The following is a 72,089-nucleotide window of genomic DNA, read 5'->3' as shown; positions in this document are numbered from 1 at the left end:
TCACATGAGAGCCCTACAACGCTCACTACTATCACGATGGAATCCACTGTCCCAGAACTACACAGTACGGCTTCAGTTCCCGGACAGAGTTCGGACCCAACTACGATGGTGGCTGCAAAAAGCCCATCTGAGCCAGGGAACGAGACCAACCTCACCAACCTCGATCCTACTCACCACGGATGCCAGCCTACGAGGATGGGGAGCACACTGCCAGGAGCTAAGCGCCCAAGGACAATGGAACGAAGAAGAGTCGGGATGGAACATCAATCGCCTAGATGCCCGGGCAGTCAGACTAGCCTGCCTAAGGTTCGTTCACAGACTCCGAGACAAAGCGCTCAGAGTAATGTCGGACAACACCACAACAGTGACCTACATCAACCGTCAGGGAGGAACCAGAAGCCAACAAGTGTCTCTGGAAATAGACCTCCTAATGTCATGGGCAGAAGTGAATCTTCAAGAGATCTCGGCCGTCCACATTGCCAGGAAAGACAACGTCGCTGCGGACTACCTCAGCAGAGAAAGTCTAGATCCAGGAGAATGGAGGCTGTCGACCACAGCATTCCAAATGATAGTAAACCGTTGGGGAACACCAACCATGGACCTCCTGGCAAACCGGTCCAACGCCCAAGTACCCAGTTTCTTCAGCCGCAGGCGGGATCCCCAGTCCCAGGGAATCGATACCCTGGTACAGACCTGGCCACAGGAGACTCTGTTATACGACTTCCCGCCGTGGCCCCTATTGGGTGCGATCATCCACAAGATACAGCTACACAGGGGACTAGTACTTCTAGTGGCACTGGATTGGGCAAGAAGACCGTGATACGCAGACATGCAAAGACTGCTGACAGGGAGCCCCCTGCCGCTACCTCCACACAGAGACCTGCTCCAACAGGGACCGATCCTCCATGAGGATCCAGCTCAATTCTCTCTTAAGGTCTGGCCATTGAGAGGACTCGCCTAAGGAACAGCGGATACTCGGGGGCAGTAATTGACACCCTAATCCGAGCACGCAAATTCTCCACATTCCTAACATACATAAGGATTTGGAGAGTATTCAAAGCCTGGTGCGAGGACCGTGACATCATACCATGCTAGGTCAAAATTCCTGCGATTTTGGAATTCCTGCAGAACGGCCTACAGAAGGGATTGTCTCTCAACTCCATCAAGGTATAGGTGGCCGCATTGTCATGCTACGGAACCAAGAGCGAGAGCAGCAGCATAGCCTCTCACCCGGATGTCTCCCACTTTCTGAAAGGAGTCAAGCAGATCCGACCACCCCTGAAGTGGCCGGTGCCTCTTTGGAATCTCAACCTGGTCCTAGATTTCCTAGCAGGAACCTCCTTCAGACCTCTCTGCGGCCTGTTTCTCCGACTATTAACACTGAAGACAGCCTTCCTGCTAGCAGTCTGTTCAGCCCGTCGTATCTCCGCACTACAAGCACTGACCTGCTGAGAGCCATTCCTCAGACTCACCCTGTTACGCACAGTTCCGTCGTTCCTTCCCCAAGTGGTGTCTCACTTCCATCTCAACCAAACCATCTCACTACCATCGCCAGATGAGCATAAGAATAAGGAAGAGGCTCGAAGTCTACGCCATCTCAACATCTGCAGGCTCCTAGTCTGATACCTGGAAAGGTCAGAATCCGTACGAAAGACGGACCATCTATTCGTCCTTCACAGCGGAAAGAAGCAAGGGGAAGTGGCCTCGCGAGCAACCATAGCCCACTGGATCAAAGAAGTCATCAAGGCGGCCTACGTAGAAGCATGCAAGCCACCGCCTTTACAAGTCAAGGCCCATTCTACTACAGCCCAGGCAGTGTCCTGGGCGGAAACCAAGATGCTGTCACTGCCGAGATCTGCAGGGCGGCGACATGGTCCTCCATCCACACCTTCTCCAGGTTTTACCGCCTGGATGTTCAGGCTCGGGAGGACACAGCATTTGCAAGGGCGGTACTAAGTGGGTCACGGGCAGCCTCCCACCTGGTTCGTGAGTAGCTTTTATACATCCCATTGGTCCTGAGTCAATCTGCTACACACTAGGAAATGAGGAAATTACTTACCTGATAATTTCGTTTTCCTTAGTGTAGACAGATGGACTCAGCATCCCACCCACGGCTGCCGTTACTCATGGGATTCTCGGGGGACATCCCCGGGAGCGAGTGATTCACGGGTAAGCCATGCTTTCCTTCATCTAGGACACCATCCTACCGGGTGTCGACGTTTCTCGGTTGAGGGCACTGGCGGTCTCCAGCTATAGCCAATTCAACCAGTTCAAATTAATTAAGTTAACTAAGTTATAAAGTTAATCAAATTATTCAGTCATACATATATCCACAATGCTTTTCGAGAAGAATACGGAAGAGTTGCACTTCCTACAGGGGTATATGTACTAGGGCTGACGTCAGATTGAAATCTGATCCGTCTCCAACTGCTATCAGGAGTACACTATACCCATTGGTCCTGAGTCCATCTGTCTACACTAAGGATAACGAAATTATCAGGTAAGTAATTTCTCCATTTATTCTATCTGCAGCCTCGCACCAGGTTTCGAATTGTACCCTACCCTGAGATAACTCTGCCCCTATAGCTTATTTCCGAATAAAATGAATTATTTGGTAGTATGGATAAGGATGGGTGTGTTGAATCTGAAACGTGTCCCTTAACTGGTCATAAGGTAGTAAACCATCCCTGCCCCATAGTTGACCCAAAATGGTAAGGCCATTAATTTTCCAATCACGGTAAATCGCACTATCCCAATCCGCCGTGAAGTTCTTATTGTAAAAAAGATGGGTATTATGGAAGTAACGTCTCGCGCCGATAATGTTATGTTTCCACTGCGCCCAGACCTGTAATGTAGTTTGTAAGGGCAGGGTTATGAGGCCCTGGACTTTCCACGTCTCCGGTGGTTGCCACGTGAGGGTTCTAAGAGGTATTTGTCCTAACGCTTCCTATTCTATAGCAACCCATTTTGGTGAGTCCCTGCCTTTATGCCAGGTGCTAACGCATAATCTCTATTAATGTAAAGGGTCTGAATTCCCCAACCAAGAGGAAATTACTTTTTCAGGGCGCAAAAAAGAGGTGAGCAAATGTCATCTCTTGCCGGGAGACCCATTTATTATAAAGGGTGGACGCTTACTTTGGGACAGATCCTTTCCCCAACAATCCCTAACTTCCGCTTCTGTTCATCGGAAGTACTGTGGTGTGGGGGATCTTATTTTCCAGTTCCCTAGTGATACTGAGCGTGATACTGAGGGTAGATATATAGCCCTAAAAGCATTAATCGATAATACTTTGTTTATACTTCTTACGTTATATGACCCAAACACCGGCCAGCTGTCCTTTTCTTCACCGTATCTCTTCTTTACTGGAGACTTGGGCAGAGGGTCAAGTAATAGTTGGAGGTGATTTTAACATCACTAGGTAGCCTTATTTAGACAGTACTGGTCCTATGGGGGTTGGAGGTCGGACTCACAGGCAGGATTTAAAAACTAATCGCTGAGAGGGGATTAGCTGACATATGGCGATTGCAGAATCCAACCCAGCGTAACTATACGTTTTTCTGCCATACTCACCAATCCTATTCTTGTATCTATATGTCCTTAATTGATGATAGAGCTAGTCACTGAGTCCTAAAAAGGTCTCATTACCTGGTCAGACCTTGCTCCCATCTTGTTAGAGGTCCGGTTACCAACTAGAACTGCTGGTAGACAATATTGGCGTCTAAATGACAAAACCTTTGTGGAGTCCTTGACTAGTGATATTCAGGAATACTTAACCCTAAATTGCACAGATGCTTAGTTTGGAACTGTTTAAAGGCGGTTGTTCGGGGGAAGCTCATTTCCAGGGCTACCTTCCTTAAAAAAGAGAGGAGCGCTAAGTGTCTGCACCTTATGTAGTGCGTTGCTAAACCAGCTGCTAGTCATATGTGCTCCCTAGACCCTAAGAAGCTTGAGGAACTTGAATCTGCGAGCTCCTGAGCTAGCGAAAATAGCATTTCATCTTGACTTGCTGCGCCAGAAACATTTTGAATTTGGTAACAAGGCCAAGCACATGCTTGCCAGGAAGCTTAAAGAGAGAGCAGCCCAATCCCTGATCACTAGAATGAAGGACTCCACAGGGGTGATTTTATATGACGTGGGTGAGATTCGCACTCGCTTTTAGGAGGAAGTCTATGCATCAGATGACATGGGGAAGGGGGGTGGGGATTGCAGGTGGGGCCCTCTACCTATAAACTCTCCGTGTTCACAGATGACCTCCTCTTTACCGTGACTGATCCAGATTCCTCCCTCCAGATCCTGCTGCAGGAGATGCGGGCCTTTGCAATCTCTCTGGCTTCAAAGTAAATGAAGATAAGTCGGAGCTCCTAAGGACTACATTACCATTCCGTCTTAATCATTTCTTAATCTCCAAATAGACTTAGATCGCTGGGATGGAGGGGACGTCTCCTGGTTTGGGAGGATAGCGATAGTTAAAATGAACATTTTACCCCGCCTTTCCTATTTCTTTCAGACCTTACCAGTACCAGTCCCCGATGCCCTGTTATCTTTGTGGCAGCGCAGACCTGCCAGGGTAGCCCGATCAACCTTCTATCAGGACAGGATGAAGGGCGGTCTCCAGGTGCCTAATCTGGCCTGGTATTTTGGTGCCTCACACTTAGGGTGCTTATTCAGTGGCACTCCAGGGGTGTCTGAAATCCTTGGGTTAGAAGAGTCGCCTCGGGAGTGGGGGACCCACAGTCGCAAGGTTTACAGAAACAGTGCTTCTTGTAATGCCAGACTGGCCCAGGGGGCTGTGCTTTGCTGATCTAGAGGCTCTAGGTGGACCCCCTTCTCAGGATGCCGGATCACGGGGATTTGTTGTGGCAGGGGCCATGCTTCACGACGATCCAGTTCAATATTGTCTTATGATATGGTCTTTGAAAGGACTTGGTTAGTGAAGTGTTGCCAGAGGATGTGGTTAGTGCAATTAGTGTAGCTGGGTTTAAAAAAGGTTTGGATAATTCTTGGAGAAGTCCATTAACTTCTATTAATCAAGTTGACTTAGGGAATGGCCTCTGCTATTAATTGCATCAGTAGCATGGGATCTTCTTAGTGTTTGGGTACTTGCCAGGTTCTTGTGGCCTGGTTTGGCCTCCGTTGGAAACAGGATGCTGGGCTTGATGGACCCTTGGTCTGACCCAGCATGGCAATTTCTGGTTTTCTGCAAAGATGGTTCACGAAAGAATACATTAATTTTTGTTTTATTACATGATTGGATCTGATTGTTTTCTATACTTGTGCATTTATAAACTGCAATAAATCTAAAATAAATTCTGGTTAATAAGGAATTTTTAATGCTGGTAAGTGCTTGAAATAACTGAAGTAAATTATTTTAAAGTTTCATACATGATGCATAATGGCTCTTGCAGATTACTTAGAAAGCCATTCTAGGGTGCAGTATATGGCATTATTTATCAGTAAGATAACAACCAGTAGACCTGCATGCCTACAGCCCACCTATGATAACCTTGTGCCCACCCAAAAAATCAATTCTGGCTACGCCACTGTCTGAATCTCCATTATGTCCAGCAGCAGCGTTGTCAGATGAGTCCCCCACCGTCCTGGGATCCTCGGTCCACTCTACAATGGAGTTCACTGAATCAATATTAACAATTGGAGCCACGGTGTCTTCGGCATCTCTAGCCGATGCCCTCCCTCAAAGCTGAGTCAGAACACGAGCCTCCATGGGGGATTGAGGGGGCGGATCGTTCCTCTGGGGATAGAAAGATGGATCGCTCAGGGAGGGGACTGGGTTTGACCGCTTCCCGGTCCTCCTCCGGCGAGCCAACTCCCAGAGCAAGTCCTCCGTGGCACAGGTGAGCATCCATTGGGCCCAGAACAGCCGGGGAAGGAGATGAAGAAGGTAATGCCCACTCTCTGGCTCTTCGTTTCCTGCCAGAGTATGGGCATATTGATCAAAAGAACTGAGCCCAGGCGGAGCAGCTCAAGCACGCCGAGCCAGGGCAGCCATCTTGAAATCCCCTGTGCGTGTGACGTCCATTCTGCGCCCATACCTTTGTTCTTTCTAGGCTTGACCATTGCAGTGCTTTATTACATGGTCTTTCTACAACTCAACTTAAACATCTCCAACTGGCACAAAACACCGCTGCTAAAGTCATTTTTCACAAATCCAAATTAGATTATATAACTCCTGTGTTGTTTAATTGACATTGGCTTCCAGTATCTCTTCGTATACTTTTAAAAATTAGATGCCTTACTTTCTTTTTTTTTTTTTTAATTTATACTTTATTAAGTTTTTTCAACAATTTTACAATTGTAAAAAACACAGGAAAATATTTTGTTTGATAAACATAACCACCATAGGCAATTACCTTTTAAACATTAAATAATCAAACAACCAATATTTAGTCCACATCATGGGAGGTTTCAACACAAGCAATTATTTATAGGAAAAATTGTAATCTTACGTTACAAAAAAATGGGAGTTATTTATTTATTTGCAGTTAATCCTCATCCTGATTCCTTATCTACTAGAAAGGACTCTAAGTGGGAAGAATCTTGAAAAATAAATTTATTCCTCTGATGCACAACCGAGCATTTGCAGGGAAATTTTAAATAAAATGTTGCCCCTAAAGCCAACACTCTAGGTTTTAAAGCCAAGAACTGTTTTCTCCTTAATTGCGTAGCTCTGGCGACGTCAGGGAATATTTGAACCCTTTGGCCACAAAAATTTAAATTTTTATTAGGAAAATACTTTTGCAATACCAAGTTCTTATCCCTCTCTCTACTAAATGTTACCAACAATGTTGATCTCAAAGGGATATCATCGAGAGAAGCTTCTAAAAAGGATGTTAAATTAGGGGATTGTTGAACAATGTCCATATCTTCTTGTCCCACTTGTGTCCCTATTCTAGTTTTAGGAATATAATAGACTTTAGAAATAAATGTCTCATCAATTGAAGAAATCGCAAGCACCTCAATCAAATACTTTTTTAGTAATTCCATGGCAGATAGCAATCTGGTTTCTGGAAAGTTCAATATTCTTAAATTTCTTATACGATTCTGATTTTCCAGATTTTCCATTTGCCTATGGAGTACTAATCCATCCTTTATACAGGAATTATTTACCTCTTTGAGAGCATCAACTTGAGTAGACAGAGTTTTCCCCTGCTCCTCTAATTGATTCAAACGAGTATTGTGTCCTTCTATTACATTTTTAAATTCTAGTAAAGTTACTCTATTTTGTTCAATTGAGAGGTATTGTGGCGGAGAGACCTCTCGGTGGAGAGGTAACTGGCCGAGATTGTGTGAGGACACCTTACCCAGCTGGGCTGGAGTCGGAGCGAAAACTGGACTGATTCTGTGTCTCGCCCCTGTGACGTCATCAGCGGGGGCCGGATTTTTGCCTATAAAATACAGCGAGCTACACTGAATATTTGGAGGTATTGTGGCGGAGAGACCTCTCGGTGGAGAGGTAACTGGCCGAGATTGTGTGAGGACACCTTACCCAGCTGGGCTGGAGTCGGAGTGAAAACCGGACTGATTCTGTGTCCCGCCCCTGTGACGTCATCAGCGGGGGCCGGATTTTTGCCTATAAATTGTAGCTTGTTACGGCGCGTAGCCGTCGGCGCGCAGCCAAAGCCGCGCGCCCCTTCTGAAACATTTTTTTCCCTTTCTTTAACGTTTATTTATTTATGGGAAGAAAGAGAAAGGTCAAAGTTTGGACTTCTTCTCCAGGGGTACCCGTGAGGGGTCCTATGGACTCTCATGTTGAAAGAGGGGTAAGTTATCCTTCTCGAAGGACAATCTCTGAAATATCTTTCTCCTCCGGGTCACCAGAAGCACAAGGTCCACCGCAGTTGACTCAACCGATAATGGCAGAGCTTATTCCTACGACCCAATCTGTTTCTTCAGAAGTAAGAGAATTGGAAGGAACAATTAGTGGACGGACCAATATGATTACAAATATTGGAATTTCTGAGGTGCATTTGGTTTCGGGACCTAAGGAGAAGGTTGCTGATCCCATAGTACCACAGAATATAACTTTACGAGAGGTATGGATAGCTCTAGATAATTTCCAGAAAGTTTTGTCTAATTCAATTGAACAAAATAGAGTAACTTTACTAGATGCCTTACTTTCAAAGCTCTACATTGGGGCACCCCCATCTTATCTTGCCTCTGTGATTACCCCTTACTTTCCTACTCACCAGTTACAGTTCTTAAAATTTAGAAAAGCACTTAGATCTCATCTGTTTGTACAAGTTTTTCCACATTTAATTGATAATTAAATTAGCTGGTACATGCTTATTTTATATTTCTTAACTGAAATTACTTGTACTTTCGTTATATTTAATAGCATTTTGTTCTATTTTTTTTATTTTATTTGTTTTGATATGTTTTCTCTTATGTTTAATTATTGTTGTGCTTATTTTAATTGTACATCACTTTGTTTTACATTTGTAATTAATTGCAATTAATCAAGAAATCAATGTAAACATAAACAGTGGCTGTTCCCTATTGATTAGTAGCAATTATTGGCTTCTCCTCCAGGAACCTATCCAAACCTTGTTTAAACCCAGCTACACTAATTGCCGTAATCACATCCTCTGGCAATGAATTCCACAGCTTAATTGTGCATTGTGTGAGAGAATTTTCTCAGATGTGTTTTAAATGTGCTACTTGTTAACTTTATGGAGTGCCTCCTAGTCCTTGTATTATCCAAAACAGTAAATAACCAATTTACATTTACGTGTTCAAGTTCCCAGGTACGGGTATATAATTGCTTGAGTCCATTTTCATTATAGTACAAAGCCTATTGTCCTTGAAGAAAAGCCTGCCTATACAGGAACGTTTTCAGGCGTCCTCAGATCATTCTTTATACACTCGCTTAACCGTAGTTCCACTGGGAAAGAGGCCATAAAACTGGGGCTGCTACAGAGAAGGCGGGCTCTCTGGTCACAGAGAGGTGAGCGCATCTCACAGAGGAAACATTAAGCATTGCCTCTCTGTGATAGTAACATAGTAATGATGGCGGAAAAGGCCCAAATGGTCCATCCAGTCTGCCCAGCAAGCTTCTTATGGTAGCATCTGCCGTATCGTGCAGGTTACCACCATATTTCTCTTAAAGGTAGCAATTGCCATTCCGAGCTAGCAATATTTTTACTGGATGAGGAGCCTTCTTGAAAACTCAGCCAGTGCTGCTTGATGTGCTTTGCTTATGGACTTCGCCATAGAAGCAGTCCTGTGCTTATTCACTTATGTCTTCGTATCAGTAACCTAAACCGTAAAGGTCAGGGCTCCTGTCGGCTGTCATCTGAATCCAAGACCTCTTCCCCCTCCCCCCACCAAAGAGGATAGCGATATTGCAGTTCCATCAAAAGCATCAAGGCTTATGGATTAAGGGTAGTAATCCCATGCCGTCTGATAAGGGTGGTAACTGCTGCTCCATGCAGGTTACTCCCATGCTTATCAGTTACCCATAACATAAAGTTTGGGGCCCTCATTGATTGTCTAAATCCAATTCCCCTTTTCCTCTTGCTGTTGAAGCTTGAGAGCAATGTTGGAGTTGCATCAAAAGCATTAAGACAATTGGTTAAGGGTAGTAACCACTGCACCAGCAAGTTACTCCCATGTACTCTTTTCTTCATTTCCATCCTCTGGCCTTTAGGGATCCAGAGTTTTTGTCCCATGCCTCATCCCTCCTGCAGTTTCATTTTGTGATCCCTAGTTCTACTTTCCAAAGGAAAAGGTTCAAAGTTCATGCATCATTAAATCCTTTCAGGTATCTGAAGGTCTGTATCCTATCTCCCCTGCACCTCCTCTCTTCCAGAGGATACATATTTAGATCCTTCAGCCTCTCCTCATAAGTCTCCTGATACCCCATACAATTTTGCTCGCCCTTCTCTGGACCACCTCCATCCAGCCTCTAATCTTTTTGTGATACGGGCTCCAGTGCTGAATGCAATACTCCAGTGAGGCCTCACCAAGGACCTGTACATGGGCATTATCACCTCCTTTTTCTTACTGGTTATTCTTCTGGCTTTAACTATCACCTTGTCACATTGCTTCGCCATCTTCAGATCCCCAGACATTATCACACCAAGGTCCCTCTCTTGCTCTGTCCTCAACAGCCCTTTACCCCCCATCACATACAGCTCTTTTGGATTACCACACCCCAGATGCAGGACTCTGCACTTCTTGGCATTGAATCCCAGCTGCTAAAACTTTGATCACTTTTTAAGCTTCCTTAAATCACTTTTCATTCTCTACTCTGGTGCAGAGCTTAGTAATATCCACAAATAGACAAACTTTACCTTCTATCACCTTCCGAAATGATGCTCACAAGGTATTGATCAGAACCGGTCCCAAAACTGATCCCTGTGCACTCCACTTAACACCGTTCTTTCTTCAGAGTAGGTGCCATTTACCATTATAAGCTCCTGCAATCCACGTCACTACCTTGGCACCCACTCCCAAGCTTCTCATTTTATTCACCAGTCTCCTATGTGGGATCGCATCAAAAGCTTTACTAAAATCTAAGTAAACCACATTGAGCGCTCTTCCCTGATCCAATTTTCTAGTCACCCAATCAAAAAAGTCTATCAGATTTGTCTGACAGGACCTTCCCCTGGTGAATCCATGTTGCCTCTGGTCCAGCAATTCTCCCGACTGTAGATAGTTCACTATTCTCTCTTTCAGCAGTGACTTCATTACTTTTCCCACCACCGAGGTGAGGCTAACCGGCCTTTGGTATCAGCCTCCTCTCTGCTCCCACTCTTGTGAAGCGGGACCACCTCCGCTCTTCTCCAATCACTCGGCACCACTCCCGTTTCCAGGGATCTATTGAACAGGTCACACAGCGGACTCGCCAGCGCATCTCTGAGCTCCCTCAGTATCCTGGGATGAACCTCACCAGGCCCCATGACTTTGTCCACTTTCAGTTTCCTCAGCTCTTCCCATACATTTTCTTTAAACAGAGTTTTGTCTACCTCGCCCCCTTCCACGGTCTTGTCAACTAGCAACGTTCCTTCTCCAGGGTCCTCTTTAGTGAACACCGAACCGAAGTATTTGTTTAATATTTCTGCCATTTCTTTGTCTCTCTGCTCACATTGATCCCTGACACCTTTCAGTCTCACTATACCACTTCAGACCTTTCTCCTTTCTCTGATATATCTGAAAAATGTTTTGTCACCTCATTTTACCTTTTGTTTTCTTGATTCCTTTGTCTCCCTCAGTTTCACCAGGTATTTTTCCCTGTGTTCCTCTTTTTGGGAACCTTTATACTTCTTGAATGCTGTTCTTTTTGCCTTTATTTTTTCAGCCACCTCACTGGAGAATCAGATCAGTTTCTTATTCCTCTTACATTTCTTACACATAAGAACATAAGAACATAAGAAAATGCCATACTGGGTCAGACCAAGGGTCCTTCAAGCCCAGCACCCTGTTTCCAACAGTGGCCAATCCAGGCCACAAGAACCTGGCAATTACCCAAACACTAAGTCTATCCCATGTAACCATTGCTAATGGCAGTGGCTATTCTTTATAGATTTGTTTCTTTTGTAATAGCTCATTTTAACTTGGCCCACTGTTCTTCTACCTCACCCATTTTCTCCCAGTCTTCTAGTTCTACTTCTAGGTACATCCCCATTTCGACAGTCTGTATTTTTTTAAATTCAAAACTTGGGTCTTCGTGTGACCTCTCCGTATCCTATTTGTGATATCAGACCATACCGTTTCATGATCACTGGTGCTCAGGTGGGCATTAGTGACATTAGAGACAGTATCCCCATTAGTGATCACTAGATCAGGTATAATCCCCTCCTTTGTGGGTTGAATTGCCATGTGTTTGCAGGGCATTCACTTTCTCTCTACTTCTGCAGAAGGGATTCTCCAGTCTACATCCAGCAGATTAAAATCTCCAGCAAGCAAGAATTCTTCCTTCTTTCCAATCTTTTTTGTGTCTTTGACCAGATCTCTGTCTCGTTCTTCTGTTTGAGTTGGTGGCCTGCAGATCACACCAGTAAAAATGGAAGCGACATCTTTTAATGCTTCTTCTCTACCCCACATCCCTTGCAATTGAATTGTTTAGCTATTGCTTTTGACATAAAGAGCTGCTCCTCCCCCTTTTCTGTCATATCCCAATCATGAGACTCGGTGAACCAGGTCTCTGTAACAGCAACTCTGTCCAAGACCATTTCCACCATTCAGGCCTGCAGCTCTGGGATTTTATTACCCAGACTACAAACATTTGTGGTCATAGCTTTCTAACTATTCTCTCTAGAATTGCTGCTCTTTCTAGTCATCTTTTCTGCTATCTTGAGTTGATTGATTTTATTGGGGTTTTTTTTAAATTATTTATTTAAAGAGTTTCATATACAAAACAAGAATTACTTGCAGTATAGAAATTACAGAAATAGAAAGAAATAATATATATCAAGAAAACAATTTAGTTAACATGAAACCTTATAGAATCCATTTTCTGTAATCTTTTGCAAGAAAATAAGAGAAGCATTTATCAAGAACTTGGAGCAAATACAATGAAATAGTGCTAACTAGAAAGTGTAAGTTAATTCCCCTTATTTATTTATCCGCCTACATTATCTACCCCCAATAGTGTTCTAAGATGGTCTGGATCAGTATAATGATAGGTCTGTCCTTTCAATTTAATTACACACTTACAAGGGTACCGAAGTAAGAATTGACCACCCTTTTCAGTTACTAAATGTCTCAAAGCGAGACATTTCTTCCTCCTAAGCTGTGTAGTTTTTATCAGGTCAGGTCTTATAGCCATAGAAGGTTTTTAACCTATTTCGAAAGAAATACTTTAATATATTATCTTTATCTGAAATAAAAGCTAGTGTTACTAGCATATTTCCTCTTTTTTCAGTGACCAACTCGTCCTGGGACTTTTCCAAAAAATCTGATAAATCTAATGTTGGCTCCTGATTATGTTTTTCTTCAATTTTATTAGATTGTATCTCAGATTGATCTTGCTCTTGTTTTTTCATGTTAATAGGAGAAGAAGCTTTAATATAAAAAGCTTTGACTATTGTAGGCATAAACTGTTCTGGAATTTTTAAAATTTGTATAACATAAGATCTAAACAAATCAATAGGGTTCATTTTACTAGTAACAGGAAAATTTATAATCCGTAGATTTAGTATACGAGAATAGTTCTCAATATTCTCAATTTTCCTTTGTAACTCACCCTCATTTTTTATTTGGAGAACTTGAATTTTTCCTACCTTTGATAGTCGTTGTTCTATATCATTAACATGTTTCTGCTGAGCAATCATTACATCAGTATTACCTTTAATTACTAAATTAGATTCATTCACAGAATTTGTTAAATTTCTAATAGAAGAGTCCAGCTTAGTCAAATAGGTCCATAAAGTATCCAAAGTAATATTTATAGGTCTCATTATTACTTCATGGCAGATCTTTTCTTTAATTTCAATTCCTTGACCACTGTGTGGGTGACCACCTCTGGGTCACCCACACAGTCTCTTACCTCACAGATGCGTCCATTACCGCAACTCAAAGGAACTGTTACCCAACCAAATTGCACTATCTTATAATTTGCTTAATTTCATATTCTTTTATGTAAATTTGTAAATATGCTTAATTTTTGCACATATACTAGATAAAATCGTATATAATTCTTATCCTGTAAGCACCCCCTCCTCCTTTTGCCCTTCCCTCCAGTTAGAATTTGTTTAACTTAACTTTTAAAATTTGTTAGAATTTGTTTAACCTATTTTCTCTCTAACAGCCTAGTTCTACAGTCCCTGTTATAATGTAAATTTTGTTGTTGTTTGCTCTGTTAACTGGTTACCCCTTGTTTACTGTAAACCGGTACGATAAGACCTGGTCTTGAGCATCGGTATATTAAAAGAATTTAAATAAATAAATAGTTAAAGCTTTTGATACATTATAATCTTGATCTGATTTTTTTCTCCACTATTGTGGGCAGTGAAGTCCTCACTTCTGGTATCCCCTGTTCTTCCCCAACCATTTCACAGATTTCTTCCAGACTCTTAGTATCCCTTTGTGAGGTATCCGGAAAATTAAGGGCTATCAACCCTTCTTTGCCAGGTGGAGTTGGTATAGTTGGCGCCCCTGGACTTAAAGAGATGTTCTGGGCCAACCGGGACGGATTTTGCTCTGAATCTATACCTGTAGCGGCCCCCTCAACAGGGGTATTCAACGGAGAATTCAGCCAATCTGCAACCGTCCTTTGGCCCACCTCCACTATCGGAGTACTTGAGATTGGCTTAATTTTGGCCTTTCTCTTGGTGTGAGGCATATGATATATTCTATCAATAGACGCAAAAATGAAGGACCTAGATCTCGATGCAGAGGCAAACTTACAATTATCCAATACTTCTCTTGTGAAGGTCGAGGAGAAATTTTATAGAAACTTTGCCTACCTGCTGCTGTTTCAACTTTGTTCTTTATTCCACTACATAATCCGGTACATATCCGGTATGTATCCGGTCAGAGCTGCGCGCCTTCGGCAGCTGCGCACCGTAGGGCGGGGTTGTTTAAAGTTCTTTTCCGGCCCCTACTGATGACGAAAAGGCAAATGATTGGCTTTTCTGTACCGTCGGGGCAGAGTCTCGTCTACCCCCGGATATCCAGTCGCGTTCACAGAGCGCAAAAAGGCCACTTCAAGAACAGTCACTAGCAAACAGCCACAGGTAGGACTTGGGTAAAAGCTTGCGCTTAGATTCACAGTGAAGGGGTCTGAACGCTTCAACCTGACAAAGGACTTCATGTACCAGAATTCCCTGCTTCATGACGGGTTTACTTACAGTCTGCAATACAGCTGTAATTAGGACATTGAGAAACTCTCTGTCAGCACATTGCACATTTTCATTTTTTGGCTTCGCTGTTCTTATTCTCTGATAAGCTTTCACTGCAGAACATGGGAGAAGTTTCACGAAAGTTCCAGGGTGTCTAGGGAGGGGGTCAGTAGCCCCTTCAGCCGGAATATGCTTGCTCAGCAATGCTTAGAACGCATGTGTAAAAGATAAGAACTGTAAAGTGCATAAGAGTCTGCTCCTGGAGGGGAGGGGCATGCAGTTGTACTGAGCCTTTGTCTTAGCTGCATCTTGCTGGCAATAAAAGTCTATCTTTACGGATCAGTTGTCTGGACCTCCTTACTGACTAAAAAGAGACGGTTACAACAGGAATCAGATCTCCTCACCTCCTTATTGTTTTCTTCTCCCAATTCCTGTATTTCTTGGGGGTGACAAGGCAATTTCATTAGCCACCTCTTGCCACCCCTGCATTCTAGATTAAATGCCTGATAATGTTTGCTCTGAATTTTTCCTTAGGATCCGGTATTTATCCAACTATCTGTCGGGGTCACCACTCCATCACTGCTACTTGTAGAAATGGCCCAACACTGTAAGCTCTCCAGGGCAGGGGTGGAGCAAAGCAAAACAAAGGAATGACCTCGTGAAATGCTGGCACTGCAAGCTCTCTGGGGAAGGTGGAGCAAAATGGAATAAAGGCAGGGCCCCATAAAATGCCTGCAGTAACTGAGGTCAGGAGCAGCACAGCTCCAGCCGAATTCTTAAGAACCCTCCCCCACACTCTCCTTACTGCACCCGTCCCTCTGCAGAGTCCCTGGGCCACCTTTCTTTAGTGGTGCTGCCCTCTTCCTCCTCCTCGGCCTGCTACTTCCCCCCTCGCAAGCTGATACAATAAAGTGCGTTCAGATGAATGCACGGTTTTACCCACACTTGGGAGTGCCTTTTCTGCAGGCAAAACTTACTCCCGATGAAGGAAAGAGTTCTGCATGCAGAAAATGTGCATACTTCAAGGAGAGTAATACTTAGCGCCCTGGCATGGAAATCCCATGCAAATGACTGCATTAAGTATTACCTCCTAGCACATCTCCTTTAGGGCTGGAAACATAACGCCGAGGTCAAGGCTGGAGTTGTTTCCAATGCTATAGAAAAGATAATTAAAAAGGGAAAAAAATATCCAGGTTGCTAAGTGGCGACAATCGCTGCCGCCACCTAAGCGGATAAGTACCGATTTATCCGTCTATTGGGCAGCGGTAAGCGCTGCCAGATAGCCGGATCCGTCAGACGTACCTGGCTATCCGGTGCGGTTACCATTACATAGGCCACACTTATAGAAAAGGCCTTGTGAAACGCAGGTACGGCAAGCTCTCCGGGGCAGGAGGCACAAAGCGGAATAAAGGAACAGCCTCGTGCAACACCTGCAGCCCAAACCCGAGAACCCTCCGCCGCTCTCGCCTTAATGCGCCCGTCCCGCAGCGGGGGCCCCGGGCTGGCCCACCACCTCCCCTTCCCCATCTCGATTGTGCCTCCCTCTTCTTCCCCTCCTCGGCTGCTGCTCTGCGTTAAAATGTGCGCTCGGTGTTTTTAACTCCCGATGCATTATTAGCTTATTGTATCGGGAATTAAAAAAAAAAAAAGTAATCTGAGCGTTAAAAATGTGCGCTGAAAATCCACGCACAGTTTTTTAACGCTCAGATTATTGCATCGGCTCCTTTTTTCTTTGCCGCATAGTCCCACCAGCAGTCGCAGAGTGATGACGCACTTGAAGCAGCAGCCCTGCCAGCAGTCTCAGTTTGATGAGGCATCGGCGCAGCAGCCAATCAGAAGTGGCAAGAGGATGAGGTCACTAGAAGGGGACGGTGGCTGCAGCCTGCAGAAGGTGGAAGACGGAGATCTCTCCCCTGCCTCGTGCTCAGAACCCAGCAATTTACTTTTCTTAACCAGAAATAAGCGATTGCAGTGAAGCTCAGCCCCGGAGGGTAAGCGGTGCCTTTCCAGCCTGTTCTCTTCCCGGTGTCCCTGTGACATTTTCTAGCAGAAGCAGCAGCGCTGAGGGGGAGCAGCTCCAGGCAGGGGGCTCTGCACAGGGGGCAGGGGAGGGAAAGCAAAGCGGGCTCAGGTCTTTAAATCCCTGAATGCAAACATCCTTATGAGCTGCTCTGATTGCAGCCCTGAGGTTTCCCATACATTTGGATTCTAAAAACCTGAGCATTAAATTTTAGGATTTAGGGGTAAAAGCTTTGCCAAGAAAAATCCCCACAAGACCAGGTGGCTTGAATAGGAGCTGAGTGAGGGGCTAAGCACCACCCCGGGAAAGAGAGAAGAGGGGAGTTAGCCCACCAGAGGCTCCTCTCAAAGCTCACAATTTTACTTGTCCTTTGTACTCTCTGTAACCTGTAATTTTACTTTAATGTTATTAATTTGTAGTTTTTATTACTTTTTTCAATTTTGATATCCTTGTTTGGTGAGGGTCTGTCTGTATATTCCATGTGTGACTCAGGTGAGGGATTCACCTAATGTGTAATCTTTGTGTAAGAATCTGTACCAGTCCTGCTTGTTTTGTTTTACAATAGATATTTTTATACATTTAAAAAACATTTCTAATTCTGAAAAGCCACTGAAGACGTGGCTTTTCCTCCAAGCCTTCCCCTAGTCAAAATGACACTTCGGACTCAGCTTAAGGAATGAGATAATTTCTAATCTCATAACCAGTTATATATTATTTATTTGTTGCTAATTTCCGCTCTACCTTTCTTCCTGGCTACTTTAGCCCCCAAGTTCTTTGCCCTTGTTTTATGTAACTTTGCTTGATTCAGCCTTCTTGTTTTTTGGTTACTCTTGTTTTTTTCCCCTAAGTTCCATGTAAACCGGCCTGATGTGAATTGTATTCGTGAAGTCCGGTATAGAAATATATATTAAATAAATAAATAAATAAATAATTCACATTTGACAAAAAGCTCATTGTATAGCTGCTTTAGTGCATAATAAAAAAATGTTTGTTACATTCAGGGTAAAAAGCCCGTGAGTGAGTCAGTTGAACTATTAGATGATCAAGAGGTAAAAGGGGAACTTAAGGATGACAAAGCCATAGCAGAGACTAAATGAATTCTTTGCTTCGGTATTCACAGAGGAAGATGTAAGACATATACCCATGCCAGAAATGATATTCAAAGTGTGATCCAAAAGCACTTAAACAAATCTCAGTGAACCTGGAAGATGTATTAGGGCTAATTGACAAACTAAAGAGTAGGAAATCACCTGGACCAGACAGTAAACATCCTAGAATGCTGAAAGAAATGAAATTGCGGACCTACTCTAGGAAATTTATTTATTTGTAGATTTTTATATACCATTGTTTGGTGCACTCCTTCACAACGGTTTACAGTTATAACATAAACATAAGAAAATTACAATCTGTAAGATACAAACAGGTAACTCACTGATGTAAAGTTCTTAATACATCGAACTGCAGATAAACATATTAAACATGAATATATGCGGAACATAAGATTGAAATGAAGCAGGTAAAGTTATGCGGCATAAAGCACCGAATGCCTAATTTTATAAATCCTTACTGAATTATTTCAACATTTTTTTTTTAACTGTAGGCAACCTTCAGGACATATTCAGGACATATGTAGGCAACATATACATATGTATATACATATACATATGTAGGCAACATATACATATGTAGGACATATGTAGGCAACCTTCAGGACATATGATAGCTGGATCACTTGTGTTTCCAGACTTCACCACCCAAAAGACTTCGTTACACAAACTGCCTTCGCCTCTTTATTTATCCGTTATATGTTATTGTATATTTTTTACCTCATTTAAGTAGTTAAAGTAAAAATTGGAATTGAAATTATTTTTATATTGTATTTATTGTGTACACTTCAGGGAAATCTAACCAAGTTATAATTTAACCAGACTTAGTTCATCTTTATCTAAAACCATCCAGTTTGTCCCTAACCCAGAGAAGTTACCTTATGAAGTTTCCTTGAATCGTTACTATTCATTATGTTATGTAAAGCCTTGTTTAATATGTTTCTTGTAAAGCCAGGGGCACTGTTTCCCGTCCCGCGGCATTATTGTTGTTACCTGTAAACCGGACTGATTTGTTTCCCAACAAGAATTTCGGTATATAAAAATTCTAAATAAATAAATAAATAAAATATTGCTATGATACACTTAATTCCCCTAATAAACGCCTTATTGTTACTGAATACTATTGGCACCACCTATGTAATGTAAGACCCATATTTTTTACTGATGCCCTATTGTAAACTGTTGTGATGATGAATAACTTAATGACAGTATATAAAAACTCTTAAATAATAAATAATCACAAATTTAACTGTTAGTACTAAGATGCGGAACCTTCATAAGTCTATGGTACCTGACGACTGGAGGGTTGCCAATGTAACACCAATTTTTAAAAAGGGATCAAAAGGTGATTCAGGAAACTACAGACCTGTGAGTCTGATGTCTGTGCCAGGCAAAATGGTAGAAACTATCAAAGAGAATAGAATTGCTGAACAAATAGAGAAGTATAATTTAATGGGATAAAGCGAACATGGATTTAGCAAAGGGAAGTCTTTCCTCACAAATTAGTTACATTTTGCTGAGAGCGTAAACAAACACGTGGATAAATGTGAGCCAGTTGATATAATTACCTGGATTTCCAGAAAGCATTTGATGAAAGTCCCTCACAAGAGACTTCTTAGGAAATTTAAAAAGCCATGGGATGGGGGCAGTATCCTATTGTGGATTGCCAACTGATTAAAAGATAGAAAAAGGAGCGTAGGGCTAAATGGTAAATTCTACCAATGGAAAAAGGTGAATAGTGGAGGGCCCCAGGGATCTGTTCTGGGATCACTGCTTTTTAATATATTTATAAACAACCTGGAAATGGGAACAGTAAGTGAGGTGATCAAACTTGCTAATTACACACAATTAATCAAAGTTGTTAAATCACAAGAGGATCGTGAGAAATTGCAAGAGGACACTGCAAAACTGAGAGACTGGGCATACAAATGGCAAATTAATGTGAACAAGTGCAAAGTGATGCACATAGGGAAGAGTAACCCGAATTATAGCTACACAATGCAAGCTTCCACATTAGGACTCACCATTAAGGAAAAGGATCTAGGTGGTGGTTAAAATACATTGAAATCTTCTGCTCAGTGTGCAGCAGCAGCCATGAAAGCAACTAGAATGCTAGGGATTATTAGGAAAGGAATGGAGAATAAAACAGAGAATATCATAATGCCTCTCTGTCACTGCAAGGTGTGATCTCATCATGAGTATTTTGTGAGTTCTGTTCACCATGTCTCAAAAAGATATAGCAGAATTAGAAAAGGTACAGAGAAGGGTGATCAGAATGATAAAGGGGATGGAACAATTCTCGTATGAAGAAAGGCTGAAAAGGTTAGGAATCTTCAGCTTGGAAAAGAGCTGGCTGAGGGGAGATATGATAGAGGTCTATAAAATAATAAGTGGGGTGGAACGAGTAAACGTTTAATCAGTTGTTTGTTCTTTCAAAAAGTACAAAGACCAGGGGCACACAATGAAGTTACTAGGTATTACATTTAAAACTAATAAGGGAAAAAATATTTTTACTCAACAGATAATTAAGCTCTGAAAAATGTTGCCGGAGGATGTGGTGAAAGCTGCATTTAAAAAAAGGTTATCCTAGCATGTGGATTGATGGATTCAGGACCAGTGTGTTATGCACCTCTGCCAGCAGATGGAGACGGAGCAAGCTGACGTCACAGTATATATATACTCCCATAGTAACTCCAGCCTGCAGGAATTCTCCGTCTCCAGCAGATGGTGGACATGCATCTCCCTACTGGGGATTGCTTCGGATTTTAGAAGGAGAATTTTAGAAAGAAAAGAAAAATCCCCATTCCCTGTACGTACACAGATCAGTCCAGACTCCTAGGTTTTGCCTCCCCACCAGCAGATGGAGACAGAGACGTTTTGACCGACTCTGCCTTATATTCTGAGGTGCCACCTACAGTCAGTCAGCATTTCTCTGTCTCCAGGAGATGGTGGAGGTGCAAAATCCTACAGTCTGTAGCTAGTTAAAAAAAAAAAAAAAAGATACCTAAGTGTTTTTCAAGGGGTTTTGGCTTTAATCTTTTAGTGTAGTGGTGGTGTTAGTATTTCTTTAAAAACAAAAAGGGGGATGCTCTTTGTCAGTCGGTAGGAGCTTTTTCCTTTTAGCCTTCCAGGGGACGGCAGGTCCTGAGGGGACCATCTTCCCTGGAATCGAGGCTCCGCTGTTAGGGGTTGAGAACCCTGCCTTACAGCGCGGGGGTGATACCGGGGAGCCCGGCTCACTCACCCCGAGACAGACAGGATCCGTTCTTTTTGCACTTTTTGCATGCCGGCACCATTCCTGGAAGGGGGGGGAGAGATTTCCATTCCTCCTCTTTCCCCGCATCCTATGGCCCTCGAGGGGGCTGTCAATCAAACAAATCTCCTGGCCCGACGGAGGAGAGCCCCGAGAGGGCTTCAGACTCCTCCTCTGATTCCTTCTCTTCAGATTTTGTATTGTTGCTGCATAAGGCCAGAAGGGCAGCTCGGAGGCGCTTTGGAGAGGGTTCCAAGGTATGTGGGGCCCAGTGGTCCAGGAAGCCATAAGGCAAGAGGTCCTGGCCTACGGCGGCTCCAAAATCCAAGAGACCACTACGGACTTTATCCCCCTATCCGTGGGATGATTCGTCCTCCGAGGATTCGGAGCAGGGCGCTCAAGAGCCTAGTGGGGCATCTCATCAGGGGAAGCAGCCGGAGGAGGACCAGGATCTACCTACAAATCATGGAGGTTCTCAAATTGTTGAGGGAGATGACCCAGAGGTGGTCTGCCTGTTTCTCAGGGATGAGTTGGGCCCATTAATTCCGGCCATTCTGGAAGAATTGGGAATTGAAACCCTTAAGGAGGATTCTCAGATGGGTTCTGTGGATCCCATCATGGTGGGCCTGCGTGGTCCAACCAAATCATTCCCTTTTCATCTCTCTGTTACGGATTTGTTGTTCCAAGAGTGGGATACTCCTGACCTGGGTTTGAAGATCAGGCAATGGACAAGTTGTATCCCTTACCAGAGGAAGCCTTAGACCTTCTCCATGTCCCTAAAGTGGATGCAGCGGTATCGGCTGTCACAAGAAAGACCACTATCCCTGTGACGGGGGCGATGGTGCTCAAAGATTTCCAGGATCGGAAGCTGGAGGTGCAGCTTAAAAAGATATTTGAGGTGTCTGTGTTGGGTGTTCGAGCTGCCATGTGCAGTAGTTTCTCCTTGAGAGCAGGTCTTCGCTGGGTTCAGCAGCTGCAAAATAGCACCGCCCTAACTGAGGACGAAGCGGTGCAAGCGGGACATCTCGAGGCGGCAGTCGCTTATAGTGCAGATAATCTTTATGATCTTTTGCGTACTTCAGCCAAGTCTATGGCTTCAGCGGTTTCGGCCCACGGGCTTCTCTGGTTGCGAAATTGGTCAGCGGATGTTTCCTCCAAAGCTCAACTGGGTTCTTTGCCCTTCAAAGGAAAACTTATTTTTGGGAAAGACCTGGAGGAACTGATTCAATCCTTGGGAGAGAACAAGGTACACCGTCTACCAGAGGATAGGCCAAGATTGAGGGGCTCTTTTCCGTCTCGCTCGCAGCTACGGGGAAATTGGAGATTCCGTTCATCCTTGTCATCCGGATCTTCCTTTTGACAGCCATCAGGAAGACAATTGTCCTGGTCCCAGTCCTTTCGAGGCCGGCGCTTCAGCAGACCAGGAGCTCCTCAGTCCGCCAGTGGTGTCAAGTCCTCCCAATGATGTGAGGCTGGTCCATTCCTCTGCTCCAGTGGTGGGAGGCAGACTGTCTCGATTTTATGAGGAATGGGCCACTCTAACTTCCGACCAGTGGGTCCTCAATGTGATAAAGCTCTGCATTAGATTTTGCTCAACACCTCTGAGATCGTTTCCTCGTCTTCCCCCTGCTTGTACGTCGAGAAGCGCTGGGCGGTAAAGGACATATTGCACTGTCTCCTCAAACTCGGGGCAACTGTAAAGGTTCCTCTCGTGGAACAGCGAAGGGGCCATTATTCCAAAGAAAGAGAGCGCCTTCCGGCCCATTCTCGATTTAAAAAGAGTAAACAAGCAGCTGTTTCTGAGGTGTCCGGGGTGAGTGCTGGCTATCCTTTTGCGAACATTGCTGTGTCTCTACATTGTGCCGGCTAGCCCCCCCCAGTGACTGATACCACCTACCTCTTCCGGGCTCTGACGTCGGAGGGAGGAGCCTTCAGACGCCAATATCTGAGGCGTCTGGACGGCGCGTCGCCAAAGCCGGCATAGTCGGACTTGCCGGACATTGGTTTCGTTTCATTTTTGAATATAGAAACAGCTGTCAAGCGGAACTGGACTGAATAGTGAATAGTCTCTTAAAGAGATCTTTAAAGTTTACTAGGTATATAAGTTACTGTTTTGTGTGGTTTGTCCCCCCTCTTGGTAATGCCACACACTAAGAGGAAGGGGAAAATATCAACTTCTACACCTGTTTCCTTAGAAAATCAGCCCCGCATTCAGGATCTCTTTTCTAAAGCCATTGTTCATTCACCAGGTGGCGAGGTCGCTGGAGTGTTGGCCCAAGAGCAGGGGTCTAACTCCCTGACCCATGTAACATCCTTGAGCCCTGGTGCCCCTATAACACCAGAACCACCTACTGGACAAATTAGACGAGAATTATTGTTCGAGGACTCCAATTTGAACTTGAATTTAAATCTGAACTTGGTCTCTATTCCATCTATGGACCAAGTGGGGGGAAAAAATGTAGACTCCCCTCTACCAACCCCTAGGTATCAAGATTTAATAGAACAGAGGGAGGAATACAGTACGGTAGTGAAACCAAAGGTGAAGGAGATGGCAGGAAGTCAGGGAAGTGCATTGATAGATATTCCTTTAATAGTACCAACTAAGTTTACATTGGAAGAGATAGGAACGATGATTCTACCTATGCAAAAATAAATAAACAACTTAGCTAAAGTAGTGCAGGAAGGATTGGAAAATAATAAGGCATTACAGTTGAAAGCTGATACATTAGGTACGTCAGTAAATAATTTGGAAAAGAAAACCGAAGAGATGGAGAAGGTTCAATTTAACTTAGTTAAATCAGAGAAGATACAATCTGATAAGTTAGAACAATTTGAAAATCAGATTAGGAGGGTTAATTTGCGGGTCTTAAATTTTCCCAAAACCCATTTGCTTTCCCCAAGAGAATTATTTAGGAGTTATCTTATAAATATCGTAAAATATACTGATGCTACCCTTCCAGGAATAGCAAGGATATATTATATTACTCAAAATTCTGGGAGATTAGAACAACAACAAAATCTAAATCAAGATGAACAAAATGAAGATATAAATCTTTCTGATTTATTAGAGAAATCATCAGAAATGGAAATAAAGACCCGAGCAACGTTACTGGTTCAATTTTCTGATATTTCTCAAAGGGATGCAATTCTTAGGTTATATTTTAGGTACCAGAACCTAAAATTTAATGGTTATTCAATTTGAATATTTCCTGATGTTTCTGTAAATACGCAGTTGAGGAGGAAGCAATTTCTTACTATGCGAGATAAAGCAATTCAACGTGGTGCCAAATTTATCTTAAGATTTCCTTGTAAATGTATTCTAGTATACCAGAATTCAAGATATGTTTTTCAAAATCCTGATCATTTACGCACATACCTTGACTCCTAATCTCATATTTCCCTTTTGGTTATTTAAGGGATAAGAGATTATAAGAATATGGTTTAGACACTTTTTTAAATATATAAAATGTCTTCAGACTGCTCTGTCTTTCTTTTCAGCCAGCTCTGTAATTGCTAGTATTATATTTTCTTTCTTAAGTATGCAGAAGCTATTATAATGATTTTTGTTAAATGGATTACCTGTTATATTACTATAGTACTGTGATATCTTATTGAAATTTGAAAAATTTAATAAAGTATAAATTAAAAAATAAATAAATAAAAATAAAAAGAGTAAACAAATGCCTCCGGATTCCACGGTTTTGCATGGAAACTCTGAGGTCCGTCATTGCGTCGGTGAGAAAAGGAGAGTTCTTGGCATCTCTAGATCTCACAGAAGCGTACCTGCACATCGGCATCCGGTCCGACCACCAGAAATTCCTGAGGTTTGCCAACCTAGGCCACCATTTTCAGTTTTGTGCCCTGCCATTCGGCCTCTCCACGACACCCAGGACTTTTACCAAAGAAATGATTGTGGTGGCGGCACAGCTCCGGAAGGAAGGTTTTTTTCCTTCATCCGTATCTGGACAATTGGCTCATTCAGGCGAAGTCGGAATTGCCTTGCCACTCGGCGGTTCAGCAGGTGCTTCAGCTGTTGGAATCACTCGGATGGGTGACCAACTTCGCCAAGAGTCACCTGGTTTCCTCTCAGTCCTTGGAATTTCTGGGAGCATGGTTCAACATACAGCAAGGCCGAGTCTTTCTCACTGGGGACCGCATCCTCAAGCTGCAGGAACAGGTTCGGGATTTGTTATCCAAGCATCCTTCCAGAGTCAGGGATTATTTGCGAGTCCTTGGATCGATGACGTCCACCCTCGAGTTGGTTCCCTGGGCCTTTGCTCATATGAGACCTCTGCAGTCCGCATTACTTTCCCGTTGGAGCCCGGTGTCGGAGCAATTTCATCTTCCTCTGCCTCTTACAGAGTCTGCTTGTTCCAGTCTAGATTGGTGGCTCAACCTGGACAACTTGAGCCATGGAGTATCACTGGAGAACCTAGATTGGACAGTGGTCACCACGGATGCCAGTCTCTCCGTTTGGGGAGTGGTGTGTCGGGAGAAGTCAGTACAGGGCCAGTGGTCGAGGGAGGAGTCCCAGTGGTTGATCAATCGTCTCAAGACCAGAGCAGTGCGATTAGCTCTGCATGCCGTTCGACCAAGTCTGCAAGCGAAGATGGTCAGGATTCTCTCCGACAATGCGACTATAGTGGTTTATATCAATTGACAAGGAGGAACCAAGAGCCGACTGGTGGCGAGTGAAGCGCAACAATTGATGAGCTGGGCAGAAACGCATTTGGTCAGCATTGCAGCCTCTCATATTGCCGGGGTCGACAATGTTCAGGCCAACTTTCTCAGTCGCAATTGCCACGATCCTGGGGAGTGGGAGCTCTCGCTGGAGGCATTTGACTTCATCTGCGACGTTTCGCAATGCCAAGGCTCATCATTTCTTCAATCATCACCGCGAGTCAGGAGCGGAGGGCGTGGACGCTCTGGTTCTCGCCTGGCCAAAGAATGTTCTTCTGTACATGTTTCCTCCATGGCCTCTGATCAGGAAGGTGCTGCGGCGCATAGAATCTCACCCGTCGGAGGTGATTTTGGTAGCTCCAGAATGGCCGAGGCGTCCATGGTTTGCAGATCTAGTCGGCAGGGGCCCGTTTGTTTAGAAGAGGCAGATCGCTTTTGAAAGGTAGTGTTTAAAGAGCAAGGGCTACTTGGATGCAGTTGTGGCTACCCTCTTGCAGTCTAGGAAGCCCTCTACTTCCCTGGCCTATGCCAGGGTTTGGGGGATTTTTGAGTTGTGGTGTATGGATCAGGGGGTGGCTCCTACTGCTGCCTCGGTTTCACATATTTTGTCCTTCTTACAGGCAGGGCTCGCGAACGGCCTTTCATGCAGTTCGTTACGGGTGCAGGTGGCGGCTCTCGGTTGCATCCGCGGTAAAGTTGGTGGTGCACCGTTGGGTGCGCATCCAGATGTCGCACATTTTCTCCGAGGGGCAAAACATTTACGTCCGCCGGTCAGGTCCATCGTGGATCTTGAACTTTGGTTCTCAAGGCTCTGTGTGGGGCTCCTTTTGAACCAATGAAGATGGCGACGCTAAAAGATCTTACATTAAAGACTGTTTTTCTTGTGGCTATTTCCTCAGCTCGTCGAGTGTCGGAGCTTCAGGCGTTATCCTGCAGGGAAGCCTTCTTGAGGATTACGGACACGGGAGTTGCACTACAAACGGTTCCATCCTTTCTTCCAAAGTTGTATCCTCATTTCATTTGAATCAGTCGGTGGAGCTCCCGTCTTTTACTGACCTGCATCGTGTCGATCCCCAGTCGAGAGATCTGAGGAAGCTGGACGTGCGTCACATTTTCTTGCATTATTTGGAGGTTACTAATAGTTTCCGTGTGTTGGATCATCTTTTTGTGTTGTGCAGTGGTCACAACCGGGGGCACAAGGTGTCCAGGGCTACGGTTGCTCGCTGGTTGAAGGAGGCTATTGCTTTGGCGTATCTGCTTCAAGGCCGAACGCACCTGGTTGGGCTTTGAGCACATTCCACCTGTTCGCAGGCAACTTTGTGGGCGGAATGTCAGCAAGTTTCGCCGCAAGAGATTTGTAGGGCGGCTACATGGACGTCGTTGCACACCTTTGTGAGGCATTACCGGTTGGATGTCTGAGCCCCAGACTCTGGGGGTTTGGTGAAGCTGTGATCCGAGCGGGACTCTCAGGGTCCCACCCTAACCGGAAGAGCTCTGGTACATCCCAGGAGTCTAGACTGATCCAGGTACATGCAGGAAAAAGAAAATTGGTTCTTACCTTCTAATTTTCGTTCCTGTAGTAGCACGGATCAGTCCAGAGTCCCGCCGTTTTTCAGTATTTGGATGTTGGAGAGTCCGCTCGTTCACTATTTAAGATAATTTTTCTGCAGAATTAGTCTTATTTATATGCTCACGGGTTCTGTTTATCTTAGAGTCCGTGAGTGGGTTAACTACCGGTTTCTTCCCCCCTCCCTGGTTTCCAGTGGGGCTGTTCATTTGATACAGTTAAATACTGACAGACTGTAGGTGGCACTTCAGGATATAGGGCAGAGTCTGTCAAAACTTCTCTGTCTCCATCTGCTGTTGGGGAGGCAAAACTGAGGAGTCTGGATGATCCGTGGTACTACAGGAATGAAAATTAGCAGGTAAGAACCAATTTTCTTCTCTCCTGCGGTGATACCAGATGGTCCCTCTCTCAGTTGAGAATTCCTGAGGTGATTTCTGTGGTCCTTCAGATGTGGGGCTTGGTCCGGTAGTTGGTTTTTCAGCTGGCATGGACTTAGCTGATTGTACAGCTTAAAGGAAGCCGAGCGCAGTGGTGACCGCAAATACCCTCTCCCCAGCAGCCGGAGACCGTGTCTGTACTCGGCTGGGAAGGGCTGAGCTCAGATAAGTTTAAAAAAAAAAAAGAAAGTCGGAGACAGAGTAGAGGGATTGTGTAGGACTTCCTCCGATCTCTGTGCTCGGCGCGCTGTTCCGACATTCGTTCCTGCACCCGTGGGGGTTAAGGGAACTGGGCAGCCTGGCAGGTTGAGCAGCCCTGGTGGGCTAGGCCCCGCTGTTAGGCTTTTTCCTGTGCACCGTGTGGTAGGCTGCGGTGGCGTTTTTGCACGCTTTTCTGCACGTTCGTCTGCCCTCTACAGGACCGTCGGTGTGCGCAGTGCATCCGGCTGTGGGTCTGAATCATGCGCCCAGTTTCTTTTGGGTGCGCTGCCTGTGTGCACGATCTAACAACGGTTATGCACCAAGGTTTGGAGCGGTGACAGTGCGCTTAGTTTTGCTGCGTATAGACTTGAGATGCCTAACTTTTGTGCACTTAAATTTTTTCCGCGAGAATCGGCTGGACGCACATCTTCAGTCGCCTGTTAAGTGTACTGATGGACTATTGCGCCGGTGTCCAAGAAACCTAAGCGCCTTTCTCTCTGTGCTTCCTGTCATATTCAGGCATCTCAGCCTGGAGTGCCCTCTAATGTGTCAACGCAGCTTAGAGGCTCAGGGAGAATTATCTTCCTGTGATTTTGCTAAGCCTGGTTCTTCCCAGCCTGATGATGGCCTGGGTAAGGACTTGTCCGGAGGAACACCTGACCTTGGAGCTCCCTTGACTGGTTCCTCCGCAAGGGACGGCGGCTCAGTGGGATCCGCACAAATGCCTTTGGGGTTTGGCATGGATCCTTCTGCCTTTTCTTGGGTAGAATTTTTTCAAGGATTGCAATCCTTTCTTCAGGCGCAGTCCTCCGCCCCGTCCAATCCTGTCAGGTCAGATCCTCAGGCAGTGGCCTCTCCCTCCTCTGGTACAACGTTTAAGCGCTGACACACACCTCTGTTAGCTGCGGGTGTTCCCCACAGGAATCCGGATGGCACTGATGATGAGGCAGATCCTGACTCTCTGGAAGATGGGGAAATTCCCCCGGGACTGGATCCATATAGGACTGTGTTGCGGTTCTTTCACAAAGATGAACTGCCGGCCCTGATTTCTGAAGATGCTGGGAATGCCTGGGGCAAATTCCATGTCTGAGCCAAAGAAAAATCCCATTTTGGTTTCCTTGTGTGAAGCCTCGTGTTTTTCCCTGTGATGGAGGCCATTCAAGAATTGATTGATCTTGAGTGGGACGGCCTGGAGGCAAATTTCAAACGGGGGTCGGACGTTGGAAAGCCTGTAGCCCCTGGATCCAGTGGTGAGAGAGCGTCTTCATTTTCCCAAAGTGGATGCACTCGTCTGTGCCGTCTCTAAGCGGATGACTATCCCCATGGAGGGAGGAGCAGCCTTGGAGGATGTGCATGAGAGCAAGATCGAGGCCACCCTTACGCAAGCATCTGAAGAGTGGCAATGACCTTGCGCACAGCTTCCTGTTGTTCCCTGGTAGCTCGCTCTTGTCTGCTTCTCTCTCAGAGGTTGATGACTCTGGACTGAGCTCCAGAGCAATTATGGAACCTGCTGCCGCCTTTTTAGCAGATGCGAGCTGTGATATGATCCGTACGTCGGCCAGAGGAGTGGCTTCAGTAATAGCAGCCAGGCGTCGATTATGGCTGCGAAATTGGTCAGCTGATGTAACTTCCAAAGCTAATCTTACGAAGATGCATTTTAAAGGCTCGCTCTTGTTTGGGAGCGAGGTGGAGACATTGGCCAGTAAATGGGGTAAATAAGAATCAGTTGCAGCACCCCTTTGGTATGAGGGATCGTCTCAGGGGTTCCAAGCGGTTTCGTACCTACAGAGGGTTTGACCTTCCCGAGGACTCAGCCTTTCGGCAGGTCTCAGTCCTTTCGTCCCAGACAGTCCAAATGAGGGGCGGGCTCGGAGAGTGGATCCTCCTGAGTCTCCCAATGAAGGTTTGTCGACCCACCTTCAGGAGGAGGAGATCGGGGGACACCTATCTCTCTTTTATCAGAGGTGGGTCGAGATCACATGGGATCAGTGGGTCCTGGAGGTGATACGAGGAGGGTATGTGCTGGAATTTCGCAGTGTTCCTCGGGACATGTTCATGGTGTCTCCCTGCCACTCCCTGCAGAAGAAGCAGGCAGTGGAATTTACGCTGCCAAGGCTCTTCAGTCTGAGGGCTGTCATTCCAGTGCCTACATCTCAAGAAAGTATGGGGCGCTATTACATTTATTTTCTTGTGCCTAAGAAGGCGGGCTCCTTTCGTCCCATCCTGGATCTCAAAAAGGCCTCAATCGTCATTTGTGGGTGACTCGTTTTTGCATGGAAATCTTGCGCTCAGTGATAAGGGCTGTGCAGTTGGGGGAATTTTCGACCTCCGTCAATCTGTTGAGGCCTTCCTCCATGCTGTCATCTGATTGGAGCACCAAAGTTTTCTGTGATTGGTGGTTTTGGGATGCCATTATCAGTTTCAGGCTCTGCCTTTAGGTCTAGCCACCAATCCCAGAACTTTTTCCAAGGTTATGGTGGTGGTGGTGGCAGAGTTGAGAGAGGATGGAACCCTAGTGCACCCATATTTGGAAGACTGGCTGATTTGAGCCAAGTGTCTGGAAGGGACCCCCTGGTGACCCGCAAGATGATCTCCCTATTGCAGGAGCTCGGTTGGGTGGTGAACCTAGCCAAGAGCAGTCTTCAGCCATCTCAGTCGTTGGGGTACTTGGGTATTTGGTTCGACAGAAGTCAAGACAAAGTTTTTCCTGCCAGAGGTTCTGATTCAGAAGCTGATGTTTCAGGTGCGTCTTTTGATGAGCACTATACGCCCGACAGTGTGGTCCTATCTACAGGTTCTTGGTTTGAGGGTGGCAACCCTGGAAGTGGTGTCGTGGGCGAGAGCGCATATGCTTCCTCTTCAGTGTTCCCTGCTGTCTCGTTGGAACCCACAGTCTCAGGATTACTCGGTTCGGATACATTTGCCAATGGAAATCTGCTCTCACCTCCAGTGGTGGTTGCAGGCGGATCATCTGAGAAATGGAGTTTCCATGGCATTGCAGGTCTGGTTGGTACTCAGAACAGATGCAAGTCTCCAGGGTTGGGGAGCTCACTGTCAGGAACTAATGGCACAAGGAAGCTGGAATACTGAAGACTCTCGCTGAAGCATCATTTGCCGAGAAGCCTGGGCGGTCCAGTTGGCATGCTTGCAGTTCAGCAGCAGATTGCAGGGTCAAGCAGTCAGAGTAATGTCAGACAACGCAATGGCAGTGGATTATATCAGTTGGCAGGGAGGAACCAAGAGCCAGCAAGTGTCGCAGGAAGAAGACCAACTTATGGAATGGGCAGAAGGGCATCTCCAGGTGATCTCGGTCTCTCACATGGCAAGAAAAGACAACGTAGGAGCAGACTTTCTCAGCAGGGAGAGTCTGGACTCAGGAGAATGGGCATTGTCAGACGAGGTATTTCTGCTGATATTGGATCATTGGGGTTTTCCGTTTCTGGACCTGCCAGCGACTTCTCGCAATGTGAAAGATCCTTGATTCTTCAGTCACAGGAGAGATCCGAGGTCCTTGGGCATCGATGCTCTCGTGCAGGTCTGGCCAGAAGACATGCTGTATGCCTTTCCCCCATGGCCCATGTTGGGCAGAATAGTTTGAAGGATCAAAGGCCATAGGGGGATGGTGCTCCTGGTGGCACTGGATTAGCCCAGAAGATCATGATATGCGGATCTACAAAGACTCCTGGTAGAGACCCCCCCTTTGTCTTCCGCCACACAAGAATCTGTTGCAGCAGGGGTCTGTCCTTCACAAAGATCCAACTCAATTTTGTCTTATGGTATGGCCCTTGAGAGGGCTCGCTTGTTGAAGCGTGGATATTCTACTGCGGTGATTGCTACCTTGCTTCGAGGTCGAAAGTTCTCCACCTACTTAGCCTATGTGTAGGTTTGGAGAGTGTTTGAGGCTTGGTGTGAGCATAGAGGTGTTCTTCCTCATTCAGTTAAGATCCTGCTCATTTTGGAATATTTTGCCGGATGGATTAAATAAAGCAATGGCCCTTAATTCCATGAAGGGACAAGTTGTGACTCTTGCCTGTTTCAGGGGACAGGTGAATGGTGAATCCTTATCATCTCATCCTCATGTGGCCTGTTTCTTGAAGGGAGTGAAATATCTTCGTCCTCCCTTGTGGAGTTTTAACCTGGTGTTGGATTTCTTGGCGGGCCCTATGTTTTAACCGCTGCATAGCCTTTCCTTGCGGTTACTGACCTTGAAAATGGTGTTTCTGGTGATGATAAAGTTGTGCGTGTTGGATTTCCGAGCTGCAAGCCTTGTCTTGCCGGGAGCCGTTCCTTCGGGTGACTCCAGGAGCGGTACAGCTGCGTATTGTTCTTACCTAAAGTGGTCTCGGATTTTCACTTGAATCAATCCATTTCCTAGCTGTCATTGGATAAGGAAAGAGATGCGGAGGAATATCTCCTGTGGTATCTGGAGGTTTCTAAGCCTTTCCTAAAGATGGATTGTCTGTTTGTCCTTCCTGGTGGAGGAAATCAGGGTGAACCAGCTTTGCTGGCTACAGTAGCTCGCTGGATTAAGGAGGTGGTCACGGATGTGAATGTGGAGGCTGAAAAGCCGTTGCTTTCTCAGCCGGTGTCATGTGCGGAGGTTAGATTGTTGTCTCTGTCGACATTTGCCGAGTTGCAACTTGGTCCTCCTTACACACTTTTTCCAGGTATTATTGTCTGATGTGCAGGCCCGGGAGGATGCAGCCTTTGCACATGCGGCATTGACTGGGCCATGAGCAGCCTCCCACCCTATTCGAGAGTAGCTTGGGTACTTCCCACTGGTCCTGCATCCATCTGTCCACGTGCTAGGAAATGAGAAATGACTACTTACCTGGTAATTTCCTTTTCCTTAAGGTGGATAGATGGATTCAGTTTCCGGCCCTCGGCTGCCGATTCATTGTGTGATGCTCCTCCTGAGTGGCTGCGTGTTCCAGGGCATTACTGGTAAGTTGTTAATGTGCTGCTTGTCTGAACTCATTATTTCATGTTGGCTGAGTATTGAAATGGTTATTATGGGCTTTAATCAAGGCTTTTGCTGGTCTGTCCACAATTGCTTTTAAAGACAATACTGGCAGGCATGGGTCACTGCAGGAGAATAAATCCTGTGACGTCAGTTTGCGCTGTCTCCATCTGCTAGCAGAGGTGCGTAACCCACTGGTCCTGAATCCATCTATCCACCTTAAGGAAAAGGAAATGATCAGGGGAGTAGTAATTTCTTATTGGACAAGTTCCAGGAAGAAAAGTCCATTAACCACTATTAAGGGAGAGTTGCAGAAATCCCCTGCTTATTCTTGGGATAAGCAGCATGGACTCTGTCTAATCCTTGGGATGCTGCCAGGTACTTGTGTCCTGGCTTGGCTGCTGTTGGAAACAGGATACTGGGCTTGATGGACCTTTGCTCTGACCCAGTATGGCAGGTCTTATGTTCTTTTGTTCCAGTGTTACCGTTTCATAGATTAGATTGTTGCTGTGTGAGGTTTGGGAGTTAGCGCTGTTTAAATGTGATGGGTTTGATACAAAGGTGCTGAGTGTTTTCTGCAGGGTTTTGTGTTACTTCCCAGAGTGCCCGGTACAGGAGGGAGTTAACTCTCCAGATTCTCTCTTTCTCTTGTCCTCAGCCTGACCTGTCTCTGATGCCGAGTACATCGAATAGAAAGGGAAAATCTCGCCCGTATCTTATGAATGTTCCTGTTGGACCGATGGATGGCTTTGTTGGCTCTGAGACTTCAGTGATGGGATCCAGACCTGCGAGGGTACAGAGGTCCCAGTCTGTAGCTCAGACGCCTCGCCTGGAGCAGGACAGGAAGGATATGAAGACGGCACTGGGAGTTCTGCCTTCTCCAGAGCCAGATCCCTCCTCAGTGCAGCCTCTGGCAGAGCCCCCGGGGATCAGAGGAGGGGGCAGGGCTGGCTCTGGATCCCCTGCAGCCCAGGACATTGGGCTCTCTGTGGATGGTTCTGGTGCGGCTGGAAGCGACAATGAGCAGCAAGTTGGAAAGGATTCAGGGGGAAATCTCCTCGCTGGAGCTGCGCTCAGGGACCCAGGAGAAGGAAATCTCTGCTCATGCTAAGCGGCTGCAGGCGCTGGAGAACAAGGTGGGACGTTTACTCTCAAACTCTTCAACATCCGTTCAAGATCTTGTTTCACTCTGTAGGAACATTAAGAAGTTAGAAAATGTTTCCAAAGGAAAAATGTTTTAGAAATATCAACTTTCCCAAGAGATAATATTTCATCTGGGGAGATGATTAATAATTATTAGGGGAGGCTTTGTAAATATCTAAGGAATCTCTTCCTCCAATTAACCAAATTTCTTTTCTAATGAACATTACATTTATAAAGGTTTTCTGTCTTTTGTTGCTGATCCACAAATTGAGGAATAAGAAGTTGAACCCAAAAACTGATTTTCTAAACCTCGGTCATTTTTAGTCTTGATTTCCCAGCCAGGTCACCTCTACACACCCTCCCTTCCCCCGCCACCCTCTATTCCTTTACTGAAGTCACAGTGACGGGGGCTGCCCATCTTCTCTCCTCCTCCAAACTCACTACTTCAGGGGTGGCCAATTCCAGTCCTGGAGAGCCACAAACGGGCCTGGTTTTCAGGATATCCACCATGAATATGCATGGGATAGATTTGTATGCACTGCATCCATTGTATGCAGATCTGTCTCATGCATATTCATGGTGGATATCCTGAAAACCTGGCCTGTTTGTGGCTCTCGGGGACCAGAGTTAGCCACCACTGCAGTACTTGCTCCTCTAACCCCATTGCCACCAGCTCCTGAGCTGTATCTGTCCCATCCTCAATCTATCACTTTCCACTGTTACTGTTTCTGCTGCTTTGAAACGCGCTGTGATCTCCCCACTCCTCAGAAACCCTCACTGCTCCTTACCTGTCCTGCCAAATATCGTCCCGGCTTCCTCCTCCCTCCTCCCTTTCACTTCCAAACTACTTGAACTTGCTGTTCACCGCCTCTACCTTGATTCTTTCATCTCAAGCCATTCCCAATCCACTCCAGTCCGGTTTTTGTCCTTTACATTCCCCAGAAACAGCTCCTGCCAAAGTCTCCAAGGACCTGTTCATGGCTAAACCCAAAGGCCTTCCCTCAGTCCTTATCCTCCTTGATCTGTCTCCTGCTCTGACTCTGTTGATCACCATCTCCTCCTTGATGCTCTGTCCTCACTGGGATTTCAGGTCTCCCTCCTGTCTTGGTTCTCTTCTTACCTCTCTCATTGCACGTTTAATGTCTTCTGGTGGATCCTCCTCGCCTGCCATCTCTCTATCACTTTCTGAACCCTTATCCGCTCTCTCATCTCCTCCTGCTTACACCAATGCTGCCTGCTCCTCCCCGCTCTCCCCGTGAGCCCTCTCTCTCCCCTCCCCTCCAATCCATCCAAATTTCAGCTGCGTGACTTCTCTTACCACGCTCCCTGCACCCAGATAACCCCTCTTCTCACCTCACTACATTGTCTCCTTATCCATTCCCACTTACAGTTCAAGCTCCTCTTACTCACCTACAAGAGCCTTCACTCTGCAGCTCCTCACTCCCTCTCCTCTCTTATCTCTCCCTGTACCTCTCCTCTCTTATCTCTCCCTGTACATTTCCTCGTGCCCTCCCCTCATCATGCAAGTCCCTCCTACCTGTGTCCTTCTCCTCTACCCCCAATTCCTGACTCCCTGCTTTCCTCCTGCCTGCACCGTGTGCTTGGAAGAGACTTCCTGAGCTGCTGCCTCAGGCCCCCTGATTATCCCCCTTACAGCCTCATTCATTTTAACATTTTCTTAATAAAATAAATTCCCCAAGTCCCTTTTGCCCTGTCTATTTATTTTGATTAGATTGTAAGCTCTCCTGAGCAGGGACTCTCTCTTCTCTTTCTGTACAGCACTGCGCCTGTCGAGGAGCGCTATAGTAGTGCTACAGTCTGAGTCCTCATTACCTTCTGACATCAAAGAAAAAAGTTATTAGGGGATAGCAGACCTTACACTTGTGCTTTTAGGGCCCCCAAAATGTCCCTCCCACCCCCAGAGAGCCTCTCTCTCTGTCACCAAATTTGTGCAGGTTATGAAGTTACGCAGGGAGTCACAGGGGTGGAAACTATAGAAAATCAGAACTTTACATTAAATATAATTCATCACTTAATCATCCTGCATGTGAACCATGGAAATAACTGGAAATGGGAGCTAAGTTACTGCCCAGGACCCCAAACTCTTCCTGCCCTGCTATTTATTTGATTGATTGATTGTATTTTGTTAGTCTCCTAATTTTGAAAAATCATCTCGATGCGAAGCACATACAGACATTGAAATATCTAATCGTATGGCAGGATTAGCACTACTGCTACTATTGATCATGTTTAAAGCACTACCAGTCATACACAGCGCTGCACAGACACACATAGGAGACGGTCCCTGCTCCAGGGAGCTTACAATTTAGATAAGGCAAACATGCACAGCGAACACGATCTGCCAGAGTTTTCTTTATTATAGAGAGTACTTAGGATTTAAAAGCAGCATCAGTAAGGTGAGTTTTACACTGGATTCACTTATGGCCAGAGAGGGAGCAAGACGCAAGGACTCAGGAAGTCTCTTCCAGGCACTCGGCAGAGCGAGGCAGAAAGCAGGGAATCGGAAGGAGGTGGTGGAGGAGAAAGGCACAGATTAGAGGAACGGCATTCACGAGGAAGGGAGAGAGAAGAGAAGAAAGGCAGTGAGGAGCTGCTGAGTGCATTTGTAGGGGAGGGAGAGAAGCTTGAACTGTAGGTGGAAGTGGACAGAGAGCCAGTGTAGCGACCTGAGAAGAGGGGTTACATGATCATAGCGAGGTTAAAGACAGAGAAGTTCTGCAGCTGAATGTTGAAGAGATTGCAGGGGAGAAAAACGATTCAGCGAGAGGTCAGCAAAGAGCAAGTTACAGAAGACTAAGCAGGAGGAGATAAGAGAGGGGAGGAGGGTTTTGGCTCAGAGAGGAAGGGATAGATTTTAGCAGTGTTACAGAGGAGGAAGTGACTCACTTTAGCAGTGTTTTGGATGTGCAGAAGGAGGGAGAGGCATGAAAGATGACCCAAGGTTAGGGACTGAGCAAACAGGAGGATGAGAGCACAGTGAGCCCTCCTGATGTGACAGAATCAGATGTTCCTGATGTTCTGGATAATGCTCTGTTAGATCTGGGGTTTTATTATTCACTGATTTATCCAGGCAGAGGCGTTTGATATTCTGGGTCTCTGGGATTAGACTTGTAAACCTCGAGGTCCAGAAACGAAACTGAGTCCAGGAGAACAAGTCTGGCAGTTCCTGGGGATGAGGGGTCCTGGTGTCCCCTCTTCCATGATAAAATGTTATGGGATTAAAGCCAGCTGAGCCCCTCCACGTGTCCCTGAGTGTTTCTGGTTTCTGTTTCAGGTGCCGGTGACATTTGAGGACATCGCTGTCTCTTTCTCTCAGGAGGAGTGGGGGTATTTAGATGAAGGGCAGAAGGAGCTTTACAGGGAGGTGATGAAGGAGAATTATGAGACCCTGAGCTCTCTAGGTAAGGATTGCATTATCTCTATTTTTAGTAAATGCAGGTAATGTTGTACTAAAAGTAAATTTTTCCTGGGTCAGCTCCTCAGCAGGGCTGGATTTAGCAATAGGTGCACGAGGCCTGCTCCTCTCTCCCTCTCCCCTCCCCATGCCTCGTCCTCTCTCCCTCTCCCCCCCTCCCCATGCCTCGTCCTCTCTCCCTCTCCCCCCCCTCCCCATGCCTCGTCCTCTCTCCCTCTCCCTCTCCCCTCCCCATGCCTCATCCTCTCTCCCTCTCCCCTCCCCATGCCTCTTCCTCTCCCCTCCCCGTGCTTGGTCCTCTCTCCCTCTCCCCTCCCCATGCCTGCTCCTCTCTCCCCTCTCCCCTCCCCAGTCCTCTCTCCCTCTCCCCTCCCCATGCCTCTTCCTCTCCCCTCCCCGTGCCTGGTCCCCTCTCCCCTCCCCGTGCCTGGTCCTCTCTCCCCTCCCCGTGCCTGGTCCTCTCTCCCCTCCCCGTGCCTGCTCCTCTCTCCCTCTCCCCTCCCCAGTCCTCTCTCCCTCTCCCCTCCCCATGCCTCGTCCTCTCTCCCTCCCCATGCCTCGTCCTCTCTCCCTCTCCTCCCCTCCCCATGCCTCGTCCTCTCTCCCTCTCCCCCCCCTCCCCATGCCTCGTCCTCTCTCCCTCTCCCCTCCCCATGCCTGGTCCCCTCATCCTCTTTTTCCCCTCATCCCTGAGATCTCCTCTCTGTGCTGATACTTGAGATCGCTTTTCCTCAATAAAATGAAAGTAAATTATGCAGACACAAGCAAGGTTGGAAAACGACTTTAAATAATGTAAAAAAAAAAGATGGAAATGTTAGGAATGCTTAGTATGACAAAATGTTTTAAAATAAATAAATAGATAAGCCCAGAGGAACCAGCCCCACAGGAATCCTAAAGGAGGGTCCTGTGTGATCTCCAGCGTTCCTGTATTCCCACAGCTTTATTGCTGCTCAGATAAAAATGTCACAGGGGTAGGTAGGATCCCAACTCCTGTGTTAAAGGATCTTCACTGGCTCCCTGTGCAGAGTCACTCTTAGGTGAAACTGATGGTGATATTCAGAAATAAAGTGTTTGATGTCTCCTAAGTTAGGAGGATATGAGCCACCGATATCATTGAGGGCTGAAGGGACAGGGATGCTTCTGTGTCCTCTGCTCGTGAATACTGATTGCTACTAACATGTAAAGAGCCTTTTCTATCTACAGCTCTTCCAGTTGAGTTCAAGATGGAGGGTGATTTAAGAGTTCAGAAAGTGTTTGAAAACTTTATTGTGCTAAGATGTTTTTAATTTATCCATTTTATGTTATCGTATGTTGTTTTATATGTTTTATTTGTAATTGAATGTGTATATATCTGAGGTCATTGATAGCTTTCCATGCCATTATCACTGACACATGATTAATTCTTTCTTTTTATATCCAGCAGACAGTGAGGTCATGCAGGAAGTGACGAGGGAGGAGAATCGAGAAGAACACCCTATAGTATTGACACTTACAGCAGAACAATCAGGAAATGTCTGTGAGAATCTTTCCCAGGGGACTGAGGGGGGAGACATGAGCCAAAGTCAGCAGGAATCAGAGAAGAAGGAGCGAGAACCTGCAGGAGAGTCACCGGATGGAGTCACTGCTTGTGAGAGAAGTGACAGGGAGTTCACAGACATCCCTGAGCACCAGAGAGACCTGAGAGCAGAGAGACCCTTCCAGAATAATAAGAGTGTTCAAATGACTTCTGACCTCCACCAGCGAGAAGACAAAAGGAAGAAATCCTTTCACTGTGACACCTGTGCGAAAACGTTTGATAGGAAATGTCATTTTGTATTGCACCAGAAAACCCACACAGGAGCGAGACCTTTTCCATGCTCTCAGTGTGAAAAATGTTTCAAACAGAAGGAAACCCTGAAATTACACCAGAGAATCCACACTCAAGGGAATACTTTCAGTTGTATTGAATGTAAGAGAAACTTTTCTAGCAGGGAATCCTTAGTAATACACCAAAGTACACACACAGGTAAGAGACCGTCTCATTGCCCTCAAGATGGGGAATCTTACAGCTCTGAGTTCTCTTTATTACATCACCAGAAAATGGAGACCGAAGAGAGAACATTTTCATGTTCTGAAAGTGGAGGAAACATCATTCAAAGGCAAGGCCTAATAATAAATAAAAAAACACAGAGAGAAGAAGAAATATGCATGTCTACTGACGATGACAGAAACTTCAATCAGAAAGAAAACTTCACAGAACAACTAAAATTCCAACCTGGAGAGAGACCAATTTCAAGTAGTGAATGCAGTAAAATGTTAGGTTATGAGAAAGTCTTTTCAAGAGATGGAAAAACACATTGTCATGCGAGACCATTGTCTTGCAGCCAGGCTGAACAATGCTTGAATAGGAAGACGGACAATTCACAACAGAAGAAAATCTCCAAAGTAGAAAGTCAATTTATATGTACTGAGTGTGGTAAAAGCTTTAGGCATAAATACACTCTGACAAACCACCAGAGAATCCATACTGGATTGAAACCCTTTCCATGCTCTGAGTGTGATAAATGCTTTAAGATTAAGGGAGAAATGAGATGCCATCAGAGAATCCACACCGGAGAGAAACCATTTACATGTACCGAATGTGGTAAAAGCTTCAGTCGGCAAGGGCACGTCAAACACCATCAGAGAATTCATTCAGGAGAGAAACCATTTACATGTATTGGGTGTGGTAAAAGCTTTGGGCATAAATACACTCTGACAATCCACCAGAGAATCCATACTGGATTGAAGCCATTTCCATGCTCTGAGTGTGATAAATGTTTTAGGACTAAGGGAGAAATGAAAAGCCATCAGAAAACCCACACAGGAGAGAAACCATTTACTTGTTCTGAGTGTGGTAAATGCTTTAAAACTAAGGGAGAAATGAAAAGCCATCAGAGTATCCACACTGGATTCAAACCATTTCAATGTTCTGAGTGTGATAAATGTTTTAGGACTAAGGGAGAAATGAAAAGCCATCAGAAAACCCACACAGTAGAGAAACCATTTACTTGTTCTGAGTGTGGTAAATGCTTTAAAACTAAGGGAGAAATGAAAAGCCATCAGAGTATCCACACTGGATTCAAACCATTTCCATGTTCTGAGTGTGATAAATGTTTTAGGACTAAGGGAAAAATGAAAAGCCATCAGAAAACCCACACAGGAGAGAAACCATTTACTTGTTCTGAGTGTGGTAAATGCTTTAAAACTAAGGGAGAAATGAAAAGCCATCAGAGAATCCACACTGGAGTCAAACCATTTCCTTGTTCTGAGTGTGATAAAAGTTTTAGGTCCAAGGGAGAAATGAAAAGCCATCAGAGAATCCATACAGGAGAGAGACCATTTGCATGTACTGAATGTGGTAAAAGCTTCCGTCGGAAAGAACACATGGAAAAGCACCAGAGAACTCACTCAGGAGAGAAACCATTTATATGTATTGAATGTGGTAAAACTTTCAGTCAAAAGATATCTCTCATATGGCATCAGAGAATCCACACTGGAGTAAAACAATTTCCATGTTCTGAGTGTAATAGATTTTTTAGGACAAAAGGAGCACTAAGAATCCATCAGAGAATCTATACAGGAGAGAGACCATTTACATGCTCTGAGTGTGATAAAAGCTTTAAGAGCAAGGGAGACATGAGACGCCATCAGAAAATCCACACAGGAGAGAAACCATTTACATGTACTGAATGTGGTAAATGTTTTAGTCAGAAAGGACACTTCAAATACCATCAGAGAATTCATACAGGAGAGAAACCATATACTTGTAGTGAGTGTGGGAAAAGTTTTCATCAGAAAGGATACCTCACATATCATCAGAAAATCCACACTGGAGTGTGAGGTTAAAGCTTCAGAATAAAGTAAGGATTGGAGAAAGTTACATCACCGTTAACGATGGCCACCTGCGTCCGGAGCTCCCGATCCAACCACAAATAATCTCTCCCCATCAGCTCATCCTGGTGCAGATTCACATGCACAGCCACCATAGAAGGCCACCCACAGTCCTGAAATGGCAACCCAACGAAAAAAACTGGACCTGCTGAAATTCTCTGCCGCCATTGCAGCGCAGCTGGAGTCAGGCTCAAACGGTGAGATGCAGGCGGCTGTGGAGGTGAGCGACAGCAGCAACGTCAGGGCTGGGGACACAACACCGAGCCGCACCGATTTCATCAGCTGGTTTGGGGGAGCTCTGTGGTAACATGGAGAGCCTAAAAAGGGAGATACACAGTGTCATGGCCGAGATCAAGAGGGATGTAGCAGCCAAAGGAAACAGAGTGGAGGATACACAAAACCACCTGGAGGATGAAGCCTCCGAACTCTCTAGCTGTAAAATGGCCCAGAAAAAGATTTGTTGCAGGTCAATACTGATCTTATGAACAGAACTGAAGACCTGGAAAACATGTCTGGAAGAGCTAATCTTAGGTTTCCGGGGCTACCTGAATCCCCTGAGTTTACCAACTGCAAACATGTGGTGACCAGCATCTGTGCTCAGATCCTGAGCTCTGAAACTACACCAGTGGATGCGACAGTTATCAAGCTGGAAAGGGCCCACCGTGCACTGGGAGCAGTCCGCAACAACAGGCCCAGAGATATTTTATAGCCTTTTTTTTTTGTTTGTTTGTTTTTTACAGTTTTTCCTCAAAAAGAGGACATTGCTATACTGTCTCGCAAGTCTGGCCCTATACAATGGCAGAATTACAAAGTGGAAGTCTCCCAGGACTTAGCTCCAACCACCCTTCGCAGAAGGAAAGATCTTCGAGATGTTAGCACCACTCTGTGCAATAACAATATTAAATACCAGTGGATGTTCCCATTCGGACTGAGTTTTCCCATTGCCAGAGTAACTTCCTGGGTAACCACTATAGAGGAAGCGGCTGACATCTTGCAAGCTGCTGGTTTGCCTCTTGCGACAACAGAAGATCACTCTGGACCTGGTGTAAACAGCAGATCTGGCAGTGACGCTCCCCGATGGCACGCGTGAGGAAGGGAAGCACTGAAGCGGCTCTCTCCAGCTCAGCGACCATCCCGAGAGATTAGCCACAATTCTTCTTCCCCCTCGTTTACATTTGTGCTTGTGGCTGCCATAGGAGTGGTGTTTTCAACTTAAGAGTGATCTGCACATGATTTATCTCCGTTTATAGCTTTTTCTTGGGGGAGTTCTCACTATTTTTCTCTGTTGTTTTATATACAGACTTGGGGTTGGGTGGTGATGGAGTTAGAGGCCGGGAGCGACGATGATTTCAGTCCTCCAGGAGGAGAAGGCCCACATAGGAGGGATTCGGGCCTGTCGCGAGGGAAATACAGGAGGGGTTTTTTGGGTACATTAAGGTGGGGTTCGGATATCACATATACTTCTAGGTGTAATATCAATTGGGCAGTTGTGTACTCAGGTAGAGTGCCTGTCAGTTAACTCCTGAGTAGTGTCGCACAGGAGGAAGCACCTCTACCTCTCTTATTGATCATCAGATGGCAGGGCTAGGCATAATCTCTATTTTTTTTTTAATTAAAGATTTTTATTTGGCATAGTGCATGTAAATAACATTATAAGATAACGCATATAGATCTATACACAGTTGACTTCAATAAACAATTGACTTAGGTCTCAGCTTTGAAGCGAGAATATAATTACAAGAAATCAAATAAACAATATCATAGCCGTGTATGAGTCTACTAGAACTCAGAGTGTCTTTGTTGTCCATAATCGGAGGCATCTTCCGTCTGGTCAAGTCACACTGACTCCAGGCACAATATGGATTCTAGACATGGTGAAATCGAGGTAAACGATGGTGTTTTTGAGCAGTCATCTGGTATTGTCCGGTTCCGCAGATGGGACTTGTGCTTCCTTCCACGTGGATGCCAAAACACATCTTGTACCCAAATATATTTGTAAAAGCAAGGCATTAGAGTTTCTATTACTCTCACATGGGACATTTATTAATGCACATTCCGGTGTCAGGAGAATAGGTTTCCCCAAAACCCTTTGCATCATGGTATTAACCCCTCTCCACAATCTGCTTACTTTAGGACACTCTCACGTCATGGAAGAAAGTTCCCGACCATGCCACAACCCTTCCAACATAAATTATGAGATTTAAGCTTTGCTCTATAAAGCCTACAGGGTGTAAAGTGCCACCTAAATAACACTTTGATGCTATTCTCTGCGAGAGGCGCTGAAATGGAACATCCCTTAGTTTTTAGGGAAATCAATTCCCATTCTTCCTTAGTAAAGGATTTGTTCAAATCTCCCATGCCTGAATATATTTGATATTGTCCATGTCAGTGACCTGTAGAAGGTTATATATTTTGGATAAACCGCCTTTTCCTAGCGTGTAGCAGATGGACTCAGGACCAATGGGTATAGTGTGCTCCTGATAGCAGTTGGAGACAGATCAGATTTCAATCTGACGTCAGCCCCTAGTACATATACCCCTGCAGGAAGTGCAGCTCTTCAGTATTTTCCATCTCCATAGCAATTAGGGACTACCTGCACGCTCACAGCGTTAGAGTAATTTTACCAAAGAAAACCAAAATAAGAAGAAATCTTACCTCTACAGACGAGCCCCGCTCTCCTGCGGTGACACCCATTGGGTCCCTCCCCCAGTTGAGATTTCACGAGGTGATTTGCACGATCCCTCAGAGGTAGGCCTCGGTCCAGTGGCCGACCCTCGGCAGGGACCTAGCCCCCGTCATCAGGTGAGGCTAATAGGCAGCAGATGCAATTTCGAGTGCGGCGGTGAAGATATTTTCCCTCTCCCCCTGCAGCCGGAGACTGCCCGGAACGAGACCAGGAAGCGCTGAGACAACGTAAGGTAGAAATCTATTTAAAAGTTTCTGGTCTCCGAAGCTTGAGGAACCGCACAGGTCATCATCCGGGACCAGTGCCATCGGGTTGATCTGAACTAGCAGGGCTAGACCCCGGTCAGATCCAAGGGTCCTCCCACATGGAGACCCTCCGAGGTGGTCGCCGTCACCATTTTGCTCTGTTCGCCACCCTGTCCGCCGTTTTGATCTGTGCACACAGAGGCGAGCTGTGCGCACAAAATCTTGTACGCACAACGTCACGCGCCCAAGTACCGGGCGCACAAGTGATGCGCATAGCCACGTTCTTACTGTGCCGAGCGCATAACTTCGACCTGTGCGCACAACAGCGCACATCTCCCTGAGCGCACACCAAACCTACACGCACAACTTTGACGCACACCGGAGCGCACAACTGTATTTTACGTGCACAAGCCATGGCACCACCGGAAAATAAACTCAAAGCTCAGGGCCTTTGCCCAGCATGCCACATTAGAGGTGCACAGCATGAGGAGGCCACTGCACTGTGTATACAGTGCGAAGAGGCTCTAGGGGATCCAACTCATGGCCCTCCCCAGCCGGTACCGGGCTCCAGCCTCTCGAGCAGTACGCCAGACCTAGCATTGCACAGCGGGACCCCCCTCAAAGGGGACTCCCCAAGGACATGGCTCCCCTTAGTCTAGACCCAGCATCTATCTCCTGGGTGGAATTCTTCAAAGGTCTGCATACCTTCATCCACATGCAACTGGGGCCTCCTATCATACGGCCACAGGCTCCACCAGAGGAACTCAACAGGCCGGGACCCTCTAAACCCAGGGAAGTGATCCCACCACCCAGAAGCCCCACCTTCGGGGACACGGACAATTCAGATGAGGACTCAGAACCCCTGAAGGAAGGGGAACTCCCTCCGGGGACAGAACTCCATCGAATCATGAGACGCTTCTTCACCCAGGACGAGCTTCCAGACCTGGTCATACATAGCTTAAAAGAGCTTGCTATCCCGGGCACACGTGCCTCGGGGGAACCTAAGCCGAACCCACTTTTGGAGGGACTTCGTCAGACCTCCCGCCATTTCCCACTATTACAAGTCGTCCAGCAACTAATTGACCTGGAATGGGAGGCCCCAGAAACTACATTCAAAGGGGGCCAGGCTCTGGCAGCCATGTACCCTCTGGACCCTGCCATCAAAGATCGCCTGGCATGTCCAAAAGTGGATGCCATGGTCTGCGTGGTCTCGAAGTGCACTACTAGCCCGGTGGAGGTAGGAGCAGTACTCAAGGATGCTCAAGACAGACGCCTGGAATCCATCCTCAAACAGTCCTTTGACGTCTCCGCTATGTCTTTTATGGACCGCGGCCTGCTGTGCCATGGTGACAGCCTTCCTGCTGGCAGTCTGTTCAGCCCGTCGTATCTCCGAGCTACAAGCACTGTCCTGCCAGGAGCCGTTCCTCAGACTCACCCTGGGAACCATCCAGTTACGCACAGATCCGTCGTTCCTTCCCCAAGTGGTGTCTCACTTCCAGCTCAACCAAACCATCTCGCTACCATCACCAGATGAGCATAAGAATAAGGAAGAGGCTCGAAGTCTACGACATCTCAATGTCGGCAGGCTCCTATCCAGATACCTGGAAAGGTTGGAATCCGTACGAAACACGTCCTTCACAGCAGGAAGAAGCAAGGGGAAGTGGCCTCGCGAGCAACCATCACCCGCTGGATCAAAGAAGTCATCAAGGGGGCCTACATAGAAGCAGGCAAGCCACCGCCTTTACAGGTCAAGGCCCATTCTACCAGAGCCCAGGCAGTGTCCTGGGCGGAAACCTAGATGCTGTCACCCGCCGAGATCTGCAGGGTGGCGACATGGTCCTCCATCCACACCTTCTCCAGGTTTTACCGTCTGGACGTTCAGGCTCGAGAGGACACAGCATTTGCGAGGGCGGTACTAAGTGGGTCACGGGCAGCCTCCCACCCGGTTCGGGAGTAGCTTTTATACATCCCATTGGTCCTGAGTCCATCTGGCTACACGCTAGGAAATGGAGAAATTACTTACCTGATAATTTCATTTTCCTTAGTGTAGACAGATGGATTCAGCATCCCACCCACGGCTGCCGTTACTCATGGGATTCTCGGAGGACATCCCCGGGAGCGAGTGATTCAGGGGTAAGCCATGCTTTCCTTCATCTAGGACACCATCCTACCGCGTGTCGACATTTCTCGGTTGAGGGCACTGGCGGTCTCCAGCTATAGCCAATTCAACCAGTTCAAATTAATTAAGTTAACCAAGTTATAAAGTTAATCAAATTATTCAGCCATACATATATCCACAATGCTTTTCGAGAAGAATACGGAAGAGTTGCACTTCCTACAGGGGTATATGTACTAGGGCTGACGTCAGATTGAAATCTGATCCGTCTCCAACTGCTATCAGGAGTACACTATACCCATTGGTCCTGAGTCCATCTGTCTACACTAAGGAAAACAAAATTATCAGGTAAGTCATTTCTCAATTGATTCTATCTGCAGCCTCGCACCAGGTTTCGAATTGCACCCTACCCTGAGATAACTCTGCCCCTATAGCTTCTTTCCCAATAAAATGAATTATTTGGTAGTATGGATAAGGATGGGCCTGTTGAATCTGAAACGTGTCCCTTAACTGGTCATAAGGTAGTAAACCATAGCTGACCCAAAATGGTACGGCTATTAATTTTCCAATCACGGTAAATCGCACTATCCCAACCCGGCGTGAAGTTCTTATTGTAAAAAAGATGGGTATTATGGAAGTAGCATCTCTTGCCGATAATGTTGTTTCCACTGCACCCAGACCTGTAATGTAGTTTGTAAGGTCCAATAAAACAAATCGGAAGGCAGTCCCACGTAGCCAAGGCAAAAAACAACAAAGGGAGAACCTTGCCCCGCCAAAATAGTTATGAAGCTGCAGGATATGATGTAACCAATCCCACCGCTATAGTGATACCTTCTTATGAATCTTTATTGTATGATTTACAGATTGGGTGCAGCATCCCTAAGCAACATTTCAGATGGCTGTGTATTCGATCTAGTTGGGCAAAACAAGGCATAACTGTATTGGGGGGAATCATTGATTCTGACTGCCGTGGTCCCCTATATGTACTGTATCACAACTTGACGAATAAAGAAATTTACGTTCCTGCCCAAACCAAAATGGTACAATTGATTATTATTCCCTATGTAACAGACCAAATGGTGTGGGGAATTCCCAATTCCACTCCCCGAGGACAAGGTGCCTTTGGAAGCACCTCCAATCCAAGTAAACTAAATCCAGGAGCTAAAATATGGATCTTCACACCTCATAGAGAACCTAGGAAAGGTGAAATTTTAGCTGTTGGCAAAGATGCAGTACTGACTGTACTACCAGAAGGAGATGAACATTGGATACAGGTACCCAGTATCCGATGTAAACTAAGGGAATAACTAATGATGTGTTATATGTTCTCTCGCTACAGATTGGCTTGCACCTCCTGTTTATGGCGATCAACCTCTTTGCCATCATTGGTATGGTGCACACGCTATATCAGCCTGTAGAAGTAACCTCCGGATGGGGGTCTATCAAGTGGAAGAACAGCACTTCCTCTCGGACGCTGGATAATTTCACATGTAAAGCATATGATGCTTGTGTGGTTTGGAACATCACCACAACTGCAAAAGTAGTGAAAGCAAAGACAACACAGGACAAAATCACTAGATTACTCGTCAAGTACCACATCGGGGGATCAGTTTTCTATAGCCAGTTACACCGCCATACAGTGTCGTAACTATTCGGCTCCTTGTCTACAATATATATACCCGAGCTATGTGGAAGGAGAAGATATGCAATTCCACCCCAATCCAATCACTCAATATGACACTTACTAGTATTAATGACTGGGTGCTAGTATGTGAAAATGCTACTGTAATTACAAATCGGACCCGCTTTGGGTACTTTTGGACGATGTTACCTATAAAAGAAGTTACTAGTCATTCCCAGCTGGTGGTCCGATTCCCCGAGACATGCATTCCTTTTATACCATATGTTACAAAACATGTGTTGAAATTTAACATAACATTTCCTCAGTGACCCAAACTTACACGATATAAACGAGCATGGTATGATACACTATTGGGAGGACTGGGTACAGGAATGGGAGCATTAAATACTATGGACATAGAGGTATTAGTGAACAGAATTGCCACGGCCGGAGGGGATACAGGCCGAATCACGTTTTATAACGCCTCCAATACATTAACAGATACTGTATGTAAATTTACATCACTTCCTTTCCCAGTATATCTTCCTGAAAAAGGAAGTGTGCTAATACAAGTTTTGCATACTAACAACTGGATACGGACCACCAATAATCACACTATTGACAATACGATATGTACCACCACACTAATGGGATTGGCTTGCCCTTTAATGTATTCCACATTACCCGATGATTGCTCATTGCAGCAACCTTTGGCACACTGTAGTCTAATATTACCTGATAAAGTTTCATAATTCCATGCCCTGAAACTGTATGTGTATATAATTTGACTTTTACAGGATGCCTGTATAAGGTTACTTGGTTTACTTTTGGTTCTCGACAATATTATTTACCACCAATGGACATCGCTGATGCGCAATTGGGGGTAAAGTTGGACTTATCATTCTTTAAGACACCATTGTTGGATTTGACTAAACTGCAAAAGGAATTGAATACCTCAGATTCATTGAAACAGACCCTGAGACGTGGACATTGCTGTAACTGGTGCCCTGCTTCGAGTGGACTTTGCCAAGGAACACCTACTACATTTACAACAACAATTGATAAAAGACACCTCTCATTCTTGGTGGGATGTGTTTTTCGGACGTTCCTCTACTGCCACAATGACTGAATTTGATTTTTCATCTTATCCTTATTGTAATGTGTGTATGCCTCCTGTGCCTAGTGTGTACATGTTATCTTACCTATCGAGTGCATAAAATAGCACGTCAAAGTAAATATACCACTACAGTGGCTTCGTATGCAGTGGTGCCTGCATTGGAGAATGATTGATCAAAGGTGGAGTGTAGGATAAACATGTTCTTGTTAAACAGGTTGTGCAGCTCAGCTTTCTGGCGCCCTGTCAGGAATACAGCGGTCTGATCAGCCGCCTACATGCCAGGGACAGGATGAGTCCGACTGGGTAGTAGCAACTGTTGATACATAACATGGGGGGATAGTGATCAATCATTTCTCTCTCTCTCGCACGCACACTTACGGCACGGTATAAAAGAGCAGGACTTTCCAGTGTCCGGCAGGAGTAGGAGATATTGCCTCTATAAACGTATAGCGTGCTGGACACTGAAAACCCGCTTCTCACCTTTGCTGACCTGACGACTCCTCGATACAAGGCTGATGACACGAAGGATGCTGGATGGCGTATGCAATCATGTGGTATGTAAATAACTTTCTGTAAATAACGTCTATTACCATGATGTCACATTAATAAATGATGTCATAGATATTGTGTCAGAGTACCTTACTCTCTCATTCCCAACAACCACACCGTTCCCGATTGGTGAACAACACATTTACAGACTGCAGTAGTGTGTTCATGAGTGAGTTAGCGAGCATGCTAAAAGACTATTGTTTTTTGGCGGGGTTTCTTTTCTTAAATAACATCACGAGAATGAAATTTAAATACCCCAGTTGTTTACACTCGCGAAATTCCCTATGCTATGCGTTGCAGTTAAAACTTCACATATTTTTTAGTCAGTGTTTTCAATATTTATTTATTCAGAATTGACTTCCATTGTTCCCTGCTGTTTTAAAACAGTTTTTCTAACATGAAAATGCTCTCACATCAGCCATCGGAGAGGAGTATGCAAACATTGAATTTTTCCTGTCAGCTCCACCTCTATATAGTAGCCCCGTCAAACTTATACCTTTAATCTTCACATAGTTTTTTTTTTGTTTTTTTTTAATATTTTATTGCTCAATTTTGCATCAATACAAAATATATAACATGTTTACATAGCAATTTGCATGTAACTAACATCAGATAACACCTGTATGTATAAAGCAATAAAAACATATTAAAGCATCAAATATCAATTAATAGTACTGTGTTTTGTGATATAAATTACTAAACACCGGAATGCTCAGTACCAAAATAGGAACCTTTATCCCTCCCCTCCCCCCCATCGGCTAATAATATATAGGTGATAATATAGAGGTGATATTTAACCGCCAGCGAATAGATCCTAAGGTATACTAGAACAAGGTAAAGTGTACATTAATCTAAGTCTCCTGAGTGGTTGGTGAAAATAAAGAGGCAACAGATATCACAATCTCTTGACAGTTCACACAGCAGCATTTAAACCTTGACAAAACTTCCCAACCCCTTCCTCCACTCATATGCCAAACACTCCTAAAACTGCCCACTGTGTGTCGAATATGAGCCGTAATTTCTGTAAGCCTGTAAATTTGTTCCACTTTGCTTTGAACTTCCCTAGCGTAGTGACCTGAGGGGATTTCCATCTTCTAGCGATTTCTATTCTAGTCGCCGAAAATATATAATTGACCATAGTATCGGGTTGGTCCTTCCCCAGAGACAAGGGAAACCCCAGCAAAGCTTGTTGAGGTATATGGAGCTGGTAAATCTGAGTCAACCAGGTTTCCAATTGAGACCACAATGGGTGCAATGCTGTACATTCCCACCACATATGGAAAAAACTACCAGTGGCCGAGCATCCCCTCCAACATTGCTTAGGAAATGAAGGATACATGCGATGTAACCTCTCTGGAGAATAATACCATCGCAACACCATCTTCCAAGCATTTTCAACTATATGTGATGCTATTAAACCCTTGCCCGTTTGAGAAAAGAGCGCCTCCCATGCCCCCTGCTCAAAGGTGCGATGTAAGTCTGCTTCCCAGGCTTTAACATAAGTGGGTTTCTGGAAGCTTTCCCTACCCAGAAAAGCATATACATTCGATAGTAATTTAGTCGTTTGATGTGTATTCAAGCACAAACGTTCAAAGTCAGATTTCCCTTGCACTAAATGCCCCCTGTAAATGGTGAAACTGAGCAAAATGACGTAGCTGTAGATATAGATAGACATCAGAGGCCGCTAAATCAAATTTTTGTTGTAACTCCCGGAAGCTTAATAAATTCTGTGCTCCCCATAGCTGCCCCCAATATTGAATTCCCTTCTTAGCCCATCCTTGAAAGGCCTGACTTTCGAAACATGGAGTAAATAGGGAATTAGCATACAAATATGTGCTATGATGAAATTCCTGATTTCCTACCAACCAAGATTTCTTAGATTCCCATAGCTGTAAAGGGAGTAGCATTGAGGGTGGTAGAATATCTCGGGGCTGAAGAACCCAAGTCTTTTTGGGCTGCCAGAGAAGGCTACACAACGGTACGGAAGCCAGTAATTGTTGACTAAACACTATCCAGGGCTTCTGTAAGAAGCTCCTATGCCAATCTACCAGCGTCTTAAATCTAGCAGCTGTATAATATCTTTCTAAATTAGGTATACCCAATCCACCCTGGGATTTATTTCTGTAGAGAATCTTACGAGCCACTCTAGGTCTGCGGCCCCCCCCAAATATAGAATAACAGGCGTTTCTGCCAAATAATGAGGCTTTGCTTAGGTATGGCTAAGGGAAGCGTTTGAAACAAATACAAAAATTTGGGCAAAATCATCATTTTCACGGCAGCTATGCGCCCAAACCAAGAAATCCTGTATCGATGCCACTCTTCCAAATCTTTAGTTATCTGGGCTCATAATTTATCATAATTGAGCTTGGTCATATCCTGTGTAGCGCTGATATATACTCCCAAATATTTAAGGCTAGAGGGTGCCCATCAAAATCTAAATTTCCCCCTCAAGGACTGCTCCATGTCGGCTGTGACATTTACATTAAGCAGCTCTGATTTTTCCCAGTTGATTCGAAATCCAGAAACATTGCCAAAAGCCTTAAGAGTTTGGGAAACTAGTGGAAGTGATTGCTCCGGTTCAGTAACCAAGAGCAAAATATCGTCCGCAAAAAGTGATATCTTTGTGGAGAAAGCGCCCACCTGTACCCCAGAAATTCCCGGATTCTTCCGAATTTTATTGGCCAAAGGTTCTAAGAAAATAGCAAATAACAATGGTGACAGGGGGCAACCCTGCCTTGTGCCTCTCTGAACCTGAAAGGTGGACGAATACCCCCCATTAACCTTTACACATGCCAAGGGATTCTGGTAAAGTCGATGAAGCCACTGTAAAACGTTTGGCCCAAAATTCAAGCGTTGTAATAAAGTAAATAAATAGGGCCAATGAACTACATCAAAGGCTTTCTCGGCATCAACCGAGAGAGCCACTGCTGGTATCCTACGTTGTTTTACCCACCAAATCATATCCAGTATTTTATGCATGTTATCACTGGCCTGCCTACCCGGAATAAAGCCAGCCTGGTCTGGATGAATAAGCTGGGACAAGAACCCATTTAGCCGATTTCCTAATATCTTGGCAAGGATCTTCAAATCAATATTAATGAGAGATATCGGTCTATAAGACCCGCATACCGTAGGATCCCTGCCAGGTTTAGCCAAAATTGTTATGCCGGCCGTATTAGCCGATGGTGAGAGTGACTGTCCTTCCCTCAAGGACTTGAAAAATTTAGCCAAAATAGGGGCAAGCTGTGGAGCAAACTGCTTATAGAACCTCCCCGTAAACCCATCCAGACCAGGTGATTTTCCAGGTTTGAGGTTTTGAATAACCTTTTGAATTTCAAGTTCAGAGATATCCTTATCCAGGATAAACTGCTGCGAAGGCTCTAAGGCGATCAGGTCTGTATTCTCTAGATATTCTTCTATGTCACTCTGTGTTATCTGACCATTAGCAGAGTACAATTCAGAGTAAAATTGCTGGAAGCGCTGCCTGATCTCCGTGCCAGTGAATAACATGGTGCCCTCTTGACTTTTAATTTTAACAATGGTCGCCTGATCCTGTCGGCGTTTCAATTTCTCTATCCCTAGAAAGAAGAAAAGGGGTGGAGGTATCCTTCTAGCAGCCAAAAAAGAGCTAAAAATCACTCAATTCCCAATTAACTCCCCGTCAAAAATAGAAACAGGCCTATTCAAATCTGACAGTCTGCAAATCCTTCTAATCTATGCTCCTCCAGGCCTTTTGGAATCCGATGCATCACCCATTCTAGAATTAACAACAACATACCTAAATCTGGAGCATCCCACTATAATATTGGGAGATTTTAACTTACACGTCGACGACCCCATTCTCTCAACCAATTGCGAATCCTTCCTAACCGCCATGTCGGCCATAGGGTTCAAGCAGATCATAAACAAACCTACCCACAGAGCAGGTCACACCCTGGACCTAATATTTGTAAACTCTAGCATCTCTCACTCAATTCCATCCAAATGCCAACCTGTTCCCTGGTCTGACCATACTTTAATATCTTCCGCCTTTTTGCTAGAACAAATAAGCAAAAAATCTGTCCCACAACCTGAATTCATATACAGGAAATCTTGCACATCCGAGGAATTACACAATCATCTTGGCCCAGAACTCACACTCATAGACATCTCTTCACCCAACTCAGCCCTCCACTCTTGGTCCATGATAACAGAAACAGCAGCCAACAATCTCTGTCCTCTGGCAACAAAAAAACTCGAACACAACTCCTCCAAAAGACAACCTTGGTTTAAAGAAGAACTTCAAAAACTGAAACACTCCCTCAGACAGAAGGAAAGCAAATGGCGGAAAACACCAACACAGACATCCCTCTCTGCTTACAAACTCGCACTCCACCAATACAAAAGCGCTACATTAAAAACAAAAAGGGACTTCTTTGCACAGAAGATCCACCATATTATCTTTGACTCCAAAGCCCTCTTTGCCTATGTATCTAATTTAACGCAAACCATGACTCCTGACATCCCTGCCAACCTAGCACAAGAAAAAGCAGAGGAGTTGGCCCTCTTCTTTAGCAACAAAATCTCCAACCTAATAACACAGCTGAGAACCAACACTTCAACGCCATCCAACACATACTTCCACCACAACAAAGACATTACTCTACAATCCTTCGAACCCATCACTACTTCTGAGATACTCTCTATACTGAAGAAAATGAAACCTTCATCTCATCCTTTAGACCACATCCCATCCAAACTTCTCCTGCTAATACCAGACACAATCTCCAATGCTCTGACAGACATTATTAACTGTTCCCTAGCACAAGGAATCTACCCGGATGACCTGAAAATTGCATCCATCAAACCGCTCTTAAAAAAACCCAACTTAAATCCTAATGATCCTACCAATTTCCGTCCTATATCCAATCTCCCTTTCATAGCTAAGGTAATGGAAAAATTAGTTAACTCCAGACTCTCAGACTACCTCGAAGAACATAAAATTCTGTTCCCATCTCAATATGGCTTCAGAAAAGCTTTAAGTACTGAATCACTACTAATCTCCCTGACCGACTACATCATCATGGGTCTGGACAAAGGTCACACTTATTTACTGATCCTCCTGGACCTCTCAGCCGCCTTTGATATGGTTAATCACTCCACCCTACTAATTCAATTAGCAAACATCGGAATAACAGGAACAGCACTATCATGGTTCAAATCGTTCTTAGGGAACAGAAAATACAAAGTCAAAATTCACAACAAAGAATCTCAACACTACTCTTCATCTACGGGAGTTCCACAGGGCTCCTCCCTTTCACCAACGCTCTTTAATATCTACCTGCTCCCTCTTTGCCAACTGCTAACCAACTTAAACCTTAAACACTTTCTGTATGCAGATGACGTCCAGATAGTCATCCCCGTCAAGGAATCATACACCAAAACTCTAGAATTCTGGGAAACTTGTCTCCAAAAAATTGATGGACTCCTCTCAAACCTTAATCTAATACTAAACTCTTCAAAAAGCGAACTCCTCCTAATTTCATCTGAAAACAGTAACATCGACACAAATCTTCCACCCAATTTACAAACTCCACAAGTAAGAAACTTGGGAGCTATCATGGATAACAGGTTAAACCTAAAAGCATTCATAAATCAAACTACTAAGGACTGCTTCTATAAAATCCAAGTCTTAAAAAGAATAAGACCACTCTTCCATTTTCATGACTACAGAACTATTCTACAATCAATAATTTTTGCTAAACTAGATTACTGCAACTCTTTGCTATTAGGTCTTCCATCATCTCACACCAAACCCCTTCAGATGGTCCAAAACACGGCTGCGAGAATATTAACTAACACACGGAGAAGAGACCACATATCACCAATCCTCAAAGACCTGCACTGGCTGCCAATTCACTACAGAATCATATATAAGTCCATAACCATTATTTACAAAGCCATACATCAACACTCTCAGATCAACCTTCAAATTCCTCTCAAAAAATTCACGTCCAAAAGACCAATCAGAGAATCCTATAGAGAAACCCTACAAGTACCACACTCCAAAACCATGCGGCACATAACCGCCAGAGACAGGGCTTTCTCCACTGCAGGACCAACACTGTGGAACTCCATCCCACCAGATTTGCGACAGGAACCCTGCCTTCCCACATTTAGGAAGAGACTCAAAACGTGGCTATTCATGAAAGCCTTTCCTGAACTAAACTGAACTTATTCCATCTTTAACTAGTCGCTCAGACTTTGCCTTAATCATGGTAATTAATATCCCTACCACATAAGGGCAATTCATCAACGCTATAAGCACATTGACTGGCATATATGTTCTATATTTAAACCCCTGCTTCTTTTCTCTGATCCAAGTTATATTACTCCCTTGTTTTATTGTAACTGCATTCCTTAGCCTTCTCTTGTTTAATGTTTTTTACTACTATTACTATTATTATTATTATTATTACTTAGATCAATGTTATTTTTTGCCTTTTGTTCCCTATCTACTTGTTAATTGTAAACCGACATGATGCGATATTTATCGTGAATGCCGGTATAGAAAAACTTAAAATAAAATAAATAAAATAAATAAATCTTATTCTATCCTTAGGAATTTAAAGGCTGGTCTGTTTAGTTTTTCTAATTTATGATGTATTTGCTTCATTATTTTATTGATTTTGTTAACTAAATTAATTGTTCTTTTAGTATTATTTTTAGTCATTTTTATTGTGTCTTTTTGTAAACCGTTGTGATGGCTCGTTCCAAACGACGGTAAAAAAAAGTTTATAAATAAAAATAAATAAATTATAAAATAGACCAGTGAGCCTGACTTCAGTGCAGGGAAAAATAGTGGAAACTATTCTAGAAGATCAAAATCGTAGAGCATATAGAAAGACATGGTTTAATGGGACACAGTCAACATGGATCTACTCAAGGGAAGTCTTGCCTAACAAATATGCTTCATTTTTTTGAAGGGGTTAATAAAAATGTGAATAAAGGTGAACCGGTAGATGTAGAGTATTTGGATTTTCAGAAGGCGTCTGACAAAGTCCCTCATGAGAGGCTTCTAAGAAAACTAAAAAGTCATGGGATAGGAGGCGATGTCCTTTCATGGATTACAAACTGGTTAAAAGACAGGAAACAGAGAATAGGATTAAATGGTCAATTTTCTCAGTGGAAAAAGGTAACAGTGGAGTGCCCCAGGTATCTGTGACCGGTACTTCTCAATATATTTATAAATGATCTGGAAAGGAATACAACGAGTGAGATTATTAAATTTGCAGATGATATAAAATTATTCAGAGTAGTTAAGTCACAAGCGGATTGTGATACATTACAGGAGGACCTTGCAAGACTGGAAGACTGGGCATCCAAATGGCAGATGAAATTTAATGTGGACAAGTGCAAAGTGTTGCATATAGGGAAAAATAAGCCCTTGCTGTACTTACACGATGTTAGGTTCCATATTAAGAGTTACCACCCAGGAAAAAGATCTAGGCATCATAGTGGATAATACTTTGAAAATGTCAGCTCAGTGTGCTGCAGCAGTCAAAAAAGCAAACAATGTTAGGAATTATTAGAAAGGGAATGGTTAATAAAACGGAAAATGTCATAATCCCTCTATTTTGCTCCATGGTGAGACCGCACCTTGAATACTGTGTACAATTCTGGTCGCCGCATCTCAAAAAAGATATAGTTGCAATGGGGAAGGTACAGAGAAGGGCAACCAAAATGATAAAGGGGGTGGGACAGCTCCCCTATTAGGAAAGGCTGAAGAGATTAGGGCTGTTCAGCTTGGAGAAGAGACAGCTGAGGGGGGACATAATAGATCTTTAAGATCATGAGAGGTCTTGAACGAGTAGATGTGAAGCGGTTATTTATACTTTTGGATAATAGAAGGACTAGGGGGACATTCCATGAAGTTAGCAAGTAGCACATTTAAGAATAATCGGAGAAAGTTCTTTTTTACTCAACGCACAATTATGCTCTGGAATTTGTTGCCAGAGGATGTGGTTAGAGCAGTTAGTGTAGCTGGGCTTAAAAAAGGTTAGGATAAGTTCTTGGAGGAGAAGTCCATTAACTGCTATTAATCAAGTTTACTTAGGGAACAGCCACTGCTATTAATTGCAACAGTATCATGGGATTTTCTTGGTGTTTGGGTACTTGCCAGGTTCTTGGGGCCTGGTTTGGCCACTGTTGGAAACAGGATGCTGGGCTTGATGGACCCTTGGTCTGACCCAGTATGGCATGTTCTTATGTTCTTATGTGTTGGGGGAGGGGGAGGGGGAAGGGGAGGAGCTGGGCACCAATGAATGCGCATAGGGAGAAGCTTGTAGATGGCTATATGCAATACATGGCGCAGACTGAGAGGATGCCGGTCTGGGAGTGGCCAAATGGAGGTCTGCAAGGACGGCCAGAGGAGGGATGAGGCGGCAGCATACGGCACAGAGCGGCAGTGGCCACAGTGGCTTTCACAGAGCGGAAGGCTGAAGGGCTACCGCCTCAAGCAAACGGAGGGGTGGGTAACAGCAGGTAGTCTTGCCGGTGGGGGCATAGACCAACTTTATTGGAAGGTGAAGGTTAAGCTTGCTCAAAGTATTTCTGGTTGTTGATGTTTTAAGTTAATGTTTGTACGGCTGTGGCCGTTTCTTCCACTCAATAAAGGAGCATTATTTACCTTGTATTGCATCTTTGGGGTCAGGGGTGCAGAGGGGAGTGGGATGCCCGGAAGCTACGGCTTGCATAAGTTAAGGCTTGTTGACAGTTCCTTCTGTTAGGTTTTGTGTGCGATTGTGAGCCCTTGGCCTGAGGCGAGAGATGATACCACCCACAGGGTGGAACCCCACTGATCCTCACCGGCAGGAGGCAAGGTCTGGCAGCTAGATACGTAGTACAGCAATAAGTGGAGAGCGAGAGACGGCGCCTGGATGGGCTTGTAAGGGTTCTTGAGTCTCCCAAGTATGCTAAGGCACAGCCCCGCAGAGCGGGGGATGTGCTGGCAATCAGTCACAAATGGTGCTAAGGCTGTAGTGCAGTGTGCACCACGGAGGGGGTCCTCTGTAGAGTAGTCACGGCAATGATTCGCAACACGGGATACACTGGGTGAGGTCCTCTGTAGAGTACCACGGCAAGGATCCGTAGAACAAGGTACTCACTCAAGGAGAGTCTCCGGTAGAACAGCAGGCGTCTGAGGCGTAGGCCCTCCGAGGAGCAGATAGCCAAAGACAGCAAGAGGGCCCCCGAGGAGCGGGTATCCAGATAGTCTCACGCCAATGGAGCAGGAACCGGAGGAGACGTCCAAAGTGGTAGTAGCGGATTCAGCAATGAGGGAACTCGTTGCCAAGTCGTTGAAGGTCAGGACCAGCGGGCTTAAGAGGCTGAGATTGATGATGTCATCCGAGGGGGACGCACCTGAGGTTCCCGCCATGATGTGCTTAAAGCTGGCCCAGAAGCGCGCACGCCTAAGTGACTCCAAGGGTAAGATGGCTGTCGGCAGCGTCCTCGGTGCCCTGGGAGGTCCGAGAACGGAGACAGGAGGGTCGGAGGTAACTAGCGGATGCTGCAACTCTACCCAAATGAGACAGAGAAGTGAAACAGGAGGTGAACAACAGTGGTCGCAGCCGTCTGCGACCAACGGGTGTAAAACCTTCAGTTTGAACTATACATTTGAGCAAGTGAGAGAGTGAGCCATTCCAGTTGCTGGACCTAAACCGTGGAATTCTCTGCCCATAGAATTCAGGCTGCAAAAAACGTTTCTGTTTTTAAGAAATGACTGAAGGCTTGGCTTTTTAAACTAGCCTACGAGAATGTTTAAGATAAGGCAGTTTTTTCTACTCTGACCGGCAGGATACTTCGGAGTCTGGACCTTGAGTGAGATTTCTTTTTTATTTGTAATGTTTTTTTTATCTTACTTAATTTCATACTATTTTACTTTTGCAATGCTTGTTTTTATTTTTTATGTTATTTTTCATGTATTTTATGATTTTATGTACCTGTTATTTCGTTTGTTTATTTTTTTATTTTGTAAACCGTTATGATTGAGTACAGAGCAATGGGATATAAATGCAATAAATAAATAAATATAAATAGTTTATGCCCTTCATTTTTCAACCACCTCTTTGGAGATCCCGTTGCACTCCCCTTTCCTCTTACTTTTACTAACAAAGATTTTTTTGCTATTATTCTAATGCCTTTTGGTTTAGCCAACTGTTCTTCCACCTCACCCACCTCCTCCTCAAGATCCAAATTCAGTAATTTTGAAATCCAGGACTTAGAGGTTTGCATGATGCCTCTTGCTTTTTGACTGTTACAGCAAACATAAAATTTGGATTTGTTTTTACCCCAACTTTCTAGTAGAAAATACTGCCCAAAGAAGCTTTCACCCTCTTATGATCGCTGGTATGTAGGTGGGCTCCCACCCAGACCTAAGCGCCAGGTCCCAGTATCTCCTCTTCCCTTGTAGCTTCCATGACTTAGGGAATAGCCACTGCTATTACTGGCATCAGTAGCATGGGATCTTCTTAGTGTTTGGGTACTTGCCAGGTTCTTGTGGCCTGGTTTGGCCTCTGTTGGAAACAGGATGCTGGGCTCGATGGACCCTTGGTCTGACCCAGTATGGCATGCTCTTATGTTCTTAATCGCTAATTGTCTGAGCAGAGCCACTGGAAGGGAGTCCACAATTAATTTTACCTCCCACCGACCCTGCAGAAAAAAATACCCCAATCCACATCTAGCAGGTTAAAATCTCCCACTAACACACTTCAGTCCCACTTTTTTTGGATGTTTTTGTCCAAATCTCTGTCCGGTTAATCTGTCGGACCACACCGCTGTGGATGGAAATGCCATCACCCCTTTTCAAGATGGTCCACAATGCCTCCTCCTTTTACGCCCTGCATGTCAATATATATATGAGCTCCATATTTACATACAGGCCGATACAGTACAGTGCGCTCCGATGGAGCGCACTGTTAACCTGCTCTTGGACGCGTGTTTTCCCTTACCCCTTATTCAGTAAGGGGCGGAAAACGCGTGTCCAACCTGCAGCACCTAATAGCGCCCTCAACATACAAATGCATGTTGATGGCCCTATTAGGTATGCGCGCGGGATACAGACAGTAAAATGTGCAGCCAAGCCGCACGTTTTGCTTTCAGAAATTAGCGCCTACCCAAAGGTAGGCGCTAGTTTCTGCCGGCACCGGGAAAGTGCACAGAAAAGCAGTAAAAACTGCTTTTCTGTGCACCCTCCGACTTAATATCATGGCGATATTTGTTAATACTGAATCGTGCGCACCGGCGAGAGCAGGCGCTCGTCCGCTCTCCCGCGGACTTTACTGAATTGGCCTGATAATGAGCTACTAGCTCCCCTTTTCTGCCAGTCCTATCTTTCCTAAACACATTTTTGAAGATTGATCAACTACACCATCTAAAATTCTGGGGCGGTGCACAATAAAAACACACACATAACATGAAGTATCATCACACATTAAAACACAATACGTACACGTAAACCGATACGATGTGCAAACGGTTGTCGGTATATAAAATTCTCTAAATAAATAAAATAAATATACAGAGGCATATGGCCACTGCAGCCACAGTTCAGATTAAAGTTCCAGTCAAATAGTGAAGCACAGCACAATCTCCTCCGGGGTGTTGATTTATTCCAAATCCTATGCCTCTCTAAAGAGCTTTCAATTTCTTCCCGAGACCCGTGACGGTCACTTTCAAAACGGGCGGGCACACGTGTACAAGTGTGCGTCGGCGCGAGCCCAGCGGCATGGCGATTCTATAACGCACACGCATGTGATATGAACTAGCCTTGGGGGGGGGGCGCGTGTATGAATGCGCCCGATTTTAGACGCGGGCATGCACAGCCGTGCAAACTCGGGTGTGTGCCTCGCAAGCAGGGGAATTTTATAATGGGTGCGTGTTCTGCCCCCATTAACTGTGAGCAGATTTGTTGTGTTTTATTCTCAGCATAATATGAAAGTGCTGTTGTAGAGTGGGGGGGGACTGAGTAAAAGTATTAAAAGAAAAAAAGGGGGGGTTCATAGATGTGAAGTACAAATTTTTTCAAAATAAAAATGTTTTTGTATTGACTATTTTTTTTATAGTGGCTCCTTCCAACGAGCGAGGTTCTCATCTCACTTCAGAACAGTGCTCCAGGCACTAGGTTTTTTTTTTTTAAGCACAGACTACTGCAATGCACTTTTAACTAGGACTCCCGAATTCAACATTAAGACCACTTCAAATATTACAAAACACAGCAGCCAGAATCCTGACTGGAAAAAGAAAAAAAAAAAAGGGACCACATAACTGAAACCTTGGCAAAATTACACTGGCTATTTTATTTTATTTTATTTAAAACATTTTATATACCGATTTTCACGGAGAGTATCCGACCAAAACGGTTCACAACTTCAAATTATAAAGATAAAAATAATAATACTAAAGAAAAATAGAAACAAAATAAATAAATAGAAAATAGTAAAGACTGAAAATAAATACATTGTATAATTATAATCCCTAACACTCTACATAACTTAACTAAAAAGAAAATTTTTTTAACAAAACAAGAAAAGTCAGAAATTTAAGAAGAATTACCATACATAAACTAATACGTGATAAAGAAGCAGACTGGCTAAACACAGCCTTACGAGTACACGTCCCACACAGAAACCTTCGCTCAGCAAATAAAGCCCTTCTAACCATTCCCTCAGTAAGGACAGCAAAACTGTCACAGGTAAGAGAAAGGGCCTTCTCGTTAGCAGGCCCCATATTATGGGACACAATGCCTCCTGAGATCAGACCACAAAGCGATCTCAAAACCTTTAAGAAAAACTTAAACACATGGCTCTTTAAACAAGCCTTTCCTAAAGAGACCGGAGAATAGAGAACATACAGGAACATGCAAAAAAAAACACAAGCACACAGCAATAATCTCACAACATACATGACATTACTTTATTAACGCTCATAACAAACAAATATTACCGATGGTACACCTAGACAGAAAACTTACACTACCAACCAATGTGCCCCTTTTATGATATACTAGCCATTAAGCCCGTAACAACGGGCTACATTAAAAAAAAAAATTTCTGTCCATTTCCTTCCCCCTCATTCTCCCTCCCACCTCCACCTCCCCCCTCATTCTCCCTTTCCCCTTCCTCTCATTCTCCCTTCCACCTCATTCTCCCTCCTCTCCCTTCCACCTCCACCCTCATTCCACCTCCCCCTCATTCTCCCTTCCACCTCCCCCTCATTCTCCCTTCCCCTCATTCTCCCTTCCACCTCCCCCTCCCCCTCATTCTCCCTTCCACCTGCCCCTCATTCTCCCTTCCCCTCATTCTCCCTTCCACCTCCACCTCCCCCTCATTCTCCCTTCTCCCTTCCCCCTCTCCTCCTTCCCACTTCCCCCTCCTCCTTCCCCCCTCCCCCTCATTCCCACCTCTCCCTTCCACTTCTATTCTCACCTCACTCTCTCTTCCCTTCTCCTCCCCTCAGTCACTCCCCTCCATCACTCCCCTCCTCTCCCAGCTCATTCACAACCCCTTCGGATGGTGCGCGCGCCGCCGCCGCTACGGGTCCTGGTCCTCGCCACCGGTCCTGGTCCAGGTCCAGGTCCTCGCCGCCGCCGCTACGGGTCCTCCCAGCACCATTTTTTTAAATAGGCCAACTCTGGCCGACGTGCTCGCATGCGCAGTAGAGCTGCTCTCTACTGCGCATTTGCGGCACGTCGGTCCCATCCCATTTATATGGTAGATTGTAACCGAACCTTTTGGCACCTGTTAGAATGTACTATAGTACACATTCACTTACCTTATTTTATGTGCCTATGTGTAAACCGTTGCGATGGTATATATCTTACCGACGGTATAGAAAAGTTTTAAAATAAAATAAATAAATAAATTTCCCCAGAAGAAGCCGATTCGGCGAAACAAGGGCCTTGCTGGGACATAGTGCAACACACTAGGAGAACACATTGTAGTGCTGGTGGGACATATTGCAATACATTTGATAATGTGAGGAGAAACAAGGGGAATGGGAAGTGTATGCTGTAGTATTTGGTCAGAGTGTGAAAGCTTTCTGGGCAGACTGGATGGGCCGTTTGGTCTTCTGCCGTCACTTCTATGTTTCTATGTTCTAAGTATATGTTAAAACAAGGGATGTAATTATTGCAGTATTCATTGTGAGATACTGATTTGTACAATAAGTGGGAGATCAATGTATATTTTTTATGATTAAAGTGTTAGAATGAATGGTCGGGTATGGGTTTGAATGTTTTTAAAGTATAGTAGAAATGTGTCTGGATGGTATTCATGAATTAATGTTGTAAAGGAGACATTCAATTAATATAATGTGCAATGATCTCAAAGCAATTTTTCTAATGAGTATTTTTTAATATGGTTTTGTAATAAAAGTATTTTTAAATAAAAAATAAATGCCTGTAGAAATAATTGTTGTGCTTGTACCCCACTCTGTATAGAGTGTCTTTCTGTTGTAGTAAATCGATAAGCACAGTAGAATTTGAATATTGCCTGAACTTTTTGGTTTCTATACATAGGTACTGCATATTTGGGCAATATGGAGGTAGCTTCAGAAATGTCAATGTTTAGCTACACAGACACAGCGGCGGCGGCACTATTGGGAATATGGCTCTTTGACTCTAATTCTGAGTCGGGGGTAGGTTTTACAGACTGGACATCCATCACGAAACTTAGGAAAAGTCTAATTCGCACAGAGCTTCATTCAGCATCTTTAAATGAATATTGCAGGGTAAAACGAATTCCGAGGGGTTTGCGTATTTATAAAGAACCATTTTTATATACTCAGATTGAACAGTTTATTGGGAGATGGAATGCTATACTAAACAAGTGTTCATATGACTTGATGCTTTTAATAATAGAGAGAGCTAATGAGTCTGTAACAGAGCTACAAGTTCAAATTCAGACACAGATTGATGATTTAAAAGCACAAACATTGGAATCATTTACTACACAATTAACAGCCTATAAGGAATCGATGTATAAATACTGGAATGAGCTCAAATTAAATACAATTTAAAAAATTTCATCGGGATGAAGCCAACTACACCAAGGGGTACGTGTACCCTTGGTTAAATAAGAACAGGCCCCCCGCGTAAAACACGGTCATTTGATTCTTCTTCCAGCGATTCATCTCATGAAGATTCTTTAGCACCGTCTTATACAAAGAATTCATCTAAGTCAGTAACATTTGATTTACCCCCTCAAACTGATAATCAAAAAGGTACCTAATGATTTTTTAGCATTTCCAATACAGCAATAGCGTAATACACGCCTGAGACCTGGTATTTTACAGGGCCCTCAGGCCCAATACCCTTTAGACCGACGAACAACACGATCACAACAGACACACCTTTAATCTTTGTCTTCTAGAACATTTTCATCAGCAGAATTATCCTTACTTCAAAAGGGGTTATCGTTTGTGCCAACCACTAAATATGATGCTTTCCAAACAAGAGTTTCGTTCTATAAATTTATACGACGGCTTAGGATTATGCAGTTTTTTGAAACATCAGGTTCGACGACTCAGGGCTTAAATCGGCCATCTAAATGGGTACCACCAGGCCCAGTAGATTCATCTATAGCAGTATTTGAGAAATTAGTTTTATGGGATTTAGTGACTCTTGAGCAGACACCAATACATTACAGGGACAATCTCACGAGCGGGAGGCATGTATGCAGTTACAAAAGGATAGGTCCATAACCATCCGACCAGCAGATAAGGGAGGAGGTATAGTCATACTGGACACGGTGGCATATGATCAGGAAGTGCTGCGTCAGCTATCTGATTTAGAATTTTATATTCCATTAGATAGTGATTCAACGAAGTCTTTACAGGTTCAAATTTTGGATATCCTTAATGAAGCAGTCAAGCAGAGAATTATAACAAAAAAAGAAAGGGATTTTTTATTTGAACCTTATCCATCAATTCCAATGTTCTATGTGGTACCAAAAATGCACAAGTCACTAACAGCACCCCCTGGTCATCCCATAGTATCAGGTATTCAGTCAGTTTTTTAAATTCTATTGGTTAAAGTCAAGTAAATCGTATATAAGGGATTCTTCAGACTTTATACTAAAACTTCAGTCTATTGCGGAGGTTAATGAGTCTGCGTTTTTGGTTACAGCAGATGTGACATCATTATATACGAATATACCTCAAGAAGCATCTTTCCAACTAGTACTGAAATTGTTACTGACACATGCAATTCCCATGAGTAAGGCGGTTTTCATTACTGAATTGGCTTCCATAGCATTGATAAAAGGTTACTTTAAATATAAAGATCAGTTTTATCAGCAAATTAGAGGGACGGCGTTGGGGAGCTACTATGGCCCCTTCTTTGGCGTGTCTCTATGTATCAGAGTTTGAAGAAACTTCTGTCTATACATCAGAATATTGGATTAATATCCAGTTATGGACACGATTCATTGATATTTTCTTTGTTTGGAAGGGATCAGAACAAGCATTAAAGTCATTTTCAATTTGGTTGAATTCATTAAATCCCCATTTACAGTTTACTATTCGTTATAAACAAACAAGTCTACTTCTTTTCTAGACTTACGGGGTATTTAAGGATCAGCAAAGGTTAGGGACTACTGTTTTCTCCAAGTCCACAGATAGAAATAAATTTGCTACATTTTCAGAGCTTCCATCCGCTTAATTTACGAGTTAACATTCCAGTGGGACAATTTTTACGCTTGCGGCGGTTTGTGTGACAATACTATGGAGTACAAAAGACAGGCTACAACGATGAGCAATAAACTTTTATCTAGAGGATATCCTAAGAAAGCAAGAAGAAAGGCCTACAAGCGTGGTTTATACGCAAACCGTGATCTTTTGCTTCAGACTCGGCATCGGTCTTCGATAGACCAACCAGTATGTGTCCTTCCTTTCTCATCCAGAACTCATCAGATACAGGGCATTATTTTAAAACATTGGCAGGTACTCAATTTACATAGATCGCTACGGGTCAGGCAAATTTTTGCACGCACTAAGGGGCGTAACTTGAGGGGTTTATTAGTGTTGTCTGTATCGTATGATGAGTCATCTAATACTGGTGTTGGGCAGTATAGTTGTGGCAAGTGTTCAGTTTGTAAGCATGTTTTGACTGGCCAAACATTAGTTCATGAATCGGTTCCGTTTCAGTTTCAACTCAGGGATCGCTTTGACTGTGATTCTCACCGTGTGTCCACACTATACATTGGACATATGATTCTGCCTGTCCGTACACGAATCATGCAGCATAGGAGTTGCATCCGGATGAACAAGATGGAGGCACCCCTGGTTAAGCACCAGATTGATTGCGGATATACAAATGAGCAACTAAAATTCTGTGTCTTGAAAAAGTTCATTTTTTTTTCCAGTGGCAAACATTGGCACCACAAGGGCTGAACTCGATGACTGAATGGAAGGCATTCTTATAAGTAGTTTCTCTGTGAAGTCCCATACAGCTCTGTTTAAAGGGGCTGGTGTAAAGGTTGTTCCCTTCATTAGTTTAAAATGCATGGTTGGTCCAATGAGAGTTGGGATACAAGGAGTTCTGTTAGGCTATTGGACAGTTTTCTAATCAGAATAGATGTTTCTAAGGCGAGGCAAGACAGGAGGGTTTTACCTCGCTTTGAAACTAGTGAGTGTCAGAATGTTGAAGATGAAACAGATCTAAGGGACAAACAAACAGGACTGTTGCAGTAAGATTAGTGAATGTTATTTAAGGTTTTGTCTATGCAGATTTGTGGTGGATTTAACATATACTAAATGAATTTATACTGCCACTTTTCTAGGCAAGTTAAGGTTTTGAGAGTCTATACGCTGAAAACCCGAAGGTCTACGAGAACAAGTTGTAGGAGTACATGGGCGAGCAGTGAGATATTTGGAGTTGTAAGATTAGTGCGATGTCATTTAAGGCTTTTTTCATCTAGATGTGTGGTGGATTTAACTTTAATCAAGCAAATATATTTTCTTAAGGTTTTGAAAGTCTGTAAGCCTAAAGCCTGAAGGTCTAGAAGAAAAAGTGGTATTAGTGCATAGGCGAGCAGTGAAAAAAATCAGGAGCGGGTGGAGCCAAAGGCCAATAAATATCATCTCCTGGTAGAGATAGGTCCAGCTTTATTTTAAATACAGTACTCACTCGGAGTCAAAAATTGTTTTCTTTTTTTCAAACATTTTCTTTAAAAAGTCATATTAAGTCCAACGGGATAAGAGGATTCACACAAACAATTTTTTTCAATCCAGGAGTTTAAATAATACAAATTACTTAGCTTTATGTCACGATCCATACATCACCCCGACATGGCCATGTTTCGAGCGTATTCTGCATCAGGGGGTCTTCTAGGCAATTTTATAGTTGCTCCCGATAATCCTTTTATGACTTCCTTGTCTCCATACCGCCCCAGCACTGTGGGAATCCTCTTACCCAGTTGGACCCCGTTGGACTTAATATGACTTTTTAAAGAAAATGTTTGAAAAAAAGAAAACAATTTTTGACTCTGAGTGAGCACTGTATTTAAATTAAAATAAAGCTGGACCAAAAGGTCTATGCAGCTTGTTAGGATTGACAAGTTGCGGTCATAAAGGTCCTACAAACCACCTGTCAAAAAAAACTTAGAAAGTTATTACTGAGGGCGTTTTTGTGATTTATATAGTATTCCCCTAGTGAATCCATTCTGCCTTTGTTCCAGCAATTCTCCTGACTGTAGATAGCTGACTATCCTTTCCTTCAGCAGAGTCTCCATTCATTTTCCCACCATCGAGGTGAGGCTAAGCGGCCTGGGGTTTCCAACCTGACTGCTTCCACTTTTGTGAAACGGGGCCACCACCGCACTTCTCCAATCTCGCAGCACCTCTCCAGTTTCCAGGGATCAGCAGACCTGCCAGCACATCGGAGCTCCCTCAGTAGCCTGGGATGTACCTCATCCAGCTCCATAGCCTTATCCACTTTCAGTTTTCCTAGCTCTTCCCAGACATTCTCTTCTGTAAATGAGGTTGCATCTACCCCACCCCCATCTACGGTCTTGTCAACCAGTGACGTTCCATCTCTAGGGTCTTCTTTAGTGAACACCGAACTGAAGTATTTGTTTAATATTTCTACTATTTCTTTGTCATTCTCCACACATTGCTCTTTGTCACCTTTCAGTTGCCCAGGGTCTATCATTGAGGCAGGGATGTGACCTGCACCTGAAGATCCTGCACTGCCACTGCCACCATCATTACCTCCAGTGCTAAGGCTGGGACCTTTTTATCCAGGGCGATGCGTGCATTTATTTTTTTCTGCTTTTTCATTCTTAAATAGTAATAGTGGCCGTGCTGACAATTGGTCTAGAGTTTGTACCAAGTGAAAATACTGATCAAGGAATATCAAGAGTTACTCTGCGCCGTTATTTTCTGTCCCTCACATGTGAATGGAGCACTTGGTGCCTTTTAAGGTGTGGAGCTGAGTGAAAATCTTGTTACACTGAGTACAGACAAATGCTAAAATCAGGGTCTGTTGAATAAGATCTCAGTCTCTCACGTTCACTGCTAATGCCCTTCATAAAACTTGCATTGTGCCAAAGAGAGCCTCCTTCTGCAAGGCATAAAATGTTATAGGCACAGGCAACATCTCCAGCTGGGCCTGAAAATTCTTAATCAGGCCAGTGACACCCAATACATCCGGGCCGGTTAGGTTTCCTTCTGCCACATTTTCTTGGTCTCTGATTCCATTTTACGGTACTTAAGGACCTTTGATCTCTCCATATGATCCACAGAGTACACACCTGCTACTGACACCTCTATCAGTAATGCTCTTCTTGTGTTTTTTCCTTTACTGAAATGTCTGCTTTTCTCTCAGGATCAGAATCCCAGTGCTTTCCTGGTACAGCGATGTTATAATGTTTACACAATTTCCAAGGATGAGCCGGGCCACCTTATTATGCCTTTCTGAATCCAGGTCTTCTCACATCAGCACCTGACCTCCAGCAGTAAGCTGTGTAACCATTTCTAGTTTGGTTTTTTTTTTTTGTGTAAATATTTTTTATTAGTATTATGAAACAACAAATCCATAACATAATACGTACATCCAAAAAAATAGTCACATATAAAGTCACATGGAAACATTAAAACATTAAACTTTGGTCAGTATATCAATCCTGATTTCGAAGGCTATTGGACATACCAGTGCTGGGATCATGTCTGGGTAAGACCAGCATATAGCCGACATTTTGTCATACCCTTGGTAAATCAAAAGACATCAATTATCAAGGATTATCAAGGATTAAGTATCGGCAACTGGCCCATTTAACCACCATGTTACTGAAACGACCATGACAGTCAGAAAGCCCTGGCCTTGAATATCTACTGCCACCATCAATGATATACAACCCCTGGATTGGCATGATAAGTACAATACAGTCTCCCATAAACTATCAGAGTATGGATTGTTGATAACATAAATTTCTTATTTTTAATCCCCCTATCTAAGTCATTAATCCCTTTAACTAAGTCATTAATCCCCCTCCCTTACCCGTCCTACAATAGGCATAGTACACCAATCATAACACGCTAACTGTCCCTACCTCCCCTTCCCCTCCCCCCCCCCCCACCCCACTTACTCATTAGGAATCACAGAACTATAATATCTGAAACTAGAGTACAAGGTAAAGCCAGTAGAACAGCAATTGGCATGTCAAGTAATCCGACCACTCCAGATCTACATAATGGCATGTGGTTAAGTACAACATAGAGAAAGAAAGAAGAAGGACATAAGAAGGAGTAATTACAATGTCAATTCAAAAGCAAGTTCAATGTCAATTGCAAGCCCCCAGCAGCATTTAGGGGGTATAGACCTATACCATGCATTCCTTTATAGTCATCTTCAGGTTCCAGACCAACAAAGACTGCAGGTCCTCATATTTCAGCATAATATTCAGTGGTCACTCTGTCGTCAAAGATGGTAAAAGGGAAGTAGTTTCCTTTGGTAAAAAGTTTACGTATGCCTGCCAAATAGCAAGTGTTCGATTCCGATGTTTAACTGTTTTCTGTCGAGCTGTTAAATATTCGTAATATAAGGTCTGGTGAGTTTTTTGCTGCCAAATCACCTTATATTGGGGGGACGAACTCATCCATTGATTCAGTAAGGTATCTACTGCCAGTAGACTGATTTTCTGTAAAAACTGGACATGAAATTTACCCAGCTTACGAACCATGGGCGGTGCAACCCCGAATAACCAAACTCGGGGGTCAAGAGGAACTGAAAGTCCCCATACCTTTCTTAACAAGTGGTGAAGATGTGTCCACAATTCTTGTACCCGGATACAAGACCAAAAACTATGATAATAATCTGGGTTGTCCGCTCCACACTTTAAGCATTTACCATCTGGTATAAGACCCATATGATAAGCCGCCTGTTGAGAATAAAATGCCTGATGGTAAAATTTAAACTGTTTATCTCGCAGCGTTACATTCTCGCAGGTTAGAGGCATACGTTGAAAGCACGCTTTAATATCGTCAGAGGAAATGGGATCCGGCAACACTTTATTCCATTTGTGGATTACATTGGTGAAGACTGGAGGAAACATTACAGACATGAGGGCTGAGTAATATTGCGAGCAGGTCGATCGTTTGCCCAATGGACCTTTAAGAAATACATTAAGGCAAGTGGAACCCAGAAAAGATGGGCTACTCTGCATCAATCCGTGAATAAAGTGCCGTAATTGTAGGTAGCCATAAAAATCTGCGTGCGGTAACTGATACATAGATTGAAGTTCCTGAAAGCTATAAACGTAAACCGGGTCTGCTTCCCAGTGAAGTAATTGAACTATAGTCTTTAAGCCTAGAGAGGCCCATTGGGAGAAAAGGGATTGCTCCATTCCTGGCCGGAAAGCAGGATTTCCAGTTATTGACTGATACACCGTGCTCTCTGGAGATACCTGATGAAGTTTACAGGTAAGACGCCACATCTTGCGCAGTGGACGTATAAGGACACTGGTCTTGTAAAAATAAGGTATTGAAACTGATGTACTTTGTAGCACAGCTCCCGGAGTTAATGGGGCTACCCAACAACGGACATGACTCATAGGCGAACATATTTCAGAATCAAAAGTCCAGTCACGGAGATGCCTTAATAAACTGGCAAAATTATATATCTTCAAATTCGGGCAATTGAGTCCTCCCACAGTTCTTGGCCTCATCAGTACCTTCAGTGGAATCCTTGCACGTTTTCCAGA

The 72,089-nt window shown here is 44.4% G+C and overlaps 1 protein-coding gene and 1 long non-coding RNA gene across 3 annotated transcripts; both read left to right on the top strand.

The window, feature by feature from the left end:
• Positions 1-16,665: 16,665 nt before the first annotated feature.
• Positions 16,666-37,527, top strand: LOC115083689. Its single transcript, XR_003854382.1, has 3 exons — positions 16,666-16,793; positions 33,685-34,162; positions 37,465-37,527. It is a non-coding gene; the product is annotated as an uncharacterized LOC115083689 (long non-coding RNA).
• An 8-nt stretch (positions 37,528-37,535) lies between these two features.
• On the top strand, positions 37,536-44,018 carry LOC115083678 (gastrula zinc finger protein XlCGF58.1-like). 2 transcript variants are annotated; one of them, XM_029587635.1, is made up of 2 exons: positions 37,536-37,591; positions 39,026-44,018. In XM_029587635.1, exons 1-2 carry the CDS (start codon positions 37,558-37,560, stop codon positions 41,464-41,466), a joined length of 2,475 nt encoding a protein of 824 aa, XP_029443495.1. In that variant the 5' UTR covers positions 37,536-37,557; the 3' UTR covers positions 41,467-44,018. The 2 variants fall into 2 exon arrangements, with proteins under 2 accessions (XP_029443495.1, XP_029443496.1); XM_029587636.1 differs by having other exon boundaries at positions 37,537-37,591; positions 39,029-44,018.
• The last annotated feature ends 28,071 nt before the right edge of the window (positions 44,019-72,089 follow it).

The sequence above is a fragment of the Rhinatrema bivittatum genome, chromosome 2 (genome assembly GCF_901001135.1).
Source record: "Rhinatrema bivittatum chromosome 2, aRhiBiv1.1, whole genome shotgun sequence".
Taxonomy (NCBI): domain Eukaryota; kingdom Metazoa; phylum Chordata; class Amphibia; order Gymnophiona; family Rhinatrematidae; genus Rhinatrema; species Rhinatrema bivittatum.
The sequence above is the reverse complement of the archived record's forward strand: the minus strand, read 5'-3'. Positions and strand labels throughout refer to the sequence as shown.

Excerpts from the sequence above, each read along its gene's own strand:
- LOC115083678 (XM_029587635.1), top strand. The coding sequence starts at position 37,558 with ATGAAGGAGAATTATGAGACCCTGAGCTCTCTAG. Across the intron at positions 37,592-39,025 it reads TGAGACCCTGAGCTCTCTAG|CAGACAGTGAGGTCATGCAG; the intron begins GTAAGGATTGCA and ends TTTTATATCCAG.